Source organism: Ursus americanus, chromosome 32, assembly GCF_024610735.1.
Source record: "Ursus americanus isolate L20-20 chromosome 32, mUrsAme1.1.p, whole genome shotgun sequence".
In the NCBI taxonomy this organism is placed as follows: domain Eukaryota; kingdom Metazoa; phylum Chordata; class Mammalia; order Carnivora; family Ursidae; genus Ursus; species Ursus americanus.
Genome location: NC_142158.1, coordinates 31,307,551 through 31,378,315, shown reverse-complemented (window position 1 = coordinate 31,378,315; position 70,765 = coordinate 31,307,551). Strand labels below are relative to the sequence as shown.

The following is a 70,765-nucleotide window of genomic DNA, read 5'->3' as shown; positions in this document are numbered from 1 at the left end:
AAAGAACTCATACAGGGGCGCCTGGGTGGCACAGTGGTTAAGCATGTGCCTTTGGCTCAGGGCGTGATCCTGGCGTTATGGGATCGAGCCCCACATCAGGCTCCTCCGCTATGAGCCTGCTTCTTCCTCTCCCACTCCCCCTGCTTGTGTTCCCTCTCTCGCTGGCTGTCTCTATCTCTGTCAAATAAATAAATAAAATCTTAAAAAAAAAAAAAAAGAACTCATACAACTCAATAGCAAAAAAACAATCTGAGTAAAAAATGGGAAGAGGATCTGAATAGACATTTTTCCAAAGAAGACACACAGATGCCCGGGCTCATGAGAAGGTGCTCAACGTCACTAAACATCAGGGAAATACAACTCAACACATCAATGAGGTATCATCTCACACTTGTTAGAATGGCTATTATCAGAAAGGCAAGAAACAACCAAGGTTGGCAAGAATGTGGGGAGAAAGGGAACCCTTGTGCACTCTTGCTGGGAATGTGAATTAGTGTGGCCACTACGGAAAACGGCATGAAGTTTCCTCAAAAAATGAAAACCAGTAATACCATACAGTCGAACACTTCTGGGTATTTATTCAAAGAAAATTAAAACAGTAACTCAAAAAGAGATCTGCACCCCCACGTTCCCTGCAGCATTATTCATGATAGCCGAGATATGGAAACAAGCTATGTGTCCACCAATGGATAACGGATCAAGTAATTGTGTGTGTGTGTGTGTGTGTGTGTGTGTGTGTGTGTGTGTGTGTGTGTATACACATGGAATTTTATTCAGACATAAAAAAGAATGAAATCTTGCCATTGCAACGGTGAGGATGGACCTTGAGGGCAGTATGCTAAGCAAAATAAGTCAAACAGAGAAAGAAAATACCATATGACCTCACGTATATGTGAAATCTAAACAAACAAACAAAAACAAAGAAACCCAACCAAGCCGATAGATACAGAGAACAGACTGCTGGTTGCCAGAGGCAATGAGTGGGAGGTGAATGAAATGGGTGAGGGAGCTCAAAAGGTATGAACTTCCAGTTATAAAATAAGTAAGTCCTAGGAATGCAATATACAGCATGATGGCATTCATTCCTGCCGTATTGCCGATTTGACACTTGCTAAGAGGGTGAATCTTAAATATTGTCATCCCAAGAAAAAGAAATTTGTAACTACATGTGGTAACAGATGTTACGTAAACTTAACGTGGTGATCATTTTGCAATATATACAAATATCGAATCATTGTTGCATCCCTCAAACTGATATGTCAATTATACTCAAATTAAAAAAAAAATTCTGCTTCCAGTAATGGCTGAGCAGCTCCTATTGGACCACACACCATCCACACGACAAAATTATAAAAAGCAACTGTGAAGACACTGAAGAATGATGAAAGCGCTCGGATAACAGAGATGAGTCAACACTGAAAAGAAGGGAATAGCACTGGATACATTTTTAAATTTTTGTCACTTTTTGACCTGCAGGAAGGCCCTAGCCAGGTGCATGTGGGGTGGTCAAAACTGAGATATAAGCCCATAGCTGTGCTGGCATGAAAAACCAGAGGACAGGGCCATCTGGGTGGCTCAGTGGGTTAAGTGTCTACCTTCGACTCAGGTCAAGATCCCAGGGTCCTGGGATTGAGGCCTGAGTTGGACTCCCTGCTCAGCTGGGAGTCTGTTTTTTCCTCTTCTCCCCCCTCTGCTTGTGCTCTCTCTCACACTCTCTCTCTCAAATAAATAAAATGTGGAAGGAAGGAAGGAAGGAAGGAAGGAAGGAAGGAAGGAAGGAAGGAAGGAAGGAAAAGAAAGAAAGAAAGAAAGAAAGAAAGAAAGAAAGAAAGAAAGAAAGAAAGAAAGAAAGAAAGAAAGAAAGAAACCGACTAGAGGACAGAGTTCTGGTAAATACATGGCTGGAAAGTGAGGAGTGAAATCCTGGAAAGGGGAAGGAGCCACAAAACGAGAGCCCCAAACTCGGTGTGTAGATTGCACGAGTCTCTGAAGCCCACTTGCGCAGGACAGACTGCAAGCAGCACAGGGAAGACTCGAAAGACCTACATTGAGACGTCCGCTCGCATCTGCCAGCGAGGAGACGTGTTTGCAGTTTGGGAGTTCAGCCCAGCCAGCTGCCCGCTGAAACAAATAAACACAGAAAGCAACACTCCTTAGAAGAACAACAGAAATCCAGAGTCTCTACAGCGTATTGCTTGCAATGTTCAGGATACCATCCAAAGGTACTCGACATTAGAATAAACAGGAAAATGTGGCCCATCGGATGAAGAAAGCTCAATCATTGGAGACCAAACTCAAGATGACCAAGATGGGAGAATTAGCAGACACAGATTTTTATTTATTTATTTATTTATTTATTTATTTAGATTTTATTTATTTATTTATTTATTTATTTATTTATTTATTTATTTGACAGAGAGAGAGGCAGCAAGAGAGGGAACACAAGCAGGGGGAGTGGGAGAGGGAGAAGCAGGCTTCCCGCTGAGCAAGGAGCCCAATGTGGGGCTCGACCCCAGAATGCTGGGATCATGACCTGAGCCAAAGGCAGACACTTAACGACTGAGCCACCCAGGCGCCCAGACACAGATTTTAAAGCAGTGATTGTAACTATGTTCAAGAACAGAAAGGAAAATATGGAAAAGGAAGGGACTCGAAATGAATGAAAAGATAAATCTCAGCAGAGAACAGAAACTACAGAAAGACCATAATGGAAATTCTAGAACTGAAAAGTACCTGGAAGGAAAAGACTGAAAGAAGAAACAGCCCATTCTCTACCTTTGGTCAGCATCAGGATGTGATGTTTCTTTTCCCACCATCATCTCCTGGTCGTGAGGATAGCTAGCCCAGGGACCGGGCCCACACGCCGTACATGGCAGAGCAAGAAGATGGACAGGACCTGGGCCCTTAATGATATCAGTCAGCTACTGGATTAGCCAGCCTAGAACTTCCCTGTGACCAGACTTCTTGTATTGGAAAAAAAATTTAAAATGCTTACTTAAGCAATTTCTTTTTTTTTTTTTTAAGATTTTATTTATTTATTCGACAGAGATAGAGACAGCCAGCGAGAGAGGGAACACAAGCAGGGGGAGTGGGAGAGGAAGAAGCAGGCTCATAGCGGAGGAGCCTGATGTGGGGCTCGATCCCAGAACGCCGGGATCACGCCCTGAGCCGAAGGCAGACACCCAACCGCTGTGCCACCCAGGCGCCCCACTTAGGCAATTTCTATTTGGGTTTTATGTGACTTACACGAGAAAGAAAGCATCATACGTTACAACGCTACAGTAAAGAGTTTGGCTTAATTTTGCTTAACCCAAGGTTTACCAAATGTACGTGACCACATTTTTTTTTTAGCTAGTATCTATGGACATGTCAAGCACACTTAGGAAAGTCCTGCGTAGACTCCAGTTTCTACCGTCTAAGTCTGTGCTGTTCTACTGTGTGACCTGTAGGATTTTAAAGGCTGCAGGTGGTTTTCATCACACGGCCACGCGGAACGCATGCCTGTGCAAACTGATGACTGTGAAGTCTGCCTGGAATCCACTATTAGGAAATGTCATGCCTGTCAATTGCTGCAAACCCTTGTTCCTCAAAGTGTGGTGCGTGAGCCAGCAGCCGCACCTCGTACCCCAGACCCACGGAGTCTAAACCCGCACTTAAATAAGACTCCTGGAGGATTCATACACACATTGGAGTCTGCGAAGAGCTACCGTAGACTATACACCCCGGTATAGATGTCAGCGGTATTATGATGAATGGAAACAAGACATAGTGATTAGTTAATTTCTTTTTTTTAAGATTTATTTATTTGTTCGAGAGACAGAGCGCAAGCAGCGGAGGGGCAGAGGGAGAGGGAGAGAAATCTCAAGCAGACTCCCCGCTGAGCACAGAGCCCGTTTTGGGGCTCGATCCCAACCCTGAGATCATGACCTGAGCTGAAATCAAGAGCCAGACCCTTAACCCACTGAGCCTCCTAGGCGCCTCTTAGTTAATTTCTTAATCTGTTTTCAGAGACCTTCAGATAATCATCTCATTTGGCTTTCACTGCAATACTGAGTTAGAAGTTTTTTAAACTCCCATTTACAGAAGAGAAAAGGAGGTTCAGAGTAATAAAGTGACATTTATTATATTACGTTTCTCTAGTCCCATAGTAGGTAAAAAGGTGGCCAACTCATTGCTCGGATGCTGTCATGGTTTTCGATGATGCAGACATCTGATGTCTAACCAAACTGGGAAGGCAGTCCCTGCCACCCCGCTGAACATCCTTTCCGTCTCTGCTAGGCTTGTGCCCCTCTCTCAATGCCCAGCGCTGTCCTGTCCCTCGGGAGGAAATACGTGACAAGCCAGTTCACACAGCTAGGCCCTCCTGTCTGCTTAGCCAGGGCTCAGAGAGGTTTCAAGTCCCCGAGCGGTTCAGAGCCCAAGGCTGAAGAGCTGGGATAACAGATTCCAAGTCTAGAAAGCCAGATGGGTCCTTACGCCAGCCTAACAAGGACTTTTAAACTCCGCTCCGGTTGGAACGGCCCCTCACAATCAACCAGAGGATCGAGACGAGGATGGTATTAGGCTGTGACTGAGAATAATGCAGGCTTAGTGAGAACAAAACAGAACATTTACTCCTCAAGAAACTTTATTATTTAAACCTAAGAGGTTTTAAAAAAAAATTCATAATGTTGGATTCTTCGCTTGGCTATTTAATAGTTACTTTGTTTAGGTGTTTGATAAAGGGTTTCGATCTTGTTTTTGAGAGGATATATTCTGCCTTCTACCTCAGTTAACAATACCTACAACTTAAGCCCCATATTCAGACCATATGAGATTAGAACCGGAGCAGCACACTCTGACTGTAAGTCTCGCTCGGATAACGTTAAACGAAATTCTCAGGTGCAACGACAGGACCGTTTTGGTTCTACCAATTTGCAAAAACAATTTGGCTATTTATCAAAAATCGTAGGGGCCACCTGGCTGGCTTGGTCGGTGGGGCAGGCAACTCTTGATCTCGGGGTTGTGAGTTGGAGTCCCACGCTGGGTGTAGAGATGACTTAAAAATAAAAAAAACATTTAAAAATTGTAGCAGTTGTGTCTTGGCTGAGGTTCACTGCTTCCAATATTGCTTTGAATGAGTTACTTCATTTCTGGAAACTTCTCCTAATAATCTAAGTCATAGGAAAAACTGGCCAGAAGAGCTTGCCACAGCACTATTTTAAATACTCAAGCATTGGAAATTCATAAGATCTGAGAGTAAGAGAATAGTTAAATGACCTATACCGTATAACCCCCTAATGATATATCAAGTAGCCACATTTTAAATGATACATTTAAAATATATTCAGCATTAAACTGGATTATCCCACTTTTGCCTTTCCATTCAATAGGTGAAAATGGTTGAAGTAAAATGAAAAATTGTCTAAGTTGTAAGGCAAAGATTATTGGTAAGATACCGGCTATACAATTTGGTCTAAGACATATTAGGAAGACCCTTCCCAGACTATGATCACCTGCTCTCTCCATCGCAACCAAAGCCCAGCCATCCTGACCACTCGGTCCTCCGGATTCCTCACAACCCCTCAGCACGCAGTGCATGTCTCTTCCACTGGGATCCTTGATACCAGCGACTGGGGCTTCAGACTCCTTTTATTTGGCACAGCTCACAGCTCAACCCCTGCCGCCAATCACCAAGTCCTATTGATTCTACGTCTTACCTTCCCTCGGCTCTCTTTCTATTCCTTCATCCAAGGCCTGCATTCAGGGCCTCCTTACCTCTGCCCTGGACTCCTGCTATATTTTAGCTCTCAGCGTCATATCAGTCAGCTTACCCCTGACTGTAAGAAACAGAAAACGCAACAGAGTGGCTTCAATAATGAGGAAAGTCTATTCTTTTTATTTGGGAAAAAACTCCTTTCCAGAAAGCCCTCCAGAAGACTTTCCCTGAGGGTCCCCTGGTCAGCACTGGCTCACACATCCATGCCTTAGCTACAGGGGAGGCCGGGAAGGCCATCGTGCGGCATTTTCAACCTCTGTAGTGCGACACACGCTCTGCCAGAGGGAAGGAGGGAAGGCTGACGGGGCTGTTTCTACCTTCAGCATAGGGATAGGGATGGAATAGTGTCTGCCTCAAAGTTCCTGTCTGGGTCTTCCCACTCCTTTAGTCCATTTCCAACACTGCCATTATTCATTCATTCATTCATTCATTCATTCATTCATTCATTCATTCAGTGATTCATCCATTGATGAATCAGGTTAATTTTCAATGGCCTTGGCAGCAGGAGGCAGATAGAGAATAGAGATCCATACCCGCTCTCACCTGTTTCCGCCTAATATCAACACATATCAATTCCGTTCATATTTTATTGGCTAAAGCGAGTCACACAGCCACACCTAACTTCAAAAGGGCATAGAAGTGAGATCATCCTTTGTGCAGGGTACGCTGTACTCACAGTTACCACATTCAACAAATATTTACTGAGCATTGACTATATGCTAGGCAAGGTGTTGGAGGTGTATTAGTAAGAAAAACAAAGTATCTGTTCTGAAAGCATTTATAGTCTAGAAAGGAAGAAAGTTCTTCCTTTATGCCCTCATGCTAACATATAAGGACATCAACTGTACCACCTCTTACATTTGCAATGCATTAAAAACAAACAAAAAGGGACGCCTGGGTGCCTCAGTTGGTTAAATGGGTGACTCTTGGTTTCGGCTCAGGTCATGATCTCAGGGTCCTGGGATCCAGCCCCGTGTCAGGCTCCACGCTCAGCAGGGAGTCTCCTTGTCTCCCTGTCCCTCTGCCCCTTGCCCTGCTCAGGCTCTCATGCTCTCTCTCTTTGGAATAAATAAATAAATCTTTAAAAAAAATTTGACTGTCTGCTGGAATAGGCAATAAAGCCTTCAAGATGTCTTCTCCCTCCCTGTAAACCTAGTACCTAGAATGGGGCCTAGCACTTGTAGAAACTTAATGTTTGTTGAATGATACATGAGACAGAATGGGCTCAGCTATAAAGAACAGGAAGCCCAGCTGATAGCCACTTAAACAAACAGGGCTTGTATTGTCAAACGGTGACAAGTCTAACAGCCAGCAGCTGCTGTGGTTGCTTTCTCCAGACCCAAGCTCTTTCCAGCTGTATGCTCTGATATGCTTGGCTCCCCGGCTCTTTCTCCCCGTGCTCGTGCCGCATGGTCACAAGACTCCTGCCACTGCCCCACATAATGTATTCATATGTAAGGTGAGAAAAAATCAAAAGGACGGTGGCAGGGGGCTTCCCTCTGGTGACTCCTTTATCACAGGAAATGGAAGTTTTCCTAGTAGCCCCCGGTAGCTTATGTCTCACAGAAAGACATGGATCATACGGGCACCCCAAGCTTCGAGTGTGGCTGAGAGCGTATCTGCATTTCCAGTCTCTGTGGCTGGACGTGACAAACAAGGGGCTGGGAAAGGGTATAGCCATTTTGGGTAGAGCCAACAGAAAGGGTTCTCCACAAATGCAAAATATGTGCTCAATAACTATTTATTGGTGGAAGTTCAGATTTTTATGATCTGGTTGTTTTTTTTTTTTTAAGATTATTTAATTCTTTATTTGAGAGAGAGAGCAGAGCTAGAGGGAGAGAGCAAGAGTGGAAGGAGAGGTGCAGAGGGAGAGGGAGAAGCAGGCTCCCCGTTGAGCAGGGAGACAGACAAGGGGCTCGATCCCAGGATCCCAGGATCATGACCTGAGCTGAAGGTTGATGCTTCACCGGCTGAGCCACCCAGGCACCCCTTATAACCGGTTCTTTATGGATTTCTAATAACATAGGAAGAAACTTCATCCTTGTTATGCCAAACCGATTTGAGTGCATCTTCTGTTCATGCTGGCTCCCTATGCCAAGCAAGTTACATGAATTTTCTAATTCAGGCTTTGCCACCTTATGACAAAGTGATTATCAATCTCTGTTTTACATGTGAAGAAATTGAATCTCACAGTAGTTAAGCAACCTGTCCAACCTGCTCACTTACCAGCTTGTAAATGATGAAACAGGACTTGAACTCCAGTGTCTGAATCCAGAGCCCATGTTCCTATCTTAGACCTTTAGGTCTAGAGGGGAATGGAGAGCTCATTAGAGCCAAGCCCTTTATTTTCATGGTGCCAAGGCCCAGAGATGGGAAGTAACCTGCTCAAGGTCACACAGCAAGTCCAAGTCCTGACCCCCAGGCCATGGTTCTTTCAATCCCAGTGGGCTGCTCTAGTTAGAAATCTCACGGGGTCGGGGCACCTGGGGGGCTCAGTCAGTGAATCAGCCCACTCTTGATTTTGGCTCAGGTCATGATCTCAGGGTCCTGAGATCGAGCCCCATGTAGGGCTCCACACTCAGTGGGGAGTTTTCTTGAGATTCTCTCTCTATCTCCACACCTCCCCACCACTTGCACGTGCATGTTCTCTCTCTCTCAAATAAATAAATCTTAAAAAAAAAAAAAAAGAAACGTCACAGATTCACTGATCTTTAAAAAGACAAAATGCCAAACTTGGGATACCATAGACAACTCAGTTTTCAAAACAAAGCATTGACTTAAGGTTTGGCAAATAGGACAAATTATTTCCTTTTGGGGGTCAAAACTTGGTGATGAGGGGCGCCTTGGTGGCTCAGTCGGTTAAGCATCTGCCTTCAGCTCAGGTCATGATCTCAGGGTTCTGGGATCAAGCCCCAGTCAGGCTCCCTGCCTAGCAGGAAGCCTGCTTTTCCCTCTGCCTCTGTCTGTCCCTCCCCCTGCTTGCTCTCTCTCTCTGTCAAATAAATAAATAAATAAATAAATAAATAAATAAATAAATAAATAAATCTTTTAAAAAAACAAGACCAACTTGTTGATGAGTTGGCTCAAACTCCTTTCCCCATCTCAGGGGAAACTCCAGACTGTACAATACTTTCCAGTTCTCAATAGAGAAGAGAAAGGAAAGACCGAATGGTCAGAGCTTCAGCTGGGACTGAGATCACTTCAGACTCCAAGCTCAGGCCCAGAAATGCCTTATTTGTGGTGTTTCGGTCTGTCCTGTGTAACAACACAGCCTTGGGAAGCCTCTCAGCGGAATAGAATGTGTCTGGTTCAAATCCCACTCCCACCACCGACTCGCTGTGGGAGCGCATTGTGAGAATCGAGCCGGGCTGAGCTGCAGAAAGTCTCGGGCACAAAGGGCACGCGGGAGGAGTTAAGCCCCTGTGCCCCGGTCCTCTGTGACTTCCCCTCTGGACTTAAGGCCAAAGGGCAGCCATCAGCTGACCTAACAAGCAGGGCCCGCCTTGCCCAAACCACTCCCTGTCTCAGGAGGGTCAAGTGCTTTTTGCCGAAGGGACTCAAACCTGCTGGGGGAAAAGTTTGCTTAAATTGAAAAGTCATTTGGGTGTAACATTTCCGACCCTGGAGAGAGAAGGTTATAGGCATAGGCTCTGGAATCACACGGCGGTTTGGATTTCGGCCCTGATACTTCCTCACTGTTTGTGTCCTGGTATAAACTTGTGTCTCAGTTTCCCACTCTGTACAATGTGGGTGATGACAGTGCCTCCGTCGGGGGATTGTCACGGGGGTGAGATGAGAGAACACGGGCCGAGAGCTGAGCACTGTCTGTCTGCCCCACGGGAAGCATAGCGTTCACCGTCACTGTGGGCCTGTCAGGCCCTTCAGTCTCTTCCACGACATGTTTTGTCTCTGCGTTGAGTATGGGTGAGATAAAACATTTTCTCTGCTTCTTTTAGGGGTCAGGCAAGTGGCTGCAGGGGGCAGCAGAGTGTGGTGGCATAGCAGACAGTAGCCGGGAACCCAGGACCACAGGCAGAAGACCTGGGTTCAAGTCCCGGCTCTACCACCAGCGCCCATGTCTCCTTCTTCCTCTGGGCTTCAATTCCCGGTGCCTAAAAGGTGGGGGTTGGAAGAGGTGACCTGTCAGGTCATTCCTGGCCTTAGCCGCCTGTGCTAATCACGGCCATCCAAAAGTCTTCTTGGAAGCCTTGAATAACAAAGACGGGCAGGAATCTACAGTTTAGTGAAGGTTCAGAATGTTCAGAATCCTGTAATTTGGGTTTGAGATTGAAGAATTTTCAAGATCTGCCCCCAGACCAACAAGGGCCAGTTCAGAAGGAGGAATAGCAGCCTTCTCCTTGGGCAAACTTGAGGAGTCACTGGGCTTGTCCTCCTCATTCTGGCCTCCCACCTCTAGCCTCCCTTGGACACAACGTGACTTCCATCCTCCACCTTTTTTCTCCAGACATTACCATAAACAAGCTCTCAGATCCCTCACACTCTGAAAGAAATTCATTCAACAAACATGCACATTCACCCAGTGGGTACCCTCTGTGCACAGGGGGGCACTCTGCTTGGGGGGTGGGATAGGGCAGACAGAAGACACAGCCCCTGCGTGTGGGGGTGACATTCTGGCAGGATAGCCGGGAGCAAGCAGAGTAAGCAAGCAGGATCCACAGCAGAGCACGTGGGGTTAGCAGAGAGTTGCATTTAACCGGGTGAGGGTTTTGCAGAGTGATAAGGATCCAGCAAGCTTGAGTACAAGTGGTGTAGACAAGAAGGGAGCTGTAATAACAAACTGTGGAGTTGAGGCTGGGACAGCCGGGGAGGCAGGGCTGGAAGGGGACCGTGAGAAGGTGATGAGATCAGTGATCAGGGGGCCCATGGGACCTGTGGGACCCGCGGGGCTGAGGGCTTGAAGGAAGCTAGGAAGAAGTTTGAACGTAGGATCCTTGGAGGGTCCAGGGCTTGACCTTGGGACTGAGTAGCTGAGCCATTGCGGGAGAGGAGATCAGGGAACGGGGAGGCCAGGACATCGGTGGATGGCGAAAGCACCGAGCATTGAGCATCGTGGGCAGGACGAGTGGAGGGAGGACAGTGAGCAGGGAGCTTAGACCTTCAGGGAATTTGCAAAACTGACAGCAGTCAGCGGTGGAGGAGCTTGTAAGGACATATTCAACAGTGCAACTTAATGTGAAGTCCTCTCTTGTTTTTATAAGAACTACAGGAAGGGAGAGAGCTGTTTCTGTCATGAAAGGCAGGCCTGAGCATTCAAGGGTGGGGAAGTACCTGGGAGAATCTCATTTCTGCAAGGACCCAACTGTCAGCCTGAGAGACGCCGCTCTCCTTGTGCAATCCAAAGCAGCACGAAGCTGGTGGGAAGGTATTTCATTTTAATGGGTGAAGGGTCTCCTCGCTTCCCCTGAAATACCAAGGAGGGGGCGCCTGGGTTAAGTCAGTTAAGCCTCTGACTTTAGGTTTCGGCTCAGGTCATGACCTCAGGGTCATGAGGTCGAGCCCCATGTGGGGCTCCGTGATCAGCATGGAATCTGCTTGGGATTTTCTCTCTGTCTCTCCCTCTGCTCCTCCCCCCATGCGCATGCGCACACACTCTCTCTGGCTCTCCCCAAAATAATAAAACAAAAAATAAAAAATAAAACAAATAGCAAGGAGATAGCCACCATTTCCACAGAAGCCTGAAATAATATTACAATGATAATTTATGAGTGTCATCTATTGAAAGCCATTGTTTGAGAGGCCTTGGTGTAGAGGAGTTAAGAATATGGGCTCTGCCTGGGTTTACATCTCAGCTCTGCTCCTTACTACTCCTGTTTCACCCCACCTGGACAACGGGGTAATAACAGCACCTACCCTTCCCGCCTCTGAGAGGTAAATGAGCGACTAGGCGCAGAGGGAGTAGCCTGGAGTGCAGGAGGACTAAAAAAATGTTGGCTAGATATTCTGATCTTTCTCATCTCTGCTGGCAAATAAACAGGCAAATAAACACCGACTTGGAAAGGCCCCGTGCCATTCCTATTGCTCTGTGTGGAAAACCAGCCAGAGAGTAAAGCTGAGAGGTTGTCCTTCCCCCACTCATTGCAGTTTAAGAGCTGCTGGGAGGCAGTGTGGCCGAGGGACAGTGAGTCTGCTGGGAGTGAGGGGCCCTGGGTTTAGTTCCTCCTCAGCCTCCGAGGCCCAGGCCAAGTGCGCCCAAGGGCACGGCTGGTGTCTCTGAGCCTCACCTTGCCCACCTGCAAAGGGGGGGCGACCATCCCACTAGACCCACCAAATGAGGAAGGGTTCCACAAGGGTAAATGGTAACTCTCTGGGAGAGGGTATGTGGCTCACTGTGTTGAGTGCCCACCTCCCGTGTGCTGGGCATGGAGGTGCAGAAGCCGGCCTGGGGCACTTCCCCTCCCCAGAGGTATCCAAAAGACAGGGTGTATAGCCCGATGGCCAGAGTCTCTGAGAGAAAGTGCGACGGGGGTCAGATTACAAGGGGAAGAAGTGTTTTTACTGTTAAGTCTATGAGCAGATTTGGGGAGAACAGAATGATGGTGCTGAGTGTGGTTAGCAGTTCCCCTTCCAGAGCATTATCCAACGGAAGTTCCTGCTCACGGAAAATGACCCGAGCTCCAGGCCATAGAATGTTTTCTAGCAGCCTCAGTTCCGAAGCCCCCTGAGCACCCACCAAAAGGAGCACGGGGTGAACACATGGGCTTTTAAGCAGGATAAGGAAAATAAGTTCTCTTCGTGAACTGACATGGAAAGACTACTGAGAAATACTAAGTAACGAAAAAATAACTAGGTGCAAAACAGTATGTAGGATGCTACCATTTTTTGGTCCAAAAAAGCAGGGCAGAGTCTTTATGGAATTTATGTATTTATATAGGCACGGAAGATGCTAAAACTAGTTATAAGAAACTCTTCCCATGAGTTGTCTTTAGGAAGAGGACGAAGAGGGATATCACTGTACATCTGTTGGAACTTTTTGATTTTGGGGCCATGTAAATGCAGGATCTAGGTGGAAGGAGGGGGAGAGGCGGAGAGGAGCACTGTGTGGGCTCTAGAATCAGGTGGCTGGGCATGGGTCCCAGCTCCACCACTTCCCAGCTGTGCGACCTTGCACAAGTCACTCGATCTCTTTGAGGCTCCGTTTCCGCACGAAAGGAGCATGATAGTAAGTATGGTAATAGGTCCTGGTAAAACCCACCCGGACTCTTGGGAGACCGAGGCTGAGTTCAAAAGCACTCAGACAGAAAATGGTTGCTGTAGCTGTTGAACCAGCCAGGGCTTCCCACTCTCCAGCTCAGCTTCCCAGCTTCCTGGAGGGTACTCGCAGTTCTTTTCCATTCCTATGTAATGCCCCGGGCACCCAGCCCCAAGGGAGTCCCTGTGCCTCCAGGGACCAGGTCAACGCAGAGTGATGGGCGGGGGTAGCTGGGGGAGTGTCCTGAGTCAAGTGCAATACAACTCTTCTTCCCAGAGGAAACCCCTGCAGACGGACTGCTGGGCTCTCTGGTAACAGGGTGCAGCTCTACTGAGCCCCACATCCCTTCATGCTGGGCTGTAGGCCCTGACTGTTGAAAACAGCAATTCTTGAGTACGAGTGTGTGTCTGAATAGCCGGTGCATGCCAGATTCCTGAGCCCACCCTCTGACCCCACTTGCCCACTGAGGCCTCCAAGATGGAGCTCCAGCCACATCTCTGGCACTCAGTCCCACACCCTTTACACTCCATGTCTCTCCCCAGATCACTCACCTGTCCTCAGGCACGTTCAAACCTTTCCTTGGCCCTCCACGCTTCTGACTTCGAGGATCCCTTCCTCAAGAGAGATTGCCCACTTGCCTAAATGAAGCCCGTCTTGATGGAGGCTACGAAAACACCTCCTCCTCCAGGAAAGCCCTCCGATTTGGGCTTCCTTCCCCTTCCTCCAGGCATCTCAGACCCAGAATCTGCGTCTATCATAGCACCTCCAGGGCGTCCTTGAATTAGAAGTATCCTCCATAACGAGGAAAGCTATGACTTGCAAGTGCATGAGCATGGGGAGCTCTGGGTGCTCGGTCCCCAGCCCCAGAGACAGGTTAGCATCCCTGTTTTAGAAAGAAGTGAGGTTCAGGGACGTGGGGGTTTGCTCAGGGTGTCACAGCTGCTGGGTGCTGGGCTGTGATCCAGCCTAGCATTTCTGGTCGTTTCGCTGTATGTGCTGCCCTTTCCCTTGGAGACTTTACACTCTCTAAGGGTGGCCCGCAGTTTCTTTCCCTCTCCACCAGGGCCGGGCAAAGTCTAGCCCCTCCGGGAACGCTAATTCTGAGCCAGGGATGGTCCGAGGAAGGAGATGCTGGGGGCATGGCCCGTCCCTGAGGAGTCTGTGTGCAGGTGGGGGTGGCAGTGTAGAGGCAAACAGGATGGGTCTGGGTTGGGGCAGAGGGGAGGGGGCGGAGATGAACACCATCCTTTGAGGGAAAAGACAGTGATGACATAAGACAGGGCAGATACAGATCCTACCTGGGGGAGACTCAGAGAATTAAGGGAATCTGCAGGAAATGGCCAGGCGTGGTGCCAGAGGGGGGGCAAAGCCAGTCTTCCATTTCCACCTCAACATTTCAGGAGGTTGCTGGGTAAGAAAACCGTATATAGACTCCTCCACGTACGGATGCACTTCACACCGATACCCAAAGCTATTCTTTGAAGAACTGTCTGGGAAACAGTGGGGCCAACTCAAAGTCTAGCAACAAGGAACTGGTGAAATCAGTCAGATTTGCATATGCTAAAACACTATTCAGCCCAAGAAAGGAGGAGGAAGTCCTCATTGCTCTGATATGCCACAATCACCAAAATATATTTTAAGTAAAAAATGCAATGTGCATAATCAGGGAAATCAAATTTTAAAGCACGATGAGTTACGATTTCACACGTATCAGCCTGGAAATTAAAAAAAACTGTTAATTCCAAGTATTGGCAAGGAAGTGGGGCAAAGGGAACTCTCAAGCTCGCTGGCAAGTGTGTGAATTGTCACAAGCACTCTGGAAAAGTTTGGCATCATCTACTGAAGTTGATGATGTGCATTCCCTAGGAGCCTGCAAATACCCGAGGGAGATCTGAACCCAAGTTCCCACCAACCCCCACCCCTCCCCCGCCAAACACACACACCAGGAAAGAAACGATAAAGGACATTCACACCAGGACTGTTCCTAGAAGCCAAAAATTGGAAGCAACCCAAATGTCCTTAAATAGCACCATGAAAAATTAATGGTGTTCTCTTAATACAATGGAATTCCATACTGAGTGACAATGAACCAAGCCTAGCCGCGCACAGCGACGTGACCGAATCTCAGGATCAGAATCATGGGTGGGACAAAAGCAAGTTGCGTAAGACTGCATGTGTGATATGCCTCCCTCTCTTCAAAATCCAAAAAGAGGAGACGGCGCACCATATTTATTGTGTGCTGACTTAAACATATGGCAGGCCTATAAAGAAAAAAAGGGCATGATAAGTATAACATTTGGGATAGTATTTGGGGAGAAAGAGGTAGGGAGTGGGAAGGGAGGGCCACAGAGATTTGAAAAGCTCTGCTTCTTTGTCTGGGACAGGTGGCAGATACCAGATGGCTTACTGTATTGTGGTTTTTTTTTTAATTTATATATTATTGTATAACTGCTATTTTTGTATCTGTTCAATATTTAATAAAAACAATTTTTAAAATAAGGCCTAGACTAGTGTGAACAGTACGCTACCACCTGTATGTATAAAAGGGACACAGACAAGCACGTGCACACACACTGGTATTCACGGATCTCTGGAAGGTTATGTATGTAACTGGCAAAACCGGTTGCCTCTGGTAGGGGAACTGGGAGACTGGGGACAGGGAGGGAAATTTCCCTGAATTTTAAAATTTTGAATCCCATAAACCAACTTAAAAATAATAAAGTTCTAAGAGCAATGGGAGGGTGTGAGGGAAGGAGGAGGAGGGGTGGGGTGGGAGGAGGACTGGTACTCTGGGTGCGGAAACCTTCTGGGTGTGCCCAGGGTCGCACCGGAAGCCAGAAACCCCGCCAGATAGCCCAGGGGAGCCTGTGTCCTCATCCCACAGCTCAGGCCTAGAACCACGTCACTGTCTCGCCCCTAAGGACAGGGCCAGCTTCAAATAGTTGCCCACATCAACTCTGGCTCTACAATCATTTGTTTCCAAACAAAGCTTCCTTGGGTCTCTTTCCCTGACCTTGCCTGCTTATCTCAGACATTTACCCCACCGGGGATTTGAACAATTCTTTTGAAGTTGCTTCAGGGTCTTCTGAGCCTTCATCCTTGATGACTCGGAAATGTGCTTGTGTGTCACCAAGGGCAGTCAACAGCAAATAGGCTCTCTTCATCCCCTTTGTACTTCTCCCCCCGAGGCCCTCATCGAAACCTTCTCGCACATCCTTAATTCACACTGGAATACCGCTAACTCGAAGGAAACCAGGGTCACGGACATGTCCCCAAAGACCATGACCTGGGAGGTAAGGGCACAAAACAGTGGCATCAGCCAGTAGGCAAGGAAGGATTTGGACACAGTGCGCGGGGGTCTTCTGCTCTGCTTAAGGACTGGAGTGCTGGCAGCTTGGCTCTGGATAAGAGAGGTGCTCCTGAGGTTGGCCTCAGTCCCCCCAGCCCAACTGCCAGGGATAAGGAGAAGAGGGCCAGGGATGGTTGTGTTATTCTGAACTAAGAGGTACTTTATTTCGCAAAAAGCCAGTGCAGGCATCTGGGAGGCACCAAGAAATGGGTTCCCAACGGAAAAGCACCTTAGCCAGGTCGTGTTGCATAGAAGGGGGGAAGCCTGGCTGGATAGGAGCTTACTGGAAGCCAGTCAACAAGCCCGCGTAGAGCAAAGCCCCGGGCCATCAGTGCAAAGTGTTGGCGAGGACGTGGAGTGACCGGACTCCCATACACTGCTGGGGGAGTGCAAACTGTGCAACCAACGGAAAACTGGAAGAAACTCCTACAGCTAAACACGTAAACGTTACGCTCAAGCTAAATGCTTAAAGCCAAACCCCGAGCCCTAGCACTCCTGGGGTATTCTGAAGAGAACTGGGCGCCATGTCTACAAAATGGCACAAACAAGAATGTTCACAGCAGTGTCATTCATGCATGAGAGCCCCACACCGGAAACAACCCGACACCCACCAGCAGGAGGATGGACAAACACACCGCGGTGTATCTGTACAGTCGAAAACTATCCAAAGCAAACTAGAGCTACATGCAAAACAGCGATGGGGTTCAGAGACATGACGTTGAATGAGAGAAGCCAGACTCAAAACAGCGCATATTGTATCAGTCCATTACATGAAGTTCGAAAACAGGCAACATTCATCTATGGCCACAGAGGTCTGGACGGTAGCTACCCTGAGAGACGGGCGATACTGACTGGGAAGGAGTATGAGGAACTTTCTGGGGCACTGGAAAGGTTCTGGACTTTAATCTGGGTGGTGGTTTCATGGGTAGATACACGTGTACAAATTCACGGAGATTAAACTCGAGGTTTGTGCACCTTAATTACCATATGTAAAGTTGTATGTAAAACAACAATAAAGGGGCGCCTGGGTGGTTCAGTCGGCTCTTGGTGTCGGCTCAGGTCATGATCTCAGGGTCGTGAGTTCAAGCCCCGCATGGGGCTCTGCCCTCAGCGGGGAGTCTGCTTGACCTTCTCTCTCTCTCTCCCTCTTCTTCCCCCACTCACGCACGTGCTCTCTCGCTCTCTCAAATAAATACATCTTAAAAAAACAAGAAAACAACAATAAAATTCAAGGTCTAAAGCTCCATTGCTTCCGCCACCTGGCCTGCCTACCTGGCTGCTGGTCCTGCCCTCCAAACAGTGTTGTGTGTACCTCGGGGTGACCATTCACGCCAGGTGCTGGTGTCTGTACCTGAGGGCGGGGAGGGAACTTCTCAAGCTAGAGAAGAAACTGTAGAGCCGCTGGGGGAGTGTCTTTACTCGCAGATGAACACAGGGCAGAATTGGGTCTAAGACTTATTTCCATGGAAATGCACACCCAACAGCGTAATTCCTGGGATAGAGATACAGAACTCCATTCAACTTCAACCGCAGAGATTACCAATATGTTAGCAAAACAAAGGGGTAAAAGAACCAAAACCAAAAACAGGCTGCAGTTGGCTTGGGCCAGTTCATGACACACAGCAAATGAAGAAAAGCCCAAATTAGGCAGGAGAGGTGTTGGGCCTTGGGTTCCGGCCATGCCAAGAACTTCTGCCCTGATCTCAGAAGGCACAGCCTCTCGGGGCAGCCGATCTCTAGCTGCCCAGTGCAAGAAACTGAAGGACATGCTCTGTCGAGAAGGGAACAAGAGACTATAAGGAATTCCATGAAAATGCTGGAAATGGCTATTTCTGGAGAGTTCAAATAATCTTATTTTCTCCTTTGCACTTGAACAAAAAAAATTCCGAATGAGATAGCAAACAGCAAATTTTATCATCTTCCATTACCAGCTCAGATAAAATCCCTTGGGGGCCCTTCTGGACTGTGAAGCTAGGGGAGGAGGGGGCGTCCCCCGGGTCCCCGTGCATCCTGCACCCTGGCCCATCAGGAGCCATCAGGGCTGAATTGCCAATACTGCTTCTTTGTCCCCCAGAGAAGCCTTTACAAAGCTGAAAGGAAGAGGAAGGAACTCACACATTGCTTCAGGAGCAAGGGCAGTTAGACGGAAACCAGCTCCTTCCAAACAGCCTTACAGAGGCCAAGCAAAGGGCACAATGTGCTTTGACATAATAACACAACAACCCTTCTGAGATTCGGGAACAAATGGCTTTTCCTACTCCGTGTGGCCTGAGTCCTGGCCCTCTCAAGAGTATTAAACTTGTAGAAAATACATATCTTTTCTTTCTATCCCTACTGCCGTCTGCTATCCTCGAAGGGAAAGGGTGAGCAGAAGGGCACCCCCAAGTGCCAAGGTTGAGTCAGAGACCCCTCCGGCTCCGGCCTAGTGGACACACATCTCTGGCTCCTCTGCCCCACTTCTGCAAGAAACCACTTCTCTCCTGCAAAGTCCTCCTTCCCTCATCGGCAGGATGAGATGTTCGCACTCTTACCTCTCATCCCTCTTCTCTCCGAGTCAAAGCTCACAGCCTAGCCAGGTCGGGAGAGGCCATCTGGAAGGCAAATTCACACTCAAGGGTTAATGGCAATTAATACATTAACAGAAGTGGCCAAGTTGACAGAGTTTGGCAAATGCCTTTCATTGTATTTTTACACTTGCGAGGAAAATGAAATTTTGTATTTCTAGTCAGTACCCCCACATGCTCCAATATCAAGATATTTTAGGCTTTGGTCCATGAATCTTAATCATGATATTGATAAAATTCATTAAGGACACTTCTGCTCACCTCGAGGGCTCTGAATACATGGGCCTGTAGAGAGTAGAAAGTGCTGGATTCTGGGTTCTTTCCGGTCCAGCACTGCTTTTTCCTGCTCTGTGATGCTGAGCACATGTGACCTGCCTCTTTCTGTGAAATGAGTGGGTGGGCCTCGATGATCCCTACGACTGGACTTCCTCTGTGTGAGGCCCTCCCCAGGGACCAGACCCCTCGGAAGGCGCTGTCTCCATCCCCAACCCCAGCCTCCAAATATAAGGGGCTTTCCTCAGGTCAGTCCTTTCCCCCTGTCCTTGGCCACTGTCCTAACTGCCCTGGTGGGCTCTGGTGCCCCCACGTTTCTGTCATGTGCTCCTACCTTCCTCTTGAACTCCAGGCCCAGTCCCATCTGCTTGCTGAGGGTGTTCCTCAGATGTCCTGTGGGCGACACAAACTCATCAAAACTAAGCTCTCCTTCCTCCCCTTCAAACCCACTGCTGATGCCTCCAGTCATGGAGCAGCCCTGTCTCTGCACTCCAGCTTTTTGACTCTGACATCTAATTAGCTGCCAAATTCCAGTCCTGTCCCTTCCTTGTTCAAATCTGCCAGTGCTGCACGAATGCCTCCCCGACTTCAGGGTCCTCTCTTAAGTCAGTCTCAGAGAGGCTCAGAGAAGTCGAGGACCATGCTTGAGGTCACACAGCCAGTGAGTGACAGGACTCCTAACCCCATCTCACCTTGTTGGTACTGCAGTGGCCGCCAGGCAGATGGAGCGGTGGTGAGTCACCGCAGTGGAGCACGGAGCAGAGCTCCGAGCCCCGCCTCTGCCCGTGTTGCCTTCTCCTCTCGTCCTCACCTGCTAAAACCCTGCCCCTCTGGTCATCTTCCCTTTCTGTACAAAATGGTTTTATAGGGTGAGTGTCCCATCTCACCCTAAATATTGCCTTTGTAATTCAAAATATAAATTTATAAAGAGGGATTTCTTAAGCCCATCTCTTTAAGGCTTGAATTAACCGCTTCATTGTTCGGAAAGCTTTTGTTATTCAACAAAACATGGTGTCTCTCCGGAACTCCTCCCCTCCGTGGGAGCCTCGCTGGGCCTCATTCAGAGTTGTCTGCGACCTGTCTCACGAACCCGGTTGTGAGCAACCGGGGACCCGCATCCCGTGGGCCAGGGGTTTGCATCTCTGCACCCTCAACACGTGATTCAAGAATTACCAGAGCGCTGGATGTACCGTGTCAATGTTGCATTAAATTAAGCACTTTTACGCTTTAGTGACTTCAGTAAGAATTTCAAAGGCTCTGTGGAGGAGGCGATCAGGAGAACCCTGTCCTTCAGTCACACTGCTGTGACATGTAACTCCCAGTCAAGCACAGGAGCCGGATAGGAGCAGAGACAGGACAGGGGAGGGGATGGCGGAAAGCTGTCCCAGGCCCAGCAACAGAGCCGTTTGTCCCTGGGAACTCTCCCTCTGGTCTTCAAGATGTCCCTTTCCAGAAATGCTGCAGCCATAGCCAGTGAGAGAGGGGGTCTGGAACAGAAAAGGTCAGTGCAGCCTTGAGATGCTGTGGAGCCCACCAGGAAACCCTTGGCCAGATCCTTCTCCTAGGATTCTGTCACCATTACTTGGCTGGCTGTCCTTGGACAAGTCTTTTAATCTGGCTGATCTGTTTGGTCATCTGCAAAAAGAAGACCAGGTAGGCGCTTGGATCCCTTCCAGCTCTAAAATGAGCTAGGCCTCTGTTAGGCCTGTGTGTCCCAGCTATCTATAGAATGGGGATGGCAACAATGACAGAGGAGACGTGAGCATCCTCTAGTCTCAGATTTGGCAAGCCTGGTAAACAGGTGCCAGAGACACGGGGCTACTTCTCCCGCTGCATGAGGAACAGATGCTCCCAAAGGAACATGGCCACTGGAAGGCTGAGCTATGGGCAGGCAGGCTGGACCTTCTACAGAACCGAGAGGCGAGGGCTGTCTGGGAGGGAAACAATGTCGGAGCCCATCTTCACACCCCTGCCAGGGGTCCAAGAGGTCAGACAGACAGAGCCCTTTCCAGCTGGGAGCCTGCAATAGCTAGACAACCCCATTCTTAATGGTTCCTGCCTTTTGAGGAGGGGGTGGGCTACAGGAATTAGGAAGAGAGGGCGGGCCCCCACTGATGACACCAAACACAGCACAGCGATTGCTGCCCATTAGAACATTTATTTCTCAGAGAGAAAATAAGTTTCAGACAGTCATATTATAGTAGGTAAAATTAACTTTTGTATTCTTTACAAGCATAGATTTTTCTCTGTTTATTACCTCTCTTATACCATCTGTTATAAACAATTCTAGAAAGCAAATAAAGTCACTTTCTACAATAAATAGAGCATTGTGTGCTTCACAGCAGACGCGACTGAGACACAGGCCCCACGCCACAGCAGGGTCTGAGCCGCTTCCCATTCTAAAAGAGCAGTTTTAAAAATGAGAGTCAGAGACTGAAAGAGTCAAGGAGATTGGGGAAAAAAAGAGACTAAGAAAGAGAAGGTGCTGGGGGGAAGAAAGAGATAGACACAGAGAGAGAGAGAGAGAGAGAAAGCCCCGAGATCTTACAACACAGGTTGAGACAAAGGTCACAGAGTCCACAGCTGACCGACTACCTGGGGAGAGGGGGACGCATTGGCTCCTTTAAATAAACCACACTGTGTGCATTTAAAATACTCAGCCACACAATGGAGGACTCCAGTAATGGAAACTATAGGCCTGAATAATTTAGAACAGTATTTTACAATTATATACACCATGTCCTTCCCTAGCCATATGCTGTATTGTATTTTTATTATTGTACAAAATCCAAAACCCCTTCCTTTATGTTATAGAGAGTTTTGTTGGTTCCCTTTTAAACTCTGGCTCGTGTCCCAAATGTATAAGAAGTTGCGGTGGTTGGTTGGTTGGTTGGTTGTATTTTTAAAAAGTCGAGTGTGTAAAAATGGCAGTGATCTCCCCAGTGACTTTGTTTTGTCCAAAACTCCCCTATGAAAAATTTAAAACAATTAAAAAGAACGTCAGGTTAAAAATCAACATGGCGATCAGTGGCCTGCGACCCGGCCCTGCGACTTTGGTGCTTAAGAGGTGAAAAGAATCATCCAGAGAACAGACATCGAAGCCTCTGAAAGTTGTGTTGGTTTGTCAGTCAGCATTCCCCATTTCACAGTTTTTTCTTTTCCTTCCGTTTCTGAGAAGGTGAAGGTGGGGAGGGGGGTTGAAAGGAGGAGAGGGAAGGGGACAGAGGGTGTGAAACAAAAGTGTGGTGTCCCCTGGAGTTCGGGAGCGGGAGCAGCAGAGGCTGGGCAGGGCAGAGCGCAGGCAGGGAGCTGCTGGACTGCGGGCACCACCAGCCGGGGCGGCGGAGAGTGAGGCCCACAGACAGGACAGGAGGGGTGAGCAGCAGACCCAGCTGAAGAGCACACCTGCACCCCACAGCCCTCGACGTCCAAGCGGACGGATGGACAACCAGCCTGGTCTGACAGAAGCCTGCCAAGCCTCAGCCCGCCACTCGGCACACAGGGAGAGAGCAAGAGGGGCCCCGCCTCCACTCAAGGGGGCAAGCTTTCACAGCCTGGCCTTAGCTGTGTGTCTGCAGCAAATGGGGGGGGGGGCAGGGGAGATGTGCTGGTGGAGGGGTCACCCGAGTGGTAGGCTGTCCTCTCTCCTGGGCCCTAAGGAGCCAGGCGGAGGCACCCACCTAGCATAGCAGCTGGCCTCAAAGGGAATGAGACATAAAAAAAAGACCAGTTTGGTGATGGTTTCTGTCCATTTGGCACAAAAGGAAAGGAAAGGAACATGGGAAAAAGAGAGACGGCACTGGTGCAGAAGATGGGACAGGGAAGAGGTATGAGAATGGGTGATGGAGGGGAGTGAGGGTGAGCTCCGTGAGCTTCCCTGTGGGACCCTCGTGTATCCACAGCACCTCTGGGGTCAATGTCAGAGCCTCGCTTGCCCTGAGGTGTAGTTAGCTGGGAGTGGGGAGGTGGGGGCCAGACAAACCTCTGAGAAAGAGCCTAGGACCTCTTGCCTTCTGGGCTCAGGTCCATCTTCTTGGCCAGGCCTAAGCCTCACAGCTAATTCTACTTCTAACTGGTTCTTCAGTGGACTAGCCCCCGAGCGAGCTCAGGTGGGAGTTTTTGGCACACAGCAGGCCCACTAGGGGAACCACACAGTTGGTCAAAACTGGGGCCTTGCCCGTGGGGACGACACAGCCCAGTCCCTGGCCTGCCATGGAAGGGGAAGCTTCCGGCCATACGACTGGCTGGGGCAGGAAGAGGCCTCTGTGCCGCATGGGACAGAGGCAGGGCAGGCAGACGCAGGCCAGGCCCTGCCCTTACAGGTAGCTGGAGGTGACGAAGGAGTGGGGCCCCCGGACCCGGCTCAAGTGAATCATTGCACGGTCATAAGCCACCTGCACCGACTTTCGGATGCTGGTCTTGCGGCCTTCTAGCATCTTGAGCTTGTCCACCGTGTCTTCCACACCCAGGGGCAGCACTTTGTCCCTTGGAAGCCACTGCCTAAAATACAAGCACAGTAAGAGGCCCAGGCTGTGGTGGGTCGCATGAGGGGGCTCCCTTGGGCCCACTTGCCCAGGACAAGCAAAGCCGGGGGAGCGGACAGAGCAGGAGGAGACAGACTGGGACACCCCAGGCAGGAGACCACCAAGGGACCTATTTTGCAGCCAGGCCCTTCCCTGAGCCCCACAGCACTCACTCTGCTTAGAGGGCTGTCAGGCCCTGGGAGCCAAGAGAGGCCCATGTTAGGGTTAGCCCTCACCCTGCCTTGGGGCATCAGGGAGCTATGGCTAGGAACTGGGACTGATACCAGGAATCAATATTTCCTTGGTGGTGCCCACACCTGGTATGTCTGTGTGTTTTTTCAAATCCCCAGGTGAATCTAACATATGGCTGAAAGCTAGCCTTTGGAGCCAGATCTCGGTTTGTATCCCACTTCTGGCTATGGGTTCTTGGCTTTCCGAGCCTCAGCTTCCTCCGCTGCAAAATGGATTGGGAGGGGATTGATGAAGGTTTAATGAGGATTAAATGAGATTATGTATGTAAATCAATTTGCATGAGGGCATGGAGTAAACACTAAATGATAGCTATTATTATTTGGACTAGCTAGTCCTACACCCCCTCATTCTACAGAAGCAGAGGTGAAAGAACTCCCCTGCTGCTAAGAGAAGCCGTGAAGGGCAAGCAAGCAAGCCCTTTGCCACGGACCCCGCACTGCCCAAAACCACCCCACCTCCACATCCCCCCACCCGAGGACTAAGACACGCATGCCCACAGCCACAGGGAGGCTCTCAGCTGAGTCCTGTCCAGGAATCACCCTCCACCAAGGGAACTACCTGGCCCAAGGAGACCCCCCACCCCCATCTGGGGGCAGCCAGCATTCAACGACTAGTTGACACGAGGGTACAAAGGCACAACCCCAATTCCTGACATCGCTAACAAGCCCCCCAGCTCCAGAGTGCCCCTGAGGATCAGTGGAGGCCTCTGCAGCAAGTGTGACGCAGTTCAACACGTCCCTCTGCCCAGGCCTGCATCCCTCATCGCCACAACTCTCCCCAGCAAGCCTCCTGACAGCAATCTCCATCTCAGGGTGTTTCCCAGGGAATCTGATCTGAGACACTCCTCAGTTACTATTAACGTGTCAGGGGCAGGCCAGCTGCTGGTAATGTCTCACCTGACCTGGGTGCAGGCAGGGTCACGGAGTCCACAGCCCCTCTGCGGACCTCCCCAGCATGGCAGTGTGTGCAAAGCCTCCCAGACGGGCCCCTCAGCCCACACCCTGGTGCAACCTCCTGGCCGTAGCACCCACTCACCAGGTGCGCTTGTTGTCAAAGAAGAGGACAAGGAAGAGCTTCTCTCCAGCCTCGGCCTGTTTCTGCTCTCCCAGCTTCAGCACATCCAGTGGGGGGACAGGGATGGGGACACCATTGTGCAGGAGGCCCTCCCGGGGCATCTTGGGATCGATGATCTGGAGGCAGGAAAGGAGAAGGCACTCAGCTGCGGGTGGAGGGGGTGAGCAGAGCACACTGCACCAGACTCCCTGCAGAACCGCCCCCCACCAAGCTATGCAGGGCCTGAGCCAGGCCCACAACCAAGTGATGAAGGGGGCTGACCTCTTCTATGACCCCACTGGACCCCAAAATGGAAGTCTTGGCTCTCCTTTCCCAGTTTGTTGGCCTAATCCTCCAAGCCCTGCCCAATCGGTTCTTCCGATGAGGGAGCTTGCTCCATGAACCTTTGGGGCCCAGAGCTGAAACAGAAGCAATGTGAATCCAGTATGGGGGGGTGTCAGATTGAGGGGTATCTGTGATGTCCAGGCCAGATCGGCAAATTCATTCTTCAAAACGTCCCTTAGGGGAAGGGAGTGGAGGCCATTTTTTCCCTTGTCAATTTCCCTTTAAAACCTTTGCAGTTCACTTCAAAGGCTCTGGGGCCTTCCTAGACACCATGGCTATGAAGGAGGTTATGCACCAGCAGCAGGGCCCATCCCTTTGGTTCTACTACCAGAGCCCCTGGTTACCCACTACTTTCCTGTCTGGCTATAACCTTCCTGCTGTGTGGACTAGGTACATTTGTGGGCACCTCCATGTGAGATCAGAAAGAAGCTGTTAAGACTGAACTTGGAGGGTTGCTGGGGCAGGGAGAATGACGTGGCTGGAAAGAAGGGCCATCAGAGGAATTAATGCTCGAGGCTGCAAGCTCCACAGGGCAGGGGCTCCGCAAAATGCCCGGTGGCATCGACAACCGTGATCTCTAGCTCTAGGAAGCACTGACAAAGCTCCTGCTTATTCACATATCATCATCTTATTTCATCTTCTTGCTGATGCCAAGAAGTCTGCTGACAGCTATCAGCTGACAGAGGAGAGCACCAAGTGCAGGACATGGCTGGCTGTGGCCACGGTGGCTTTTCTGCTGCCTGCTGCCCTACACAGCCGTTTCCAAAGTAGTGGGTTGATCGCCTCTGTATGCTGAGGCCAGAGGGGCTTGGAAACATAGTGAGGAAGCAGCTTTCTCCAGAGATGGAACAATCTTAACTTCTATCCCGAGTCCCAGGGGGCCTGTTCTCATAATAAACTGCTCTGGTTGTTTACCTTTGGGTGTCTGCCAGCTTCCCTACTTCCCTCTCAAGATAAGCAGCTGGAAGCAGGTGTTCTGGTTCAGAGTTTGCTCTAAGGAAGAACCACCCCCACCCTGCCCCCAGCTGTGTAGTTTGGTCAAAACTCTTTATCTCCCAGCCTGTCTGTCCCCCCGGGACTGAAGCTAGCTAAGGGTCCTAATGAGAACCACCACACAAGCCCCCCCTTGAGCTTCCTCAATTGAACGAGATAGCGGGGCCACTCTTCACTAAGCCATGCTGGTTCCTGCCTTGGAACGGGGGGCAGATGGTGAAAAATGTCCCCCAAGGGCAGAAGCAAGGTGGGTAAGTTGCCCCTCGAGGAGAAGTCTCCTCCCCTTTTAAAGAAGATACAGGAAAATATGTCCCAAAATAACAAATAATGGACCATTCGCTCAAATGTTAGGCAGATGTAAAACAACAAGGCTTGTGACACACTTAACACATTATCTAATAAATGTGTATATACACTACTATAGCTGTACTACATAAATAAATACAAGGAACGATGTAAAATGCTTACAGTTGACATGCTAGAATGGTAGGGTTCCTGCTGCTTTTCTCCATTTTTCCAAAACGTCTATAATACAGATGCATTATTTTACAGAAAAAAAACCTTTTTTTAAAAACAAGAGCCAAAAAAGAAAAAATTTAGAAACTGTATATTCATTGTGGACAAAGTACATATTTAAGTATGCACAGGAGAACAACTGGGAGAGCATAAGCCAAAATAAAAACATAGGCTGTGTTCAGGTGGTGGGTTTTCTCAGGTGGTGGCTGAATTTATTTAATCATGAAAGAAAATGTATGATTAAGAAGATAATTAAAAAGGAAACAAGACTAATTTTAGACTTTTGTTGTTGTTGTTGTTTGTTTTTGCACTGTGAGACTTAAAAAAACACCAAACCTGTACAGCTTTAAGCACTTCCTCAACAACTACACTGGGGGTCTCAGTGACAACAGGACACAGAGCCGTGTGAAGGCAGACCCCAGGCCCAATGTCCTCAGCAGCTGGTCACAGCGTGGACCCCCCCCACCTGCCACTGCTAAAGGGGGAGTGAGGTAGCCAAAAGGCGCTCCAATATGGCCCCAGCAAGTTGTATGACCTCTTAGAGCTGTAGCTTCCTCCAGTCCAAAAGGGTCAGCGTGCCTGCCCTCTTGACCTTAAGAAGCTGCCATTAGACCTGAAAGAGCTGTGAGAAGCCCAGAACTCTTGGATACATGCAAGCAGTTGGCAGGGTTGTTCACAACCCTGGCTACAGATCATCTGGGAAGCTTTCTAAAAAACATCCATAGCTAGGGGTGCCTGGGTGGCTCAGTCAGTTAAGCATCTGACTCTTGATTTCAGCTCAGGTCATGATCTTGGGGTCGTGAGATCAAGCCCCGCGTCAGGCTCCACACTCATTGTGGAACCTGCCTAAGATTCTCTCTCTCTCTCCCTCTCCCTCTGCCCCAACCCCTCCCGTGCTTGCTCACTCTCTAATAAAATAAAATTAAATTAAATTAAAAATTTTAAAAATATTCATTGCTTAGTCTGGCCTTGTTCTCACTGGGTTGTTCCGAGATGGGGCCTCAGTATCTGTATTGTTTAAAAAATTCCCCCGCGATTCTGGGATGCCCCAAAGGTTTAGAATCACTATCTTCCCGTGCCAGATGGACATTACCTCCCCGACACAGAGAGAGTGCCAGGAAATAACAATCAAGGTGGTAAAAATGGAATTTTTAGCTACTGCTACTATGGCAAAAATGAGGTATTTTAGCTACTACTGGTAGGAGTAGACACTGGAACTAACTTTCTAAAGAGCAGCTTGGCAATCTGTATCAGAATTTTGCAGACCTTGCCCCAAGAAGGCAACCCTAAGAATTCACTGTATAGAAATAATCATGATCGCACAGAGTAAAACTATAGTGATGTTTACTGTCAGCTATTTGTCATAGTGAAAAACTCAAAACAACCTAAATGACCAACTAGGGAATGGTTAAATAAGGTGCATGCACACAGCTGAGAACAGTGCAGTCATTAAAGTGATGCTGACAAAGAACGTTTAATGGCACAAGACACGCGTGTTCATGGTACACCATTAAGTGAAAGGGAAGTTAAACAGAGTATGGTCTCATATTTATGCATTACAAAAAAAAAGCTGAGTGGATATATACCAAGAGGTAACCTCTGAACAGATGAGACTATGGGTGATTTTGAACTTAGTGGCTCAGAACACAGGCTTTGACAACACACACATTGAGCCTTGGGCTCAGATTCCAACCCTGCCATTTAATAGCTAGATGACCACAGGCAATAGATAGATCCTCAATTTTCTTCCTCACGAAATGAGGAAAAGCCATATCTTCCTCAGTATTTCAAGAATTTAGCATGACAAATGTTTAATAAATTCTCTACAATGAGCATATATTACTTTTATGCATAAGCAAATAAATAAATGCTATTAAATCCTCATAAGCCCTAGTCTCTGTCTTCACACTTTTACCCTATTTTGAGTGCTCCAAGCTGGGGGACCTTGATAGTTTGACCCACCCAGGCTGGGGTAAAACCTCCCTCTCTTCTGCAGCTAAAGGCACCCTGACTCCCACCACGCTCTGCTGGCTTGATCCAATCAGATCAGCCCTCCCGAGCAGCCCAGGGGAGGGAGGAGGGTGGTGTCTGGGGCAGACTCACCAAGGCAGGGTAGGAGGGATAGCCTCGGCACTTGGCCCACACCAGCTCCAGGGGCTCCAGGTCTCCGCGGTCTTCAAAGGGCATCAGGAGGCTTCTGCCTGGGGGTGGGGGAGGGGAGGAGACAGCACCCAAAGGGGACTTGGAATGGTGCCCAGGAGGCCTGCCTGTGGCCTCCATTTGACTAGGGCAACCCAGGAATGAGTCAGCCACATTCCCTCCACCCTTCCTCTTCCCTGCCCTTTCTTTAGCTCTTAGACTAGACCAGGGGTCGGCAAACTTGTTTTGCTGCAACTACTCAACTCTACTGTTGCAGCATAAAAACAGCCATAGATATTCTGCAAAGGAATGAGTATGGCTGTGTCCTCATAAAATTTTATTTTTAGACACTGAAATTTGAATTTCATGTAATTTTCATGTGTTACAAAATATCATTCTTCTTTTGATTTTCTTTTCAATCATTTAAAAATGTAAAAACCATTCTTAGCCTGCAGGCCCTACAAAAACAGGCAATATGTTAGTTTGCTGACCTCTGGACTAGAACCCTAAGATGGTATTCCTTGGAAAAATATGACTGCTTCATCACCAGGACCGCAGGAAGAAAAGTAACAACCCAGCTTGACAAAGCCACAAACTGCTCTCTGGGCCTCCCTGCATGGTGGGCCTCATGATAGAGGCTTCATGGAAAAAGGTGGCTGGGACAGACATCCCAGTAAAACCACTTGCTAAATGAGTTCTTTCCTGACAGGGCCACGCCTGGCCATTCAGGTCACCTGGATACAAGGCGCTCAGCAGAGCCAAGCAGGTCTGCAGGTCCTTCATGGGCATGATTTCTCAGAACCTGACCTGGGTGTCCTGCCTGGGGCAGGCACCGCATCTCTCCAGCCTACTCTGTTCTGCATGCGATGCGGCAGCACACATGGACAGACTTCACAGACGCTCCTGAACAGAGAGGAGCCTCCCTCCCCTCCCCACGGCTACAAACAGAACTCAAGGTGACCAAGCTCAACCAAGGAAAAAGGCCCAAACCCTGAAGAGTGGAAATTATGTTCCTAAGGAAATATTACCACCCTCATTTATAATTTTTAAAAAAATGTACTACTAATAATGAGGTATTACTTCTTTTTTAAAGATTTTATTTATTTATTTATTGAGAGAGTGAGGGAGGGAAAGAGAGCGCATAAGTGGGAAAGGGGGGATATGCAGAGAGAAAAGGAGAAGCAGACACTCCCCACTAAATAGGGAGCTGGACACAGGGCTCGATCCCAGGACCCCGGGATTATGACCTGGGCAGAAGGCAGCCGCTTAACTGACTAAATCACTCAGGTGCCCTGAGGTATTGTTTTTTATGCATTGGGTCAATAGCAATAACAACAAAAAGATAAAATCCAATACTAAAGAGGAAGGCTGTGGGGAAACTGGTGCAATCACGCACTGTTGAAGAAACTGCAGACCAGTCTAATCCTTAAGAATACAATTTGGTGGGGGGAATGTGGGTGGCTCAGTTGGTTAAGCATCTGACTCTTGATTTCTGCTCTGGTCATGATCTCAGGGCTGAGAGATTGAGCCCCAAGTCAGGCTCCTTGCCGAGCAGGGAGTCTGCTTGAGATTCTCTCCCTTCCCTTCTGCCTCTCCCCCTCCCCCTCCCTGCATGTCTGTGCTTTCTCTCTCCCTCTCACTCTCTCTAAAAATAAATAAAACTTTAAAAAAATATATAATTTGGCGGTATGTCTCAAGAGCCATTAAAAAAAATGTATGAATCATCTGCTTCAGTACATTCCTTCCATGGGAATTTATTCAAAGAAAAAGAACTTTAAAAACGAATAAAAGGATTTTGAACAAAAATACATATTTACTACATTATGTATAATGTTAAAAGTTGGAAATAACCAAATGTCTAACAATGAGAGAGTTAAGTAAATTATAATGCACTGATTGGAAGATACACTGTTCCAATAATATGAGATAAAGATCGTGTCAACATGAAAAAAGTATGAGAGAATGTTGAAAAATGCAGAAAACGAAATGTTCTGGATTAACATTTTGTTAAAAATGTGCCTGAAATAAACAGAAGGCCACACAGAGACACGAAGACAACTGTGTTAAGGTGACGACGGGACAGGAGTGGGTCAAAAGTTTTAAATTTCCTTTGGCATCATTTTATAAGTCTGTGCTTTTAAAAATAAGAACAAAATGTCGCTACCAGAATCACAGTGTAGGTGCCAATCTGCTGCCAGTTTGCGCCAGATGCTGTTCCAACTCCTCGGATACGAGCCCTGCTCTCTGGGCGCGGACAGTCAGACATCAGTGAAACACGCGGGCATGCATTCCTCAACACACATGTGAGAAAGAAACTGATGCTAAGGGAAAGTAAGGTGGTTGGGAGAGGGAAAGAAGAGAAGCCCTGACGCCTGTGTGTTAGGAAGAAGCTTCAAAGACAGGGCATCCAGAGCGCACCCCCACCCCCACCCCCACAGGAGGGCTGCACAGAGGTGCACCTGGAGAAGAGCCCGCCCTGTACCCACTCCACTGAGCACCAACCAGCCCTCTCCTTTGGCCCTGCCTTATCCTGTTCTTGAATCCCTTGGTCCAAAGAGACAAGACCCATGTATTTCACTGTCTGAACCAGCCTGAGTAGAATGTCTCATGGGGACAGGGCTGAAAGCACTGGATCCCATGCAATCACAGGGCAATGTGTGAGATTCAGTGATCCAGGCTATCCTCACTCCAGTGAGGGCAGACTGGCAGTGGGTCTGGAAACTACAAATACACACTTCTCTCAAGATGGGTATGCTCCCCAGTGATACAAAATGATCTATGTACAAGGGTGCTCGCTGCAACACTGAGTAGAACAAAGAAGTGAAAACAATCTAAATGTCCATCTGTGGAGGGCTGGCACTCCTAGATAATGGGACATCAGGCAGCCAATAAAAAGCACAGAAGGATCTCCAAGATATATTACTAATTGAAAAAAAGCATGGTTTAAAAGAACACGTGTATATTAGCCTTTCTACTCACTCTCTTAAACATGTGCACAAGCTCTGGCTTATATACGTATAAATTTCATCTAGAGACACAAAAGAAACTGCTAACAGTGGTTGTTCTAAGGAGGGTACTCCTGGCTTTTCATTATGCACCCTTTTTGATTTTTGTTATCATGGGCATATATTACTATTCAAATTTAAGATGAACTTAAAAAAAAAAAAAAGAGTATGAATGACCTGGGAGGGGTGCCATCTCCATGCCCAGCGCCCGAGACTTTGTAGGAGCTACGGGTTTGGCTGCAGCTCTGTGAGCTGGTACTTTGGAAGGCCTGCGCCCCCCCAGGTCCACCTGTACACCACTCCTCACCTGAGCTGCTGTAGTCAGAATCTCCATTTACACCTTCCAGGAAGGGGACACGAGATAGGGCTGGCTTCCCACGGCTGCGTTTGGGGGGCGTCAGACCACTGCATATGGAGCAAGAGGCAGAGGGGGCGAAATGAGCAATTTTAAGGACCAACACACCCGCTGCTGCTTTCCTATCTCTGACAGGAGTGGAGCTGCAAAAACCCTTCCATGAGAATGGTTTCTCACCTTCCCCTAACAATTTGCACTAACCCACGATACGCTTCTGACCACAAAGTTCCCATGAGGCTTTGAGGGACCACTTCATCCATGTGGAAGGACTCTGGAAAGAGATGCCGGCTTCCCTGCCCAGGGACTTTGGCCTTCCTCCAGAGGAAAGGTCACTCCAGGCACCTGTCAATCCTTCCAGGGTCTAAGCAGCCCAGCCATCACAAGCCAGTCTCACATCTGTCCAGAATTCTTTTACACTGCTTTTTTAGAAACCAATTTATTTTTGAGGTACAAAAATGTGCCTCTTTCCCAAATTTTCTATAAAGGACATGTTTTACTTCCTTAATTAGAAAAGACATTTTTTAATTGAAAAAAAAAATCCACTTCTCACTTCCACTTTGTGTGTGAAGTTTTTCTTAGACAGAGAGGGATTTTTTTTAAACAAACAAGCAGACCAATTTTTTCCATATGGTTACTGCAAAGAGGTAAAATATATGTATATATTAGACAAAGACTAGAAGGTAATAAAGCAAAAATGAGAATGATAATACCAGAACCGGAGAATGGTATAACCGGAACCCACCCAATTATCTGTATTTTTAAATAGTTCTCATGATAGTTCCAAGCCCCTGGGCAAGAATGATGTGGCTAAAGCTTTCTCCCATCCAAACTTTGGAAAATATCACTGCTTTTTTCAATGAAAAAGAAAGGCTTAAAAGATGGGGCAACAATCTGCAGAAGAGTAGAAATGCTTAAGACAACCCTGGTGGGATAAAAGGAGGCTGGCGTTAGGACTGGCTGGAGAGTAGGATACTCCTGTTTTACTGAATCATAGCTGACTTTATTATAATCTTACTCAGAAAACCCTGCACAACCAGAACCCAATGAATCCTAATCCTTCAGTAACTGGCAGGTTGGTAGCTTTTTTCCTGCTAGTCAAAATTAGGACCTGTTTGGGGGAAAAAAAAAAAATTAACACCCGGTTTACATTTCGGATTCAGTTCCCACTCACCCTATAAAAATCTGTCACTGGGCTTAGAGACTCTGAGGTCTCTCAAAGTTCCTATAATGGATCTGGGGAGACATCTTCAAATACAACAAAAGAGGACACAACAAAGTGGTTAAGAGAGAAACTCTGGAGCCAGACTACCTGGGTTCAGAACCTGGCTCTTCTACTCATGAGTTTTGTGACCTTGAGCAAGTTACCTACCCTCTCTGAGACCGGTGTCCCCATATGCTGCTGTGAGGATTTAGTACACAGAAAGCACCCAGTAGAGCACATACCCAGTACTCAACAAATGGCAGATGGTACTTACATAACAAATATTATTACATGAAGGGCAGTAAGTTTTAATGTCTCACTTAAAATATTATCAACTACTAATGCTGTACTATCAAATGATGAGCTCTGAGAAGGAGGAGCTCAATAAAATAAGACGCAACAGCATAACTAGGTCCGTGTACTCCTGTTTCATAGAAAGAGCACAAGTGACTCAACATGGCCTGCACTTCAGCCCTCTTCCCAAGTTATGCAGATCTAAGCAGCCAACCCAAACTATAATTATTTTGTTTACTACTTTAACATTCATTTATCCCTTCTAGAAGATAAGCTCCATGAGAACACGCCTTAGCAGTACTTAGAACAAAGCCTGGCTTGAAATAGGTGCTCAATTATTAATATTTGAGTAAGTGACCCACGGAAAGAGGGCGCAGCCCCAGTCTGCTCAGAAAATCATCAGGAAAGATAAACCCGGGATAGGTGGGCAGGGGGATAGAATTAGTGAACACAGGTTCTTTCAAGGTTCTTTCTAATTCTGGGATTATATGATTCCAGTATAAAGAGTAATGCCAGTCCACCACTGAGACCCAAACTACACTCGGAGTCAGACCCACTTTCGGTGTGTTTCCCAAAGCGCCTGGGGGCTCAGTCGGTTGAGTGGCTAACTCTTGGTTTCTGCTCACGTCATGATCTCAGGGTCCCGAGATCAAGTCCCACATCGGGCTCCACGCTCAGCACAGAGTCTGCTAAAGTTTCTCTCTCTCCCTCTGCCCCTCCCCACCCCCCATGCATGCACTCTCTCTCTCTCCAATAAATAAATCTTTAAAAATAATTAGTAAGTAAAATCTTCCTTTACATACTTACCACTACAGTGTAGGGGGGGAAAAGGAAGGAAAGAAAAAGAAAAAAAAAAAATCCTGCAGCTGGAGTCCCAAACCTCCTGTTTTAAACCCTGAAATTCCATCGAGATCCACTGAGTTAAAGAGGAAATGCTTCCAAGGGCACTATTCCCACACTGAAGAGGGCTCTAGAGAAATCGGTGGCATGGACTGGAGTTCTGCACAAAGGCAAACACCTGGCCCAACCAGCAGGCTAACCAGAGGCTGGCCTGGCTTCCTTCCTGTAGTTCATGGCTGGGACAAGTGCCCTTCATGGAGTGAAGGGCCCAACACACCTTCCACCTTTAGTCAAGGGCTAGGAGGGGATAGTTTGATAATCCCACTCCTACCCCAGCCCCAATGAAATGGGTTTCCAGGCATTATTATCTTTGAAGGGAGTTAAGAATTCCAACCCAGGACCAGGGTGAAAGAATCTTGTAAGATTCTGAAAGCTCTGCTTCCTCTATGCCTAGTAACTGTGTTTTTTTTCTGTCCACTGCCCCTCTATCTCTAGAGGCCATGGAGAAAGAAAGCTAGGGTGATTCTGAGGCTTGGTGGAGGAAAATCTCCAAGGGACCACATACCACAGCAGGGGTCCTCCCGTAGCTGCCCCCCTCCCCCAGGAGCCCAGTAGCCAGGACAGAGTGAATACCTAACAAAACACACACTCAACCTGCCTTGAAAACACAGAGTCTTTTGGTGCTGCCCTGGGACCTTTCCTCCCCTACTCTGAACCCAGGATCCATTCAGGAGTCATGTTGGAGGACCCTGAGGCAGCTTTCAGGACAACTTGTTTCTCCTCTGTGGCACTGAAAGTCCCCCATTTTCAAGAATCCGACACTCTGTGGCGTCTTGCAGAGCACCCATAGCACACAGCACGGATTCAATAAACTCTTGGGACTTGGAAGAAACTTTAACGCTCTGGTCTCAGAAATCCTCCCTTCGGGGAAAAGAATGGAAAAAGAAACCCATCCTTTCCCCACTCAAGGACAGCAGAAGAGCTAGGGCCTTTGACTAAATAAATGGCTATTCCAAACTTCCTATCTGCTCATTTCTTATTTGCACACCACACCTCTTAAAGACACCTTTGCTATGATGCCCCAAAAGGCAAAGGGCAAAACCATGTCTGTAACTGGGTTATCAGAGTGGCCCAGCAGGGAAGGTGGGGGATGGCTCCAATGTTAACTTTGCTGGGCAATAGAGATTTGGCTGTCCCTGCCCTCTGGAGCCAAATTCAGCTCTACAAACCCTGTAAAGCATCAGCGCCACTCCTCCCCTTCCAGTCAGATCAGGCCTGAGAGGCAAGGGTCACCCTGTTTCCTAGGAGCTACCAGCATTACAGACCACAGGCCTCAGGAAATAGCAGGGGTGGGGGAAGAAAAAACTTAAGATAAGCAGGAGGAGGTTCCATCTGTAGCTGAACAGAGAATAAAGGGGGAGGTGGCAGAGCTGCCAACAAAGCTTTGGGAACAACGGTTCTTACCTGCAAGCTTCAAATGCCAGTCCACCACTGAGACCCAAACTACACTCGGAGTCAGACCCGCTTTCGGTGTGTTTCCCAAAGCCGTTGGTCACGCCTGCCAAGGACACACAGAGTAAGCCTCAGTACAGAAACCCCCTTCCCCTGACCCAAGCTGTCATGTGAGGCAGCTGACTGGGGAGGGCTTAGTGAGGAGGGGTGGAAAGGGTGGCTGTTCCTTCCCACATGGGAAATGGGTCTTGGGTGGCAGAAAGAACCTGGTGAAGACTTGGGGAAATGCTGACGAGGGCAATGAGCAGACACTGCATTTTCCTTCCCATCCCTCTGGTTTAACTTTAAGGAAAACACAGCACACAGCTCACACCAGTTATTGTCATTTGGCTACAAAAGGAAATACCAAGACTTCCCTCCTCCAGCTGGCTCCTAAGTCCCTGGATCTGCTTCTAATTTCAAGCCTCAATTATCAGGGAGTCTCCTCTGCCTCTTGGGGAGCCCACCCGCCTTGCCTCTTCAGATAAACACTCACACACCCTATCTATCACACAGCTGGCAAAGCTAAGCTTCATTCTTTGGGGATGGTGTCAGGGGAGGTTGGGGCAGGGTAATGGCTGTGTCAGTCCCACCCCAAGATATCTAGCAGAGCCAGTCAGAGCTGAGGATGGGGGACTTCAGCAGATCTAAAGCAGACCTGACCTTGCTGATATGGGGAGTCAGAATTCCCTGGGTTCTAGACTGGGCTCTGAAATACGGGCCCCTTTTCCTTTTTAACCTCTGCTTCTCCGTTTCTGAAGATAATACCTTCTTGCTTATTGAGGACACTATTAAGTATGAATGAGAGAAGGTCTGTTTACAGAAGGGGGCCCTTTGGAGGCAAACGAAGGCTGTCTGGTCATCCCAGGGACATGACGCTCATGAGCTGCAGAGGCTTCAACTCTCCTATTATCTGATTCCAAATCACAATCCAGAGTCCGACAACTGCTAGCTGAGCCAAGAGCTCAAGAGCTCTCAGTCACAGATACCTTGGCCAGAACACCCATAAGAGAAGGTGCCTGAGCCAAGAGATCTGGACTCTAACCTGGCTCTGCCTCTAACATTACGGTTTCTGTTTAAATCACGAAGCCAGCTGTGTCAGAGCTGCCTCGGCCACCAAAGATCAACACCTGTTTTTGTGAGACTCCACTAAGGTCGTACAGAAATATTCCTGGGTGCCAGGCCTCTGGGATGGTGGGAGATGAACAGATTCTAGCAGGTTCCCCAAACAGTGGGCCCTCTCAGGTTGCATGAGCCTGACGTCCAGACCTATTTCCCAACAGGGGGATTTTTCATGTTTAGTGCACAGCCTTCTCAGTGCTGTCTGGCTGCTCCTCTCAGAGCGGAGACGACAGTGGTAACTGCTACCACGGACTGCTGCATGCCAAGGACTTCATGCAGGCTATTTCCAATTCTTAGAGCCCCGCGAGGAACGTATCACCAGCTTCCTACTAGAAATAAGAAACAAGCTTGAAAGGTTAATTAATTTGCCCAAGCCTGACCCACAGCTGGTCAGAGATGGGATGTGAACCCCAGTCTGCCTAACTCCAGGCCTCAGACTCTCGAGTCTATATACCAATCTACTGCCCTAATACAGGGAGGCTTGGGCCAGACGGGGAAGGGAAGGTATTGCTAGAAACCAAGTGTTAGGCGGGAAGACAAAAAGCATGTGCTGGCCACACAGCCCAAAGCCACCACATAAAAGGACAAGAGAGCAACACGAAAAGCAAAAGCCAAGAGCAGACCCCTCCCACCAAGCAAGCTGCCCTCCCCCAACCCACTGGGACTAAACGACACTGTCTGCACCTCCAGACCCACCTCACCCACTTAGCCTTGGCTCCTGATGCTCCAAGACGCCCCTCTCCAACTGCCCCTCACAGCACTCTGTTCTTGTTTCCATACACACGGCCTGAGCCCTTGGCTCCATCTGCTCCCTGCTATTCTGCCCTCTTCCCACAGGACCAGCTCAGGCCCTGCCTCCTGGTGGAGCCTCCCCAACTCCTCCAGCTCCCAGTCCCTGAACACCTCCAGCAGTGCTGTCAGCTAACACATCACCACGGACAGTCTGGCACTCTAACATCTCTGCACCTCAGGACACCATCTGGACTCCTCCTGGATTGTGGACCTTTCAGAGCTGGCACTCAGTCTGACTTACTGTATGACCCCCCGTGACCAGCTTGTGCTGGACGTGTAGTAAGGACTCTTTAGTGCTGAAGCCCCCGTTACCTACCTCCGGAGCCTCGTCTCCACCCATACCCTGGCTAACTCTGCTGCAGCCACACTGTTTCCTCACTGTTCCCCAGGCATGCAGGAGTTTCCACCTCCGGGGCCTGTGCACTTGTTAGCCCATCTTTCTGAAGTGTTCTTCCCCAGATACCCAAATAGCTCACACCTTCAACTCCTTCAGATCTTTACTCAAATGTCCCCCCCTTAAGCCTCCCCTGGCCACCCTAATACCATCCAGTACCACCTATTCCCCTTCCCTCCTAGATTTTTCCCCATAGATTCTAATACAAGATACAATCCACTGATTTACTTTTAGTCTTTCTCCCCTACAAGGGGGATTTTTCTTTTGTTCACGGATTTTTTCCCCCCAGTGCCTACAATAATGCCTGATAAAATTATCTGATGAACGAATGAACTAAAGAGAAGGTAGAAACCACTTTATAATATATAGCTTTGCAAACCCTTCAGTGCCAAAGAGGGCCCCAGACACAATCTCGCCCTCTCGAATTACTTTCTCAAAGCCTTTTCCTCCAGGCCACTACTCATGTGCCCAACGGGTTAAGCTATGGAGCCCTCAATGCTTCTATTGGTGTCCACAGGGACCATTAGGGAGGCAGCCAACTAGGGTAGGTGCTGGCCGGCAAGGCAAAGCAGAAAAGCAGATGAGAAGTAGAGAAGTCACAGGCGTGGTCACCTGTCTCCTCCTCCTGCTGGGGGGACCTCTCCCCTTCGCTCTCACTACAGCTCCTGCTCCTTGGCCGTTTCCGGGAGTGCCGATCATCCTCGATGCTCGCCGGAGAGGCAGGAGAGCCCACTGCACCGTGGTCCTCACCATTCTCCAGGGCCCTGTCTGGGCTCCTCTGTAGCTTAACCCCATTCTTGGCCTTCTTGAAAAGGACCGAGGTGCGGCGGCCCACACCACTGAGTGGGGCACCAGCAGGGGCATCAGGGGCCATGAGAGAGACTCTGTTGATGCCATTGTCACTAAGCAGGCGTTGCAAGGGCTCACTCCCAATCTGCAGAGGTGATTTTTCCAAGAGCTCATCTTCTTCCACCTTTCTGGGCTTTAGTAATCGGCTTGGAGGTTTGCTATCATTAATGGGTTTCAGAGTAGGGGGATCCGGAGGGGAGTCTTGCTCAGACAGGGAAGGTGCAGGCCCAGTGGGCTCCAGGGTTGGTGGGGGAGGCAGTTTGGAGTCATCTGTTAGAGAAAAAGAGAACCTAATTGAACATTTTAGAAAAAGTCTGCCCCTACAAGCCAAATACTGACACTGATAACCAAGAACCAAAGGCAGGGGCTATTATAAATCCTGACACGTATCCCAGGTCTCCTGTCCGAGGCAAAGAGAATGTAGGATTAAGTTTTGTCTACATTTATCTAATACCATGTGTATTAGAATCACCTAGGAAGTTTCTTAAAAATTCCAGTGCCAGGGGCGCCTGGGTGGCACAGCAGTTAAGCTCCTGCCTTCGGCTCAGGGCGTGATCCCGGCGTTACGGGATCGAGCCCCTTATCAGGCTCCTCCGCTATGAGCCTGCTTCTTCCTCTCCCACTTCCCCTGCTTGCGTTCCCTCTCTCGCTGGCTGTCTCTATCTCTGTCGAATAAATAAATAAAATCTTTAAAAAAAAAAAATTCCAGTGCCAATTGAAAGTAAATCTCTAATGATGGGGTATTTTTTTATAAAGCTTTACCAGGTAAGTCTGATGAAATGAGTGTCACAAACCATTACTCCACACCTGAGAAAACTGAAAGCCACCTGGCTTCATTGATACTCAAGCAAGTTCAGCTTACATATTAGAGGTGCACAATTCTCATTCGACTCAAGTGTTTTCCCTTCTGTCAATGTATTTTGTCTCCTATCACCCAAGTGAAGCAAGCAGGACAAGCAGAGAGAGTAAGTTTACAAATGTGGAAAAATGAGAGCAAGTAAGTTAAGTCAGTGGTCCCCAAACATGTCTGTTCGCTTGCCACCATGAAACTTTTAAAAATTAAAACTTCTAAGCCATAGCCCAGACTTCCTTCATCTGACTCTTTGGGAGGTAGGCCTGGGAATTTTGTTTTGAAACCCTCTGGGAGAAGCTGTTGCAGCCAGTCACTGGGCAGGACATTGCGCTGCCACAGCCTAGGCGTGGCATATAAGGCCATATAAGTGGCATGCTGACTACCACATAGGGAGTCAGGAAGAGTGACTGCCAAATGGGACCTCCCAGCCATGTCCTTATTCTCAGTCAACCTAAAATAAGATGGGCCATTCCTTGCAATTTGGCTCCTTACCCTCTGGTGATACCTTCAAACACTTCTAGGCTGTGTGGATGACAGACCATCCCCAAGCTGTAGGCTCAGCTCCAAGGATCTGTATGAGGAATACAATTCTGTCCCCAATGAAGGGGAAGGATGCAAAGCAGCTCAGCTTTAAGGCTGGGTCTCTGAGAATCACCTCTGGATGTCTTTTTCAATTTGGCCTTTCTGCTTGGGATGGGCGAGTAGACTTGGCCAGCTGGGGTCAAAGCCACGAGGGAGCTCAAGAAGCCAGACCATCTTTAGGGTCTTTCTTCCTTTTCTATCCTCCCATTCCACAACCTAATCTGCTCCAAGGGCCTATCTACACGATGGTCTAAGGTGAGCTAATATTTAACTAGTATGTGCAATACAGCCATATCAAGTACAAAATACTATAATGCTTCTTTACTGTTAGTAAAGACCTGCTGGGCCCAGCCTCTTAAACTCCCCAAACCTGTCCACAACCTAGCAACTAAATATCCATGTCAGTGGTTCCCAGAAGCACACTCCAATACAACAGCCAAAAAAAAAAAATTCTGCTGAATTTTGGTCTCTAGTGATTATTAAATATCTTGGATATCATCCCTGGATATATGGAAGTGTGACCCTCTAAGGGTTTGTGCTTGCCCACGAGGGTCAGACCTAAACTCAGGGAAGGATGCTTCCACTATGGGATTTCAGCTTAACCCTTACTCTGTTACCTTGGTCTCCAACCCCTCTAATGCCCCTGTCTCTCACCTCTGTCCCCATCGTCTTCTGGCTCCTCCTGTGGGGCCTGCTCCAGCACAGCCGCATCCCCCTGGGGCCCTGCTGGCAGCTCCCCATTGGACACAGTCTTGTTCAGTGATGGTGGCTGTGGTGGTGGTGGCTGCGCCAGCTTCTGCCGAAGGGCATTGATCTCCCTGCGCAGTAGGCGGACACGGCGGGTCCGGGCCCCACTGGACCGCATGGCGCTCACCAGGTCCAATTTCTCCAGCAGCTCCTTCAGCTGCACCTCCGGGGACAAATGGGCCCGGTTCTCTGGGATGAGGATGTTGTCCACTGCCAGGGAGAAGGGAGGACAGAAGGGGCTGAAGGACCTGCCCAGCCCAGGGCAAGGGGAAGGGACCGAATCCTTCGGATGCAAAATATTCTCCTGGAATGCCTGGGCCAGTGGCTTCCAGCAGCGTCACTGTGGGGCCTTGGCTCTGGTAACACCACTGCCCGGAGGGCAGCCACAGGGACAAGGTCAGAATCTGGGAAACATCTGCAGGAAGCAGTTCACAGTCATAATTACAGGCTCCGTGGAGCAGGCACGAGGCACTTGGCAATCCCCTGGCCTGAGTGACTGGCTGCTGCCATCGAGAAGCAGAGAGCAGGGGCAGGCAGAGTGCGGGGCTCAGAGGGAAGTCCATTTTCCTGCTCCTCTACCTGCACTCCTTTGAAAGAGCCAGACATACACCAGCATTGCACTCTCCCTGCCCCATGCTCCCATGCCACAGAGAGGGCGTCCAGAAGAGGAAGACCCCTGGTAAGGATTTAGCTTTTCAAACAGACAGCTAGTACCTGATTCCCTTTCCTGCCACTCAAGAAATACTCAGTGAATTAGTTAAACTTTAACTCTTAGAACTATTGCAGCCACATGCAGGTATATCCCAGCCTGTGCCTACCCTCAATTCTTCTTCTCGTGTCTACCCTATATAGCTCCAAGGCCCACCCCGATCCCTGGCTCTCTGGGCTCCGTCCCTGTGCCTCCTCCTGGTCCCTCTTCTCCCCACCCATCCAGGCTTCTCACCGTCTTCCCAGGAGAAGCGGTAAAAGTCCTCCAATTTGGGTGACTCAGGCAAATGGGTGCCCCTCTCGGGGTCATAGCCGATGTTCTCTGCCTGCCGCCGAGCATGCCGCAGGATGGCCCCTCCCAGGTCCCGCAGGCGGACAGCTGCTCGGTGGAAAATTGTGTCTTTAGCATTATACTTCATGCAGTTGGTAACTATAAGGTTAAAGTCCTCCTCAAACTCCTCCAAGGTGCGGTACAGGTGAGACTCCAGCTTCCGCCTCATAGTAGAAAAATCCATTGGCTTGGATATGAATTCCAGGTAATCTGGAACCTAAACATATAAAACCTGTACAATTACAACAACCATTTACTAGCCAAACAGGTGCACCCTTCACCGGCACTCTTGCCTCCCCGTTTTCTGGTTTGGCAGGCTGGCTCAGGCAGAGCCCCAGGGCCCTGGCCCCCGCTGGCCTGCTGACCTCTCACCATGAGCAAGTCTACCAGCTTTGCCAGAAACCCCCAGGTTTTGTCCACCCTGCGGCCCAACCCCTTCCTGGCCTACTCAGACCCTGTTTCTAGTCCAGGAGGGGCTCGCTGTTTGGGAAGTGGTGAGGGAACTTGCCTCACTCAGGTTGACAGGTTCGGCAAAGATGTGTGCCGGATCCTTCTCTTGCAGCAAGTCCAGTGTGGTCCTCAGCAGAACGTTGAATGGCATCAGCTCCAGCTCCATGGCAGCCTGCTGGACCTTGACCTGTGGAGAAGGTGCAAAGATATCAGGACACCCCCTGCAAAGACGCACCCAACTTCTTAATAACTTGACTTTCACCAATCATGTACAACAAATTTTCACAGGGTATTAAGCTGACCAGTATGTGGGGAGCGATCACCAGCCCTCAGCCTAGAAATAATGACCAACAGCTACCAGGTTATGACTGTTTCCTATTATCAAGCACCGTACCAAAAACTTACAATACTAAGTTAATGCTTTCATAGTCCTTCCTAAATGCCAAATAACATTCTAAGCATTTTATATAATATAACAAGTATATAGGGTAGCTACAGATGAGGTATTTTACAAAGAGGCAACTGACGCACGGCGAGACGAAGTAAATGGCCTGAGGCTACACAGCCAACAATGGGCAGATTAGGAATTCAGTCCTAGACAGTCTGATTCCACAGTGTGTGCTCTTGACTACTATGCCACACTGCCTCTCTACTTAGATTACCTCAGTTAATCATCATAATAACCCTGAAGGGGAAATGGCTATTATCCCCATTTTACAAATATGGAATCTGAGGTTTGGAAAGAGCATGAGGAGTCACTAACCCGACAAGACAGGATTTGAACCCAGGTCTGACTTCGTTCAAAGACCACACTGATGATTTAAAATGTGACTCGGGCCAAAATTCTTAGTATGCTGAGATATTGATCCCATTGGCCCTTGGGGCATCTGGACTGGCCCGGGATAACCGGGGCCTGGAGACTCACCTCCTCAGGCAGCAGCAGCCTTGTGCATTTACAGTGGTATGTTGCACACATGTGATTTTCTGTGTATGCCCTAATGTTACAAGGTTGGGAAGCCATGGATTAGGCTATGAAACGTTCCTTCCTCCTGGTGACATCAAAACAGGTCTGCCAGCTTCCTTTTCCCTTTTATTTCTCTGAACCACAGGCAAGAAGCAAAGCTCAGCTGTGGGACCAGGCCTGGGATGGCACAGGCAGTTTGAATCTGTGGAGAAGGTCCTGAGATGCCCTCCATGCCACCCACTCATGCTAGGTATGGCAAGAGCTGCCCAGTCTCAGAGGTGGAAATGGAGGCTACAGGCCTCTGAGAGAAGGGCTCGTGCTGGGGCTGAACAGTGAAGGAGGGTTTGGAGAAGAGAGAAAGGAACATCTTTAACCCAGGCCTCTGAAGCATACAAGTTACAGCTGCTATTCCTAGACTGGAGGGAACAGCTTTGGCTCGTCGTTCATTCAATTAATAGTATTCACTCTCTGCCATGTGCAGAGTGTGCCAGTGGACACTTCAGGGAGGCAAAGACTATCAATAATGATGATGATGACAGCAGCTGACACTTCTATAGCCCCTACTACGTGCCAGGCACTGTTCTAAGATCTTTATATATACACTAAGTCATCTCCTCTTCATAACCTTATACGTGGGTTCTATTTTTACCCCCATTTTGCAGTCGAGGAAACTGAGGTATAAGGAGATTAAGCAACTTACCCAATGTCACGCGACCACTAAGTGGCAGAACCAGGACTTAAACCCAGGTAGTCTGGTGCCACAGCTCATATTCCCAACCCCTGCATGACACTATCTCCCTCAACATTCCCCATGCTTAGAGGCTGAGACCCTACTTGGCTAGAGGTCAGAAATTTGAATGAGTCAAGACTGTAAGTGTTTTAAGGGCCAAGTGAAAACCCCAGGCCAGCAGTGATGCCCATCAGAATGGTCTGAGCAGCTTTTCAAAATACTCAAGACCAGACTCCGTCTGAGATTTTGAGTCAAAAACTCCAGGGATGGGCCCAGGCATATGATAATAAGCCTCGGCATGAGGCCACCAGACGCTGAATCCCCCAGGTTAGAAGCCATGTGTGGCATCATACCCAATACAGACCAGCAGGCCTTGGAGCCCCCAGTGCTGGGCAGGAACGGGAGGAAGCGGACACCAGGCAGAGGCTCCCGGCTCTCCTGATGCCACACTGACAGTGGGAGAAAAAGATCTTGAACAAGAGCTTGGGGCTGAGGGCTCGTCCCCACCTGTTCCCGCTTGAGCTTCTCCCTTTTCCGAATCAGCTCAATCAGCAGTCGCGCCCGCTCCAAGTCATGCCGGAGCTTCTGCCAGTATTTTAGCTCTTCCTTCACTGCACTTGTCTTCTCGTCCTGCTCTCGCTGCAGGAAGGAAGGGAAAGGGGAGAGGAGCTGGAGGCCTGCTTCCTGCCCAGTCCTCTCCCTGTTCCAGCCTCACAGGGTCTTGATAGGTAAGGGCCCCGCACCCTGGCTGATCCACGTTCCTGAGAGCCCTTTCGCCTCCTCTCTGCCCCATGCCTTCCTCCTGCGCTCCCCCAGCCTTGCAGCAATGTTTCTTAACTGCCCCGAGATAACCACTGCTGGAATGAGAGCTGGGACTGCTTCCCCACCCCCTGAGGATGACAGGGGGCAGCTATGCCCCTCGGGGCTGGAAAGAATTTCAGAAGGAAACTAACAGACACCTTGGGGTGGAAAGAATTTCACCCGAGAGCTGCCACTTGGCTAGAAAACAACGTGAAGTTCTTACTACAAGCTTGTACTAACTGACTTGAACATACTTTAAAATACCACCAGCACCAAAAAACATGACTCCTGCCCTAGAAGAGGTTATAGGAGAGTTAAGGGAAGAAGAGGCCCAGGGGTTGAAACACAAGGGCATAGCAGCACAAACATATAAAAACTCAACAGATAAACTACGTATAAAATGCTGAGAGGATATAAAATAGAGAGGATCTGAGCAGGTTGGGGTTGGGTCAGGGAAGGCTTCCCAAGGAAGCAATCTTACTAGGGTTTCACATGCTGATGGATATAGGTGAACAAAGCAGTAAGGAAGGTCTCTGCTGGAACAAAAGAGACCCCAGGGAAGAAGCGTGAAGGCAGAATTAATGATTCTTTGCTTGGTGAAAAAAATGGCCTGGCCAGAGCAGACAAGCTGGAGAACCACAAAAGACAAGGAATATCCAGGATTCAGCTGATAAGAAGCCTCAACTCTAGGCAAAGGAACCTGGATGTGGCCTGTCTGGAGAGGGGGAATATGTTCTATAAAAGGAATATATTCTGGAAAATAGTGTGTAAGACAGTATCAGTTGCACAGTGAAGAAAGAATTAGAGGTGGAAGACTACCTAGAAAGCTATTGCTGAAATGGGGGGGTGGGGATGGGTGAGCAGGGGAGCTGTAGAATGGAGACAAAGGACCATACACTGATAAACTCCCCCCAAAATAGCATAAGGGATGACTGACTGGCTTGTCATGGAGGGAAGAATCACAAATAACTCCAAGATGGGGAATGTCTGAGGTCAGGAGGGAGAAGGTTCCATGTCAGTAATGGGGAGGGGGTGTCTGGGTGGCTCAGTCGGCTAAGTGTCCAGCGCTTGATTTCGGCTCAGGTCATGGTCTTGTGGGATCAAGCCCCATGTCAGGCTCCGAGGTCAGTGGGGAGTCTGCTTGAGGATTCTCATCCTCTGCCCTTCCCCTTGCTCTCTTTCTCTCAATTAAATAAATAAATCTTTAAAAAAAAATGGGAAAATATGTTTACCAAGAGGAAGGAACTGAATTCAGTTTCCAATATCTGAATTCTAGGAAACAACAAGAACATGGACATCTGTGATTTCCCCACCCCAGAGGGACTGAGGGCAGAAAAAAGGGAGGAGGACAAAACAAGAAACGTGGAGCTATTGCCACACTTATTTACAACTATGAGGGTGCACAAGCTCTCCCAGCAAATGGGCAGGCGGCAGAACCCCTGGGAATGTTACTACTGAGGAGTAAAAAGTCGGGTCAGCAGGAGGTGCAGTCAGCCGGATGGAGGAGGAGGGAAATAGGGTCATAGAGAAGCTCTAAGACAAGGTGATCCATGGTGTCCAATGCAGCCCAATGGCCAATACAGTGAGAATGTGAGGTAAAGCTCGCTGGGCTGGGAGGAGGTGGCTGATGTTCTAGGGGAGCCTACAGGGGAGCAGGCAGACCACTTCAAGGAAGGACCAGATGCAGACTTGCACTTCAAGACTTTAGTTACAAGAGGCAAAGTGAAATCAGATAGAACTCAGAGGGCATCAGAGTCGCGTAAAAGATTGCTTCATCTCTGGGGTGGCAGTGTGGAAATATTACAAGGCAGAAGTAATGGAGCAAGTGAGGAGGGAAAAAGAACTAAAAATGGTAAAAAAAAAAAAAAAGAAAAAATTCAGGAGGCCTCCAACCAACTCAGAAAATACTATAAACATGCAACAGCTCCGTGACTAAAAGGCCACCATGACCGGCCAGGCTCTGTGCTACAACTTAGATGGCACATCTGTGTGTTTTCTTTTCTTTTAAAGATTTTTTATTTTATTTATTTGACAGAGATAGACAGCCAGCGAGAGAGGGAATACAAGCAGGGGGAGTGGGAGAGGAAGAAGCAGGCTCCCAGCGGAGGAGCCCGATGTGGGACTCGATCCCAGAATGCCGGGATCACGCCCTGAGCCGAAGGCAGCCGCCTAACGACTGCGCTACCCGGGCGCCCCACATCTGTGTGTTTTCTATGAAACGTTTTTTGGCATATGTCAGTATAGTGTCTTAAGGAAAGTGCTCCTTGTCCTAATTCATGCAATGCGGCCTCCTGGCCCTCACTCAACCCACTTCTTCCTTTCTGCCATGTCTATGAGGTTTTCCTCACATATATGGAAAGCTGGGCTTGCTCTCCACTCTCCCCTAGAATTTGCTTCAAAGTCAAGCCTCTCCCATCCAGAAGGAGCTGCTGTCTGGGCCCAAGAGCTCTCTACATGCTGGAGGTTGTTCCTGGGAGATGCCACCTGGAGGGGTGACCACTTAGGCAAAGGCTCTGCAGGGGGCTCAGGAGGGGTGCCCCAACCATCCCTCTTTCTCCTTCACACTCCATCTCCTCCACCACCTTCCATCACTTCACCTACCTGCTCGGCATTTCTTTGGGACTGCAGGTGGGAATGCAGGCGCCGGATGAGGGGGACGCCATTCCGTGCCTGCCTCTTCAATAGCCAGTAGTTGTGAAGCCGCTGTATGAACTGGTTTTTCCTCTGAAAGGAGAGACCACTACAGATCTTGTTCAACCTTGAGTAGAGGCACAGGGAAGTGAAAGACAAGGTCAGTGGGCAGCCCTGATGACAGCCTCCTCTTCAGACCCTGGGTTCATTTCCAAAACTTATATATATATAAGAAGACTGAATAAAGTGGCCAAATGCCTCACCTCAGAGAAAGGCTTAAAAAAAGACAGCAAAGTTAAGCAGCTCAGATTCAGCATGAGATAGAAATATCACTTGATTTTCCACCTCCTACCTTATAGTCCTGATTCTCCAAAAGAACCCTCTCCCAGGAACTCTGTTTCCTGCGGTCCTGGACTCCTGGGAAACAGGCCTGTGCCCTGAACTCTTGATAAAGGCATCAAAAAAAGAACAGGAACTTGAGTAAACCGTGGGCAATGTGGTCACTACTTCCTCCGCCCTGTGGCTGAGGGTCCCCCCAGACCAGGGACTAGCCCACAGGGAAGCTGGAAGGGAAACTAAGTAGAAGTACACCAGGCTACTGCTTTCTGAGCTCAGATGCAACACCTTGGAGCTGCCTGACCTCTGGTTTTTCATTAAAGATCTCAGCAGCCTAAAAATGTCTAATTTTGAATGAAATGGGAAAAAAAAAACTGGGAAAGAGGATGGAGCACCTGAAAACTTAGCTGGCTAAACTAACCCAACAGAGAAGTCTTAAGGTCAGGATTTAAGCCAATAATACATGGGGGCGGGGGTGGGGTGGGGTGAGAGGGTGGAAGTGAAAAGGGTAGGAATTAATGAGAGCCTATAATCTTTATCCTAATAGCCCTGTTGCAAGATTGGTAACATTAGTCTCACGGTAACAAAAGATGGAAAGGCGGCTTAGAAATAGACGCTGGATAACTCTCGAAGTCACTAATGCGGTTAAAAGATGGTGGAGCTGTACAGGATGTGAATCAATGATCTCTCTGCTACACCATCCTATGTCCCAAAGTTGGTTCTCCAGAGTAAGCAAGGCCTCCGTACCCCTGTTGTGTTTCCTCCACTTTTTCTGTTCATCTCACTCCACTGAAAGGAAGAGAAGTGTGGCTAAACAAGAAAGTAGAAGCTAAGAATGGGCATGGTGGGCTGGACGTTGCTCACCCAGGCCGTGCACCTTTCCACAGTCAGACGTTCCTGCCCCAAAGCCAAGCTTACCAAATCAAGGCCTAGGCCTTTCCCCAAAGAACAGATCCCCCACCAATGCCCATGCCAAGCACACCTGCCCAGATGCAGGCAGCCCCCTCCCACTACAACCTCTTGGCCATGGAGGGTTCCCACAGCATCTGTGCAGGTAGGGAAAAGAATAAAAAACAGCAGCAGCAGCAATAGCCACCGTTTATTGAGCGCTTACTATTTACCAGGCACTGTGCTAAGTGCTTTACTTATATCATTACATTTATTTCCCACAACAACCCTGTGAGGCTCATTTACAAAGAAATAAGGCTTAAAGAAGTAACCTGCCAAAGGTCACACAGGTAGTGACAGGAGCAGGAGTCAAAAGCAGGTCTGTCTGGTTTTTTTCTTAGCCAGCATGCTATGCTGGCCCCTACAAGACACATCAGAGCAGACGTGACAACCAAAAAGTCTAGTCCAAGGGCACAGTGACCCTACAGATGTTACTAAGCATGGACCAACTCAACAACAGGGAAGAGGGTAGCCTACAACAGCTCTGTGACTAGAAGACACTTCCAGTTGACTGAATTCTAACTCTAGCCTCAAGAGCCTCTCCCTCCCGCTCTTCTCCACTCTTGTGTCTCCTTCCCAGACTGAGAAGTCTGGCTGCCTGTTCCCCTTACAACAACTTATTCCCCACTACCCTCCAGCACTCTTTTCTGCCTAGCCTTTTCAACAAGAGAAACAGACAATAGGAACAGAGCCTGGAGGCATGATGAGCCCCAGCTTGTGGTTAGGTTCTGTGCTTCCCATCTGGTTCCAGCCCTTTGAACAGGACTTGGCATATAGTAAGTGCTCAATAAACACCTCATTGAATGAACAAAGGAGTGAACAACTTTACCTCCTGTGGCTGCAGTTTCTTCATCTGGGGGTATGGGAGAAGGTGCAAGGACTACATTAGATCAATAATCTCCAAGATTCCTTCCTGCTCTAACACTGTTTACTTTCTAAAAAATATCACCCTTGAGATGAGCTTCCACTGGAAAAATCTTTCTGGTCTTTTGCTTTTCTGCCCTCTAACAGCTACTTCTCTGATGGTTCAAAAGAGGTACAATGGTCCCTCTATAGACTCAGTAGGGACAAAGGTGGCTTAACTATACAGCTAAACCGAGTAAGCCTCTTTCCCCTAAATCTGAAAGCTTCTCAAGAGAAACAGCATGTCTTCCCCACACCACCAGCCCCTCACACAAAGCCCCCATCATTCCCAGAACAGAGCTTTCTGGGCAGCAGACACCCATACTGACCCCCTGAAACAGAGGTTCTCTCAGTTCTATCCCCACGGGGGTTTTTGGTAACATATGTGGGGAGTGTCTGAGTTTGTTACAAAGACCACGCAATGAGGGAAGGGATGCAAATGGTGCTTACAGACAAAGATCAGGGATGCTAAACACTGAGAAATCTATGGGACAGTCCTAATAATGAAGAAGTATCCTGTCCCAAATGCCACTTGTGCACCTGTTGAAAAATACTGCTTTAGACACCCTTCACCTGGGTTTCTAAGCAACTTAACTGTCTGTCTCACCTTGAAGCAAAGGAAACACATTGCTCTCAGGGCACAATCAAAACCACAAACCAGACCAGGGTCCAAAGGAGAAGTCTAAATTTGAGGGCACAGAAGAGAACAAACGTTCACCAACCATGCTTGGGGAAGGAGGTCCTGGCTCAGGGCCAACACCAGGCCAAGAAGAAACCATCGGTCCATGGGGAGCCCTCCTGGGCAGGCTTACCTATAAGAGGGTATCTGTGGGACAGTGACCATGGGGACAGTGGAGGGCGTATCTCGGCCCACTTCCTCCGGCTCCTTCTTGATCTTCTGCTTCAAAGTCATCTTGTTCTTCTTGGGCACCCCCTTGAGGGGGCCACCTACCCCACCCTGGCCTTCATCTTCCTCCTCCTCTTCCACCTCTTCCTTCTCTTCTTCCTCTCCACAGCCTTCCTTCAGCCCTTCCTCATCCCCAGCCTCACTGAGGCTCCCAGGGGAGTCACCCTTCCTCCTAGCAGTGGCAGCACCTGGCGGCGAGTGGGCCTCACAGTAGGCGGTCTTGCGTACTGTGAAGATGGTGCCGTTGAGGCTGGTCTCACGCATGGGCTCAATCTTCATGAAGAGCCCAGCCCGCTGTGCACATGTCACATGAAAGGCTGTGTAGCAGTTCACCTTATGGCACTGGATGGCTGCCCCCAGCCCCTTCTGCTTGCAGATATAGCAGGTTAGTTTCCAGCGGGCAGGTGGGATGTTGTCGATGCCCTCAATGGGCTCCAGGAACACGGTGTTAGCGAAGCAGACTTCAGGGATCCAGATGGCACACACCACGTGCGCCCAGTGCCCATCGCTGGTCTGTTTGAAGGCGCCGCCCTTATTGGGGCAGAGGACGCAATCCACAGGCCGGGAGGGAGACTGTAGGCAGCAGCGGCATAGCCATTGGCCCTCGGGGATGTAGGGGACACCGTAGCACTCCTGGTGTACAGCCAGGTTGCAGATGTCACAGAAGAGAATGACGTTGCTGTTGTGGCATTCGTCGTCCAGGCACACACAGCAAAAGGCGTCTTCGTCAATAAGTGACTGCTGGGCCCCACTGCTGCGACTCTCCAAGTATGACTCCTTCTCAAGCCGGTCTACCAGCAGCTCGAAGGTGTCTGCTGACACCAAACTGTGCCCATCTACACGCCGCTTCTCATTCACCATGTCCAGCCAGGCAAGGTCTTCCTCATCCATGTCATACTCCACCTCTGCATCCAGGTCTTCAGGCGGCTTCTCGATGTAGCGGTAGTAGGCAGCAGGCAGCGGGGGCGCTTCTGGCTGGCTGCCGGAGTCCAACATGCGAAAGCTGGGTTGCGGCAGGTGGAAGGAAGTGCCGGACGCATGCTTGGAACAGGACTCCTTCTTCTTGCCCTTGGAGGAGGGTTTTTTGGACTTGCCAGGGAACTGAGGCTGCTCACTGTTTTCCTTGTTGCTATTGCATTCGGTGATATCCTGGGCGGTCAGCTCATCCTCTGTGATGATCTTGAGTGGGTCATAGATGCTGATTCGATGCAGGCGTCCATCAATGTCCACCTCGACGATCCGCTGGGCCTGGGCATATGTCAAGGTCTCCCGAGTAGGTGAGCACTTCAGACTGTAGGGGGATGGGGAGCGCCGGCCCTCGGCATTCTGCCGCGACTTCCGGCGAGGCTTCCTCATGGCACCTGGGAACCAAGGGGACAGGCCTAAGGAGAAACCAGGAGACTGAACTGAAGGTTCAGGCCTACACTCACTCACCCTTCCATCTGTTCGAGTGGCCACCAAGATGACTGTCTCTCCCCTCTGTGTGAACATCCTGCCCTTCAGACATCCACACGGCTTGCTCCTTCAAGTGTTTTCACAAACACTGCTTCTCAGTGAGATCCTCTCTGAGCACTCTTATCTAAAACTGCAAAGCTCTTTCCCCCCACCAGAAAATCTTTCATTCTGCTTTATTTTTCACTGTAACACTCCCCATTTTTTATTATGCTATGTAATTTGCCTATTTATCATGAATGTTTGCTTCCTTACACTGAAATATAAGCTCCATGAGGGGAAATATTTTTGACTATCTTGTTCACCACTGTATCCCCATCACCTGGAATGATGCCTGGCTCCTATGTAAGCATGCACTCAATAAGTACTAGTTGCACGAAAGGAGAAATCCAACATGCATGATCCCTGCCCTCCAGGTGCTCCATCTAACTGAAGGGACAGAAAAGTAAACAGATCATCACAATACAACATGGAGAGACATTTATGTACATAAGGGTGTGGGGTAGCTAAATATGGAAAAGGAGGGGGAGGTCCAGGGTTCAGAAAAAAAGAAAACAAATAGCACCCACTTTCAAGCTCTGTACATGACCAGTGGCCCCATCACAGGATCAAAATCTCATAGGTCTAGAGCCTTCTCCCAACCCATCTTACAATGATCAGAAACTCTATCCCCTGACCACGCCCAGGGCAGAAGAGGTGAAGGCACCTGAAATGTCTGCTATGTGGTCTAGACTTCAAACTACAGTATACAGGGTTTTTTCTGGAAAAGGCAGCATTCAGGATGCACTGGCTGGTACATCTCTAAGCAGAAACACTGGAAGCTCTGGGAATGGCCCCACGTGGCACTGAAGTTTTAAGTGGCCTATGTGGGACCCTCATTGCACCTACTGCCAAGGTGACTGGGGCAATATCTGAGGTAAACTCTCAATGCACTGTTACTTCAAAAGTTCCTCTCTTCCCAAATACTTACATCTAGTCTACCCTTGTAGAGCAAGGAGAAAGCCCTAAAGTTTCCCACATCATTCTCTGAGGAAACGGAACTACGACAAGCTCATAAAGAGCTGTGGTAGCAGTTACTGAGGCCATCACTACCAGGAAGGACATTGGGAGATATGGTGCCCCAAGGTGTGGGCAGAGACCTGGAAAGGTACAGCGAGAGGATTTCAAAGAGAAGAAGAGTTTGTCACCTTGGCTGTAGGATCTACCACCTTTATCTATAAAGCAGAGATGATGATGATAATTTAGCACACTTTTGCAAACTATAAATCCTTTACTTTTTTTAAAGATTTTATTTTTTAAAAAAATTTTAAGTAGTCTCTACCTCAACGTGGGGCTTGAACTCACAACTCTGAGATCAAGAGCTGCGTGCTCCACTGAGTCAGCCAGGTGGCCCAATCCCTTTTACTTTTAATATTTCTCTCAACTAGTTTGGGAAGTAGAATAGATATTATCATCTCCATTTTACAGATGAAGAAACAAGCTCAGAAAGGTGTCGCTCAACCGAAAGAAAGCTACAATTCAAACCCGGATGATGTATTGAACTCATCTCACGGGGAAGAACACCACGGAGATGCCATGGTCTGGTACAAAAGGAGGCTCTGGGGCACTCTAGGTTCTAATCTTGGCCCTGTGTGACCAGGAGAAAGTCACTTAATCTCTCTGTGCCTCCAGACTCCCCAGTAAAATGAAAATTAAATCTACCTCTTAAGCGTTGCTATACGTTAATAAGGTAGTATTAACATCCTTATTTAAAAGGCTTTCCAATCCCAAAGTGTGACTGAAACAAACAAACAAACAAACAAACAACTTGGCTGAGGAACAGTGCCAGGCAGGCACACACCCCATTTGGAACAAAAGGCAACAGAATCATCACAGCAATTCTGTCCAGGTTCCAGAGGCCCTTGGCCACTACATGCCCGACAAATGCCAACTCCCTGGGGGTACCCCAGGCCAACAGACCTGCTTCACTGCCCCCACGCCCTCATGGGCAGGGAGATCCTTGCAAAGGTGTGAAAAACTACCTCAATACTAACCTGAAATAGTTTAGACGGAGGGTGTGGAGCCTCCTTTGTTAAAGTGTCGTATGTTCTTCCTCCCTACCTGCTACCCCCTTGGCAGTCTGGGGTAGCTCTTCACCCAAGCAGCAAGTATCTACTGAAAACCTCTTGTCTCAACCGAGGCTCTAGACACCGGGCGGGGGGGGGGGGGCAAATTCTGGAGAGGGAAGGGCTGCTGTTGAGGAAATGACTTTCGCCCACAAGGAGCTTACAGTCCAATTTTTTGGCGGGAGTTTCTCAACCCACGCAGCCCTTCCCACAAACACACCACCAAATACCCGCAACACCCCCAGGTCTCCTCAGTAACCCCTGAGCCCCCACTCGCCCACCCCACCCAGGTCCCCGAAGAACGAGGAGTTTCTGCAATTCGACTGTATCTCCTGTACCCCACGAGAGACTCATGAGACAGGGGACAGCCCCAGCCAAGGCTCCTGCCCCTTTAAAGAGGCACCTCTTCCAGAAGAATCTTGACCCTTCCGAGGAGAAAGGAGGGAAATAACACCTCCTCCCCTGAGGGGAGGGGGCGAGCGCGCCAGAGACAGACTGACGCGGAGTCCGACCCTCAGACAGAGAAAGCTAGCGCCAGCGAACCAGCGGGGCAGAGAGGCGACCGCCATTGGTCGCCTCACCTGCCCGTCAGGAGAAACCGGGGGGCCAAGGGACGCTCAGGGGGTGGAACCCTCCGCTGGTCTGACCAATTGGGGAACATGGCGGGGGCGGGGCTCGGCGGCTCGCCAGCCAGGGCCGGGGGGGAGGGAAACAAGATGGCGGCTGCGGGAGGGGGTCCTCGCTTTTCAGCTCCCCCCTCACCCGCCTTCTCCTTCGCCGCCGCCGCCCTCGCTCCAGGAGAGCGCTTTCGCGCCGCCCCCACCCCGCTCGGTTAGCCCCCCGCTTCCCTCTCCCCATCCCCCCCCGCGCAGTCCCAGGTCCCCGTAGGCCCCGCTGCCCCCGCCCTCGCTCTGTCCGGCCCCGCTGCCACCCCCATTACCTCAGCCGCCGGCCCGGCCCCACCGTTCGGGGCCCCTGGGCGCGGGCGGGCCGGCCGTCGAGCAGGTCGGCGCGGCCCGGGGAGCGGAGCGCGGCCTCCTCCCGCGCTGGCCTCCGTGGCCACCGCCGTGCCCCCTCCCGGCCCGCGCTGGGGCCCCGGCCCGGCCGCCGCCGCCGCTCCCGGGGGAGGAGGGGGAATGAAGCCGCTGCCGCCGCCGCTGCCGCCACGGAGCCCGGCCGAGGGGAGGGAGGGATCAGCCCCCAGGCAGGATCCGCCCCTCCGGCCTCCCCCCCGCCACCTCCACCCCTTCCCTCGCTCCCTCCCTGGCTCCGCGGGCTCTCCCGCTGAACAGGAGCGAGAGCGCGAAAGAGGGGGGAACGGGAAGAAAATCCCCCCGCCCGTGCCCGGCGCGGCGGCGGCCGGGGCGGCGCGGAGAGGAGCGCGGAGCCGCCGCCGCCACGGGGCACCGTCCCCGGCTCGGCCTCACGGTGGCGGTGCGGACGCGGCAGGGGCGCCGAGCAGAGACGGGGTCTGCGCCCGCCGCGGCCAAGGCTCACCCCGGCCCAGCCCGCCGCGGGGCGAGCCCGCAAGGGAGCGGGGGACGTCGGGGTCTGCTTGAGAAAGACAAGGATTCCCTAACTCTTTAGAGTGGTCCCTTGTTCCTTCCCCCTGACCCTGCGGGAGAGGTGACTACGGCTTGGGGCAACAAACCCCCTCCCCGAGTTAGAGGGCCCCTCCAAAGGTTAAGCCAGGGCAGTCATTGGAGTCAAAACCGGTCTGTAGTCTTTTGGGGTGCAGGTGCCTGCACTACTCCCAGAAAGTCGCCCTCCCTCCCCGGCCGTGCTCTGGTCCGGAGGACAAAGGTCTAGCGATGTCCATCCCCTCCCCCAGTGAGGACAGCCGGAAAAGACCCTCTGTTGTATACAGGTGAGCGTCTTGTTCCCCATAGGACATCCTTCTTAAGAAACAGACCTGACTTTTCGTTATGTGCTATTCTCTCCCCTATGTGTTTAAAAAGAGTAAACATAAAAGTTTGACAGTCTACTTAAGGACTTCTGGTAACTCGTTTGTCACTGTAGACATGGGAAACTCTCTCTCCTTAAACCTGATTTGGCTAGGAATCGGTTAATTTAATGCAATAAGCGGCTTTCTAAAAGACTCTTGACAAATGGCAACTTCAGACTTTCAGATGATCAGACTGGCTTTTGTTTCGATAAGTAAAATTTAAGAAGAGGAGATGACTTCTTTGCCACCCCCCCCCCCTTAGCCTATAAATCAGAAAGCTTACCTCATATGACTGAAGTCTTAAGTACCAATATTTAATGATGTGTATAAAAGATATATGGATAGACTGCCTTTAAATGTGAAGATGAATGACATATTTTGAAAGCGTTACCTCTGCCCGCGCTGGTGGTGTAGCTTGGTGAGACTTTTCACAATTTCTTGCTTGGTTCTGATGATCAAGGACACCAATTCAAGTCAGAGGATGAAAGATAGTCTTAGGATGCAGGTCTTCCAAATGTTTAAACGGGGGGGGGGGGGGTTATTGCTACTTTTGAAGTATAGATGTTCATTACCCTAAGGAATTTAAAAAATTGTGGTTTGAATTTGAAAATTTGATGAAAGTAAGAAAGCTAATTTGTATTACAAAGATGTTTTTCTGATTACATGGTAGCACCTTGTAACAGTGATAGCAAAAATTTTTCTGTTAACCAATTTTCTGAAAGAAAAGGGAGTGTCTTGTGGAGCTAAGCAAGGGCAGGGCGATGTTTTGAAAACTGTAATGATGAAGGAGTATGAATTAATGCCAAGTGTTCTAGGACTAGGGGGAATAATCATTTGGAGGGAAGGTGTAGATAAAAGATGATTAATTGTGGAAGGGAAAGCCCCAGAGGCGAGAGAATATTACAATTACTTTTAGTTAAGGGGGGAAAAAAAAGCCAAAACCCTGAAGACTAAAAGAAACAAGAATACTGAATTTCATTTCTTGTTCTTTTAAAATATGAACTATATCCATTTATACATATGACTAGTAACTTTTATTTCTTGGTAAATATTCACAAAATTTATTTAGCACAGTTCTCATTTGTGTGATTGGGAGCTATCTTTTTTCCACTAAAGTTAATGAAGAGATACCTTGGGAAAATGCATTGGTTTTCACATGCAACAGTAAGTATAAAATAATGATTTAAATATGCTTGAAAAAGCATGAAGTTAATACATTTGATTTCCAGGTCTTTCTATTCAAAGTTTTCATAGGAAGACCTTATTCAACGGAGTGCTTCTCTTCTATTTTCGACTTCCACTTTCTTAATGGTAACATTACAGTTGTCCTCAACTTTTATTTTTTGACATTTATTTTTGACCTTTTTTACTTATTTTTGACATTTGGGATTGGTTTCTGTTGTAACTCCACACATAACCAGTTCACAATGATGTAATCTTAAATGTAACATGGGACAATTATGTCATTAAAAACAAATTTGGAACTTGTATCAAAAATCCCAGAGGCACTAAATTTAATTAACTTTAATCTTTAGCTATTTTAAAGAGTTTAAATTCACTAGCCCTCAGCCCTTCCATTAACCCATATGACAATTAAGTTCAACAAACACAGGCACAGACCTTTGTTTACAAATAGTAGTTTTTCAAAATTTTGCATTTTTGAGTAGAAACTAACTTATTTGAGTAGGATTACCATTTAGAGCTAAAAAGGAAACGTGAATATAAAAGTTTCCCCCTCAATTTTTTTTCAGCATCTCAGAATATCTTTGTCAGTGCTTTATTGTTATCATTAGTTTACCAAGGCAAGAATTCTCTGAAGATTCAGATGCAATACTACTGGATTAATAAAATATGTACGATGAAAGAAAATAAGCTTTGATGGATTGTTACATTATTTTTAATAGAATATTCCTTCCTTCCTTAGATCTTGGCAAAAAGAAGTATGAAAACATAAATGGGAAGAATGTTTGAGGTTGGAATCATTGTGACATTTTATGCCATAATGAAAATGGTTTAAGAATACAGTGTTTGCTTAGAAAAAGGAAAAAGTTTAGGTAGGCTAACAACAAGCTTTAAATTGAATATCACACCTTCTAAATTTAATTCCATTCATTTATTCTTACAGCAGACACTTATTGAACACCTACTGTGTGTCCAACCCTGTACAAGTTGCTTTGGAAAAAGTGACAAAATCTCAATCTAAAAAGGTCATATTGTTCCTTGCCTTGAGTAACGTACAATCAAGAAGCAAGCTAGAAATAACTAGAAAACACATGCAGGAAAAATTAGATAAGGCAGTGAACAGTGTGGAGCTACCATTATTCAAATGGAAGATGGGAGGCTTTTTTTTAGCCAGATTCTAAATAATGATGGATGTGAATTGGTGAAAAGAGTGACATTATTAGGTTGGTGGCAGGGCAGCCCAGGCAAAGGAACAATATGCAGGGAATAATAAGGACATTATTCTATGGGGTCTATATGGGCAGATGTTAGAAAAGGTTGAATTGGATATGGGATATGGCAAGGGTATAAGGATAATAAAAATAATACCTAACACTTATGTGCAAGGTAGTATACTTAGTGCTTTACATACTATATTAACAAAAATCTTTGTTGTGCTTAAAAAAGAAAAATTAGTTTAATAAAGGAAATCTATTTACTCACATAACCAGAAAGTCCAGGAGTATATCTGGCTTTAGGCAAAGCCAAGAGACTCAAATTATGTCATCAGGATACTGTCTCTAGCAGTCTCAGCCAACCTGAACTGATAGCTGTGACCAGAAAAACATGATACTCTGAAGTCTGGCCATTGTTCACTACTAGAACCAGAGGACATGGCAGGAGGTGATTTTCCAAAGGTACAGTGGGCACATATACAAAATAGGTCCAGTATACATGGACCTATTTCTCATTTTTCAATTTATTAACTCAAATTATTATTATGGTCTCCATTGTGTATACGATAAACTAGAGCTAGGAACAGTATTAGGAAAACCAGGAAGAATTTACTATAAATAATTAGGTATTAAGACAAAAGGGCATTAACCAGAATGATATATGGAATGGCAGAGAAAGAGGAGGGAAAGGAAAATTCAAATCAGAAATAAGAAGACAGGGGCAGCTGGGTGGCTTAGTTGGTTAGGCATCTGCCTTCAGCTCAGGTCATGATCCCAGGGTCTCAGAGCCCCCAATGCAGGCTCCCTGCTCAGTGGGAGCTTACTTCTCCCTCTACCCCTCCCCTTCCCCCTGCTCATGCTTTCTCTCTCTCTCTCTCTCTCAAATAAATAAATAGAATCTTAAAAAAAAAAAATCAGAATACAGATCAATAATTTGATGGCTGATTGAACATAGGTAGGAACAAAGGAGATCATTCAAGTTCAGACTTAGGAGGCATTTACAGTGTTGCTACAATTATTGAGAATTAGGAGGTAACAAAGGATTATATAGGAGCCCCTGTTGGGTCTGTGGGCCCAAGAATTGAGGAAATGATAAGTCAGCTCAAGTTCTCTGGAGTCTCTTTTGATCACACTAAAATACATAATTCATTCCATGATTGTGAGCTGCAGGTAAGTTTCTGTTTTATGCTTGTGAAGACCGCAAAGGTGAAAAGGCCATGCTTTCAGGCCTGAAGACACTTCAAGTCTAATCACAGGAATAAAGCAAGTATATTAATAAACATACATACAGCATATAAGCCACTCCGGAGAGATACAAGCAAAGTAGCTGAGGGTTTAGAGAAGAGGGAAGGTCCTGTGAAGAAGGTGCCATTTGAGCTTCACCTTAAAATTTGGGTTGAATATCAACTGGGAGGATGGTACCGGCTGAGACCAGCATAAGCAAAGAAAGGGGAAAGGAACACCATAACATTGATTCAGGGAACAGTGGGTTTCCCCCATTTAACCCAAAAATGGGAGATGTGAGAGAAAAGGCTGGGAAGGTAAAAAGAAAATCAAAGTGTGGAGACTGTTAGGTAGGGAACTGGATGTGAAGGGGCAGTAGTCCCTAATGATTTCTGGAACATTTAAATGACTTGAATAGTTCTATGCTTGAACATCTAGTCAGGTGAGAAGAGTATGGTATAATATGGCTTAAATTATCCATCTACTATGGCTTGCATTATTCTCTTTGGACTTGAATTCTAGTATATTTACCATATACTCAGTGCAATGCTTAACCACAGGCCTGAAAGTAAATAGTTTGTGGCAAGTGTAAATTGTTCGAACTGGTTTAATGTCTTCTCATTTCAGCCTTTAATTAGCATTCCCATTAAATCCTAAACTCTTAATCAGAGTAAAGTCAGGACACCATAAAATACAAGTTATTTCCATATTTTAGCAAAAGAACCAACCCAGCAAATTGCCGTCTATTTTATAATTTTACGAAGAGAGGGAAAATACATAAAAACAATGGCACCTACTAAGCTAGAACGGGCATTTTACAAGATCCTCCCCTAGGTGATACATACATATAATGGCTAATTTTATGCATCAACTTGACCAGGCTAAGGGAATGCCCAGAGAGCTGGTAAAACATCATTCCTGGGTGTGTCTGTGAGGGCATTTCCAGAAGAGATTAGCATTTGAATCAGTAGGCTGAGTAAAGATCACCTTCACCACTGTGGTTGGGCATCGTCCAATCTGTTGAGTACCTGAACAGGACAAAAAGGTAGAGAAGGTCTTTCTGCCTGAATTGGGACATCATCTTCTCCTATCTTTGGACATTGGTGCTCCTGGTTACTGGTCCTTTAGACTGGGACTGAATTATACCACTGGCATCCCTGGTTCTCCAGCTTGCAGATGACAGATTATGAGATTTCTGGGCTCCCATAATCGCTTAAACCAATTCCTATAGTATCCCCATCTCCATATATGTATATACACATATATGCATATATGTGTATACACACACATACATACTATTTCTCTGGATAACCCAGACTAATACAGTATGCAAATCAAAGTTAAGCAGTGGATTAGAGCATATTAGAGAATTCCAGGATGAAAGTGTTTTAAGGTCCTTGAATTGTCTGGGAAAAGTTCAAAGATTGATATTACCCTTTGATTAGTCAAGAATACCTATTGTAACATAAAGTATGATTCCATTTACATGAAATTCTTGAAAACACAAAATCTATATTTGTAGAAAGATTGGTAGCTGCCCATAGGTGGAAGAGAGGACTGACTATAAAGGGGCATGAGGGAACTTTTGGAAGTGATGGAAACAATCTGTAAGTTGATTGTGGTGATGGAGAAACATTTGTCAAAAGTCTTCGCACTACTGAGTAGTTGTAGTTTATTTTATGTAAATTGTACCCCAATTGAGTTGAAAAAGAATACTTGTTATAATTTTTAGACTAACCGTTAAGAGAATGGAAAAAAAAGGACATAACTCACAAGCTAGTAAAGAGGAAAAAAGGAATAATAAAATAACCACAAAGAAAACAAGGAAAAGGAGCATAGTAAAGGTGGAACAAACAAGCAATGAAATGAAGGCCGACTTAAACTCGGTCTACCTTCTACACTGTGGTACTCTATCACGAGAGGGAGACATTTCTGGAAAAGTTTAATGATGGATGGTGAGAATGTGTGGATTAAACACGTGCATTTATCCCCAAAACTTCATTAATATGTCAGAAAAGGATAACCACAAGAACAAAAAGATTGGGGCAATAGCAGATGAGAATTGTCAATACAGTGTTGAAGAATGGAAGTAGGTGGATGAACAAATCAGAAAAAGCTAAAGTCTGCAAAAAGAGCCGGTAAAAACCTGATTCACATTAGACTACTATAAAGGCTTAGAAGTACAAGACTGCAGATAACTTCTGAAGGGGGGGTGGGTGGGCATGGTAACTGGGAGAATAGACCTGAAGGTAGAGTTGGCTGAAAAAATCTGTTAAAGGGGCAATTAGATGCTGCCACATCTCCCCACTAACTCCTTGGACATTTACCATCTCAAGAAATTGAAATAAAGAGATCTGGACTTGAGGACGTAGTTTAACAGTTATCAAAGATGGCAGGGATGAAATGCCATTTTGAAAATGGGAATTAAAATGAAGCTCTACATAATGAATGGTGAGACAACCCCTTCCCCACCCCACTTCCCTTCGCTGATAAAGAGGAAGGGGAAAGCTTGCACAAATTGCTGGGACTTGTGGTCCAGAAGGGGGCTGAGAAAAAAAATCCCATGAAAACATTTTTAGCCAGCCCATTTTTTCAGTGGGGAATTGAAAAAAAAAAATGTTTTCATGAGATCAAAATCCTCAGTGGCCCTGCCCTTTTCCCCCGTCATATTTGAGAACACTGGAAGCCCAGTTTATATGAGAGCCATGATACTCAAATTGTTATCCAAGAACCAATAGTATTGGCATCCCTGGGAGCGAGTGAGAAATGCCATGTCTCAGCCCCACCCCAGACCTAACAAACCAAAACCTGTATTTTAACAGGATTCCCCCAGGTGATTCATCTGCATGTTAAAGTTTCAGAAGCTGTGGATTAGAGGATATTAGAGAATTCCAGGATTCCTCTCTGAAAGTAGAGAAAAGACCCATTTATGAATAGTGATGGAGGAACATCTCTAATAAAAAAAAATCCAGCTTGCCGTTTTTGCCACAAACTAAAGCCAACCAGATATCAAGTACTGCCTCACCCTACCCCATCACACACAATTTTAAATAGCCTTTTTAATTTAAACCTCTTAAAATTGAAATAGACAGTCGAGAGCCAACAGACAGATAAGAAAAAGCTCCTGAAAGAGCCCAAAACAAAGGAACAGAAGGAAAACAGTCAATGTAGAGAACCAAGAAATCTTGACGAACAAATGAGTATCTTAGCCTCAAAGAGTAACATCCATGGAACAGGAACATGATATTATTAGGGAGAGAGAGACAAAAAAAAAAATTAGAGGAAAGTCTTAAAATTAAAAATATGAAAGATTTTTAAAGATATAAAGGAACATTTGGAAGGTGAAGTTGAGGAAGTCTCCCAGAGAGGAGTAAAAACCAGAAAAGTAAACAGAAAAGAGAATTTGAGGATGAATTCAGGAAGCCAACATCTCCTTTAGAGGAATTTTAGAAAGAGAAATGAGAAATTTTCCCAGAAAGGAATGTAGTGAGTTTACAGAATGAAGCTCCCTCAGTGTTTTGGTACAACGAATGCAAAAAAGCCTAGAACAAGAACACCAGCACTAGAAAAAGGGGGGATCCTAAAAGCTCCTGGAGAAAAAAGACAGATCTCATAGAAAGGACTAAGAATCAGAATGATATCATGCTAGAAGCCAACAAATAACTCTTCCCAAAGCTGAGAGAACATTGTGTTGCCCATAGAAGTCTATGCCTAGCGAAAATATCAATCAAGTGTGGAAATAGTATAAAGACATCTTCAGACATGCAAGTTCTCACTTATTTCTCAGGAAACAACTGGAAGACAGTCTCCACAAAAATGATGGAGAAAATAATCAAGAATTCTAGAAAATGGGATCCAACAGAAGAAAGAAACAAAAGGCAACCCCAGGATTATGGTAAAGGGAAATCCTGGGGAGAATTGTGCTCCACTCCTACAGTGCGACCATTAGAGTTGGGGGACAGAGGGAGGACCCTGGAAACAATTGGAAAGATTACCAGAAGCATTTGACCATATGACAGGAGGTTTTTAAATACTGATGGAGAGTTTGTAGATGAAGTTAATCATATGTACATACAAAATGAAAATTTTAAAACAGGCACTTACTAAATCCAGGAAAGACAACTTACGTGAAAAAGAAATGTCATTTCAGTTGAGCCAATGTGGCTCGTTTGCAAATATTTATATAATTATAATAGTGGAAAACAGAATAGAGAGGGAGCTGAAAATTATGATAAAACAATTTTGGGAATATGAGGTGAGTGGTAGGAGACCTAAGAGAGTTAAATCTTCATTATCTATAGTTGAAAGGTAATAATGTATAAAATCAAAAGATCAAGAACTAACAGTAAATGCATGCTATCTAGAAATGAAAGATAAATACTGGAAGAAGCGACTGAAAAGTTGAAATAGCTGCTTTTGAATTGGGAGAGCAGGAGTGGGGGTGAAGCAGGGATCTGTGGTTTTATTTGTTTGCCCCACAGGCAGTGTGGGGAGGGGCAGAGGAAGAGGGAGAAGCAGACTCCCCACTGAGCAGGGAGCCTGATGCGGAACTTGATCCCAGGACCCTGGGATCATCACCTAAGCTGAAGGCACACCCTTCACCCACTGACCACCAAGGCATCACTCTCGGGTTTTATTTTTAAGCCTCACAGTATTATTTGGCTTTTTAAAACTGTGTAATTTCATAAAAGTTAATATGAAATATATTCAAAGATAAATGATATTATTCCAGAACTAAGTAAACGGATTGACACGTGGCTATAATAATTGAGCTTTCCGATTCAATATGGCAGAAAGAATGGCCATCATGCAGGAAAGAGCTGGCACAGCAGGCCTGACAGCCATCCTTTGAAAGGCTTGCTTACAAACTGGTGTCTGGGAATTCGGATTTTATGAAGGTTCTCACCACCGTAACTGATAAGAGTGGCTCACTGTGCCTAAACTATTTCTGCAAACAATATAGTTTATGCTAAACACCTGCTTTCTTTCTGGAAGTCTGGAATTTGAGTAAGTTCTAGAACGCAGAAGATGCCTCTGTAACCAGCCCCTGAAACAAAGCTCGGACAGTTTCTAATGAGCTTTGCTGGTAAACAACACTTGCTTGACAGGTTGTTACAACTCAATACTGAGGGAAATAGGTTGTCCTGTGTTACTGCCCTGGGAGAGGACTCATGGAAGCTTGGGCCTGGTTTCCTGCAGACTAAACCCCGTGTGCCTTGTCTCTTTGCTTATTTTGATCTGTGACCTTTCTCTGTAATAAATCACAGCCGTAAATACAGCTGCATGCAGAGTTCTATGATTCCTCCTGCCAATCATTGAATTTGGGGTTGGTTTTGAGACCCCCGGACACATGTTTTATTCCAAATATCAATTAATATAGCATAAGTACAGGATATGTGCTCGTAAGCAACAAAACTCCAAATCTAGTCGTTTTCAGGCAAAAAGAGCTTTTATTGGAAGGGCTTAAGGAGGGCTCACAATTGACAGGAGACTGGAGGACAAGCTAGAAATCAAATATCCAGCCAGCTCATTGCCACCGCTGCCTATATTGTAAATAGTATCTTAAATATTTTTCTGTTAGTTGCTAGCGTTGGGAGTACAATACATTAATGCATATTCATCTCATACTTAGCGACCTTGATAAACTTTCTTATTACTTCTAATAATTTGGTATGTTCTTAAGGGTTTTCCCTTTAGATAATTATATTACCTGTGAATAATAGTTTTGATCTTTCCTTTTCAAATACTAGGTTCTTTCTCTCTTTCTTTCTTTTTTTTCTGTCTTACTGACCTTCAGCACAATGTGGGATAGGAGCAGTGATCATAGAATCCTTGTCTTGTGACTTAGTTTAAAGGGAATGCTTCTGACATTTCCCCATTTAAGAACGATGTTTACTTTAGGTGTATGTTAAATACCCTTTGACAGATTAAGAAAGATCATTTCTATTCTTACTTTGCTTAATTTTGTTTTATCCTGATGAGTGTTGAATTTTATCAAATGCTTTTTCTGCATTCATTAAGATGATAATTGGTTTTCTCCTTTACTGTTAATGTGAAGAATTGGTTCTCTAATAAACCATTCTTGTATCCCTGGAATTAGCCTGACTTTGTCATGATTTATTACCTCTTTTATACATCACTGATTTGATTTGCTAAGATTTTAATATATTTGCATCTCCGTTCACTAGTGAGATTGGCTGTAATACGATTGCTTTGGGGATTAAGTTTTATTAATCTCATAGAATGAGTTGGGAATATTTCCTCTTTATCTGTTTTCTGGAAAGTTTGTATAAGATTGAAAAGAACTGCTTCTTGAAAAGTTGGTAGAATTCACCTAATAAATTATTTAATCCTTATGATTTCTTTGTAAGAAATTTTAACAATCCTCAGTTTCTTTAATAGGTATAGAATTATATGAGATTTTTATTTCTTAAGTTATATTTCTCTAGGATTATTTTCATCTAGGTTTTGCAAAATATTATCTTTAAATTTCTTCTGCATCTGTAATTATGTCCCCCTTTGCACTAATATTTTTTTTCTTTTCTCTCCCCTTCTTGTCAATTTTATTAGTTTTTTCCCCCTAGATAACCAGTTTTTGGCTTTGTTGATCCTCTTTATTCTATTTTCTTGATGCTCTAATCATTTTTATTTGCTTCTTTCCACTTTCTTTGGGTTTATTCTGCTATTTTTCTAACTAAGTTGAGTGTCTAATTCTTCAATTTTCAGACTTTCTTAATTTCTAATATAAACATTCAAGGCTATAAGTTTACTTGAATTATGACTATTATTTGTTTGCTTCTCAAGCCTTGATACATAGTATTTTTATTATTGCTCAGTTCTAAATATTTTTTACACTTCTATTATGATTTCATCTTGGACCCAAGGGCTGTTTTTCATGTGTGTGTGTTTAATTAAATTTTTTATCTTGAGATAATTACAGATTCACATGCAACTGTAAGAAATAATGCAAAGAGATTCCATGTACACTTTATCCAGTTTCCTCCAATCATAACATCTTGCAAAACTATAGAAAAGATCACAACCAGGGTATTGACATTGATGAGAATTCAGCTATTAATCTTACTGAAGCTTCCTTATATGTGATGAATCACTTCTTTCTTGCTACTTTCAAAATTCTCTCTGTCCTTAGTTTTCAACAGTTTAATGTTGGTATGTCTAGGTATGGATCTCTTTGAATTTATCTAACTTAGAGTGTGTTGAGATCCTTGGATGTGTGGATTAATGGTTTTCACCCAGCTGGGAGGCTTTTGGCCATGAATTCTTCAGATATTTCTTTCTCTCCTCTCCTTCTGGGACCCCCATTATGTATATATTGGTGTTTTATAGATCTCTGACACTCTGTTCCTTTTCTTTATTCTTTATATTCTTCGGATTGGAGAATTTCAACTGACCTGTCTTCAAGTTTGCTGATTCCTCTTTCTGCCAGCTTGAGTCTATAGTCGTGCCCCTCCAGTAAATTTTTTATTTTAGTTATTGTACTTTCCAATTCCAGAATTTCTATTTGGTTCTCTTTTATACTGTCTCTTTACTGATGTTCTCTATTGGTGAGACATTCTCATACTTTCCCTTAGTTCTTTAGGCATGGTTTCCTTCAGTTCTGTGAACATATTTGTATATTTTTTATTGTTATTTTTTTTTCTTTTTTAGAGAGAGAGAGAGCGAGGGGAGGGGCAGAAGGAGAGAGAGAGAAACTTAAGCAGGCTCCACACCTCAATAAAGTTGATTTTACTTGATTTTTTACTTCTTATTTTTAAAAAAGATTTATTTATTTAAAGAGAGAGAGAAAGAGAGCAGGAGGAGGGGCAGAGGGAGAAGGAGAGAGAGAATCTCAAGCAGAATCCCCGCTGAGCACAGAGACCTACGCAGGGCTCAATCTTACAATCCTGAGATCATGACCTGAGCTGAAACCAAGAGTCAGATGCTTAACTGACTGAGCCACCCAGGCGCCCCTCTTTGAACATGTTTATAATAGCTGATGTAAAGTCTTTGTCTAATGAAGTCTATCCATCTGTGCTTCCTGAGAAACAATTTCTATTAACTGCTTCCTCTCCTCCCTTCATATATGTCACATTTTCCTGCTTTTTGGCATGTCTCGTAAGTTTTTGTTGAAAACGAGACATTTTAAATAATGTAATGTGGCAACTCTGGAAATCAGATTCCCTTCACTTCCCAGAAGATGTTGGTGTTGCTGTTTATTGTTGTTGTTGCTGCTGCTGCTGTTTGTTTAGTGACTTTCCTGAATTAATTCTGTAAAGTCTATTCTTTGTCATATATGGCCACTATAATCTCTGCTTGGTTAGCTTAGCGATCAGATGATGAATGGACAGACACTTCCTTACATGCCATTCATTAATAAGTCTTCCAGCCTTTGCTCTGTGTGTGTGTGTGTGTGTGTGTGTGTGTGTGTGTGTTTCTGTTAGGATATGTGTTCAAGACTCCAGCACACTGGACAACTCTGCTTTAATCATTACTTTCTGCCTCAAGGTCTGCCTGCAGTGAGAGAAATTATAGTCTTCTCAGGTCTTTCCTAGGCATGCACACAGTCCTGCACATGCATGTGGTCTTCGAGACTTCCAGGAATATGTTGGAACTTTTCAAAGATACCCATAGATATTATTCCCAAGTTTTTCCTTTTAAGTTTTTGCCTCCGTCTTTGCCCCACCTAACTGTTATCACCTAAAACACCAGAGATGTTAAACAATTGCCACTGATTGTTCTCCATAAATGTTTCAGGGAAAAGGGTATTCACCCTGAATGAGCACCGCGTGAGCGCCCAATCAGTACAAATAAAGCAAGTCCCCAGGGAGGTGCTTTACTTCCAGACAGGTCAAATAGTTACTATTCTTCCAGGATGGGGCCTTTGAGAAGCCCCAAAACCCATTTTGTCCCCTCTAGTGATTATCAAGCTCCTGGTTTTCATGGGTACCGTGATTGCAGGGCTGTTGGTTTCCAACGCCACCGTGAAACTGAGGAGAGAGGGATAGGAATAGAGAAAGCTAAAATGCCACAAAGTTCTCTTGTTTACTGAGATTCAGCCATTTTTCATGAAGAAATACTCAGGTTGTTATGAGACTTTGGTTAATTTCCAGAGTTCTGAAAATGTTGATTTTGATAATTTTTGCCAGTGCTCTCATAACTTTTATCAAGAAGCAAATTGTTGGTGGTCCTTAAGCCATCATTTTGAAAGTGGCTTCTATCATAATGACATCAATACAGTCAAGCTAAAGAACTGTTTCATCACCACAAGGGTCCCTTATGTTATCCTTTTATAGCCACACCTATCTCCTTCCCAAGGAGCTCTCCTAAATATCAGTGGCAACCACTAATCTGTTCTTTATTTCTATAATTTTGTTATCTCTGGAATGTTTTGTAAGTGGAATCATACAGCATATAAGCTTTTGGGATTGGCTTTTTTCACTAAGCATAATTCTCTGGAGATCCAACCAGACTGTTGCCTTTATCAATAATTTGTTCTTTATTATTGCTAAGTAACAATCCATTATATGGACATACCACAGCTTGTTTAACCATTCACCCACAGAAGGACATTTGAATTGTTTCCAATTGGAGCCTTTATAGATTAAGTGCTATGAACATTTGTATACAAGTTATTATGTGAATATGTCTTTATTTCTCTGGGATAGATGCCCAAGAGTGCAATTGCTGAGTCATGTGGTAATTGCATGTTTAGTGTTTTTAATAAACTGCCAATCCAGAAGACATAAAACAATAGAAAGATATTCCATGTTCATGAATTAAAAGAATTAATATTGTTAAAATGTCCATTCTACCAAAAGTCGTCTACAAATTCAATGTGATCATTATCAAAATTCCAATAGCATTTTCTATAGAAAATAGAACCATCCTAAAGTTTGTATAGAATCACAAAAGACCCCAAATAACCATGGCAATCTTGAGAAAGAACAAAGCTGGAGGTATCACACTTTTTTATTTCAAACCATATTACAGACTACACCAATCAAAACAGTATGGTATTGGGGTTCCTGGGGGCTCAGTTGGTTAAGCGTTCAACTCTTGATTTCAGCTCAGGTCACAATCTCAGGGTCGTGAGAGCGAGCCCTGGGTCAGGCTCCATGCTCAGTGGGGAGTCTGCTTGTCTCTCTTCCAGCCCCTGCTTGCACTCTTATTCTCTCTCTCAAATAAATAAATAAAATCTTTAGGAAAAAAAACATAGTATGGTATTGGCATAAAACAGACGCATAGGTCAATGGAACAAAAGAGAGCCCAGAATAAATGCACACATCTATGGTCAATTAATTTATGACACATAAGCCAAGAATATACAATGGGGAAAGGACACTCTCTTCAATAAATGGTGCTGGGAAAACTGGACAGCCACATACAAAAGAATGAAACTGGACCACTGTCTTACACTATACACAAAAATTAACT

The 70,765-nt window shown here is 47.0% G+C and overlaps 1 protein-coding gene across 5 annotated transcripts; it reads right to left on the bottom strand.

Annotated features, from left to right (window-relative positions):
* Positions 1 to 21,290: 21,290 nt before the first annotated feature.
* Positions 21,291 to 55,939, bottom strand: BRPF3 (bromodomain and PHD finger containing 3). Of its 5 annotated transcripts, none has more exons than XM_087858167.1 (14): positions 55,707 to 55,939; positions 51,115 to 52,591; positions 48,086 to 48,242; positions 45,191 to 45,322; positions 43,048 to 43,176; positions 42,444 to 42,756; positions 41,408 to 41,710; positions 39,082 to 39,588; positions 36,135 to 36,228; positions 32,288 to 32,385; positions 28,940 to 29,037; positions 26,789 to 26,845; positions 24,965 to 25,119; positions 21,291 to 23,654 (listed from the first exon to the last, which is right to left on the bottom strand). In XM_087858167.1, exons 2-14 carry the CDS (start codon positions 52,563 to 52,565, stop codon positions 23,471 to 23,473), a joined length of 3,678 nt encoding a protein of 1,225 aa, XP_087714293.1. In that variant the 5' UTR covers positions 52,566 to 52,591; positions 55,707 to 55,939; the 3' UTR covers positions 21,291 to 23,470. The 5 variants fall into 5 exon arrangements, 4 of the variants coding, with proteins under 4 accessions (XP_087714293.1, XP_087714294.1, XP_087714295.1 ...); XM_087858168.1 differs by having other exon boundaries at positions 51,115 to 52,570; XM_087858169.1 differs by lacking the exon at positions 26,789 to 26,845 and having other exon boundaries at positions 55,707 to 55,937.
* Between the last annotated feature and the right edge of the window lie 14,826 nt (positions 55,940 to 70,765).

What these genes read in the sequence shown, in the direction of transcription:
- BRPF3 (XM_087858167.1), bottom strand. Translation starts at nt 52,565, where the DNA reads ATGAGGAAGCCTCGCCGGAAGTCGCGGCAGAATGCCGAGGGCCGGCGC. An exon ending in AGAAGACGATGGGGACAGAG is followed by an intron (nt 39,589 to 41,407) that starts GTGAGAGACAGG and finishes TTTCTCTAACAG; the next exon opens with ATGACTCCAAACTGCCTCCC. An exon ending in ACCATTCTAGCATGTCAACT is followed by an intron (nt 25,120 to 26,788) that starts GTAAGCATTTTA and finishes TCCTGCCTCCAG; the next exon opens with ATCATCGATCCCAAGATGCC.